We start from the raw sequence: 71686 nt of genomic DNA on the forward strand, positions 1-71686 counted from the left end.
TGATTTTCTGAAAACTTGCATGTTTTGTTATAAAATGAGAATGTGGGAAAAACAATTTCAATCATTTCTTTGCATTACTCATGAATCGGTATGAAAAATGGAAAATATTTTCTAACATACATTGTGTAAACATGAGCTATATTTTTGTCATGCTATCTCTAAAATGTGAAAAGAGTGATATGAAAAATCTGAAAATTTGTGCATTTACTTAGAAAGATGCTCCGACTTTTGTTCTCAAAATGTGATAATGATCTGAATATCTTTTGGCATTTTGTTTTTTTTTTTTTATATGGCATATGAAAAACCTTTGGCATAGTATATTGATTTTGTATCTGACTTTGTCTTTGCTTTGCTCACTTTGGGTTGGTACCAACTTCTCTGTCTTTAAGTATACCCATTTTGGAAACAAAGTAGTTTTTATATGGTCTTTTCTATGTGCACACTCGAGACTCCAAAAGTAATAAGGGAAAGATTCGTCTCTGTCTTTGCCTAGTTTGGCCACCGGAGATAGCACAACCATACCACAGGAGTTAAACATGGCATTCGCTTTGTGAGATGCTCTGTTTTGATGTGATAATGATACTCAGGTTATGTTATGCCAAAATGCTTTGGGTTTTATGGGTCTTAAAACCATTGCCCTATTACGTTTGAAAATATGTTTTGTTCTGCATGATAATCCTGAAAAATATTTTATTTTGCATATTGTATTATGTAAATGCTTATATTTGCATACCAGTATATGTTCTTTGTTTACTGAATTGTTGATAACTTATCCCTCATCATCACATATTTTCAGATGATTTTGGAATAGTTTAGCTAAGGATCAGGATTATGGAGCATGGGTGAGATGTTTATTTAAGCATAGTGGATTACTCATAGAAGATTTTTTAGGATTGGCCGATTTTATTAAGAAATTTTGTAGTGTTACAATGATTTTATATTTTAAAGTCTATAAATATTTTAATGAAATGTGAGTTTTAAGTTACATGAAGTAACTCTCCAACCCCTATGGGACTGGGGCGTTACATTCTCTGCTGAGATGGTTATGTCTCATCTTCGTCTTTAATATCACATCTTGCCCTTTTTAAATCAAGCTCATGATCAACGGTGTGAATGAAAGATGGTTGTATATGTTAGAAACGATTGCACAACAATTTCACTCTTTTTTATATCTTCTAGCTTTGTATTATAGACTTATTGTTCTCGAGGAAACAATAGAATGACATAATTTACAACGACTTTAGATGGGGAAAGGCAGCAATATTGTTCTGAGCTCTAGTAACCATAGGATGAGTTCGACGAGGTGGTGGGGAAGCTGCTAACAAAGGAGACTCAGTGCTAGAAGAATGCTTGGGAGAGGTGGGGGACATACTTGGAGTAGTAGTCGGAATGGCGGGGACAAAGGACGCAGCTGCAGGAGGTGTGAGCGGCAAACTATCTGAAGCAGGAAGAGTAATAGGAGGCACCGGTGAAGAAACATCAGTACGTGCAAGGGAGGAGACTGGAATAGGTTCTGGGACACGAGCAGATGCAGTTTGGAAGGGAAACACATGTTCATCAAATGTGACATGGAGAGAGAGATACAACTTACCCGTGTGGAGGTCCAAACACTTGAATGCATGTTGAGTGAGGAAGTACCCCAGGAAAACACAAGGTTAGGACTTCGGTTGGAGCTTATTGGTTCGGTAGGGAACAAGCCAAGGGTAACATTGGCAACCAAACGTCCTTAGTTTGTGATAGTCAGGGGCTCGATCAAAGAGAGCTTTAAAGGGACTTGTACGCAAGAGTAAAAGTGTAGGTAGGCGGTTGATGAGGTAGACCGCAATAGCGAGAGCATAGGTCTAGCAAGTGGAGGGGGCTGAAGCATGATGGAGGAGGATCATGCTTGTTTTGACAATATGGCGATAACGGCGTTCAGCCGTGCCATTTTGTTGAGTTTGGGGGGCAGTAGTGTAATGACTAATGCCACGATCACTAAGAAAGGAGCATAGTTTGATAAACCTCCACCATTGTCTGAGTATAGGTTTTTAATTTTGCATGAAAATTGATTTTCAACCAAGGAGGTAAATTGCATAAATGTAGCACTAACATCATACTTATGCCGTAAGGGGTAAAACCAATAATACTAAGTGAAATGATCAACAAGTAACAAATGATAATGATAACAATCAATGGAAGGACCGGAGAGGGCCCCCACACATTGGCATACAAAAATTCAAGAGGGACAGTACTTGAGAGAAGTAGAACTAAATGGTAGTTTATGAGACTTATTGTATTGACAGGAAGTACAAGAAAATAGAAATTTAGAGTGGGATGCCCCAACCGATGATGCCAACGATCGAAGGAGACACGGGTTCCAACTAACTGAAGGTGATTGGCCTGAGGAAAAGAGGAACTGAATGCCACCGGATAGACCCCATCTTCACACCTACAGCGCATGAGAACTACCCCCGTCGTCCAATCCTTCACAAGGTAAAAAAGAGGGTGAAACTCAACGAGGACATTATTGTCATGAGTAAATTTGTGAACAGATATCAAGTTTTTATGAATGAGAGGCACATGTAAAGTTTCTTTTAAGGTGAGGGATCGGGAAGGAGAAGAAAGGGTAGTAGAACCAATGTGAGAAATTGGCAAACCTGTAGCATCACCGAGAACCACCTCATCCTGTCTCTCATATTTGGAGTGAATGGAGAGATTGGCGAGGTCGGAGGTGATATTGTGAGACACCGCAGAATCAAGAAGCCATTTGCCAGTTGGTGGAGCTGTCGAAGTGGTACAATTAGCAGCAGGTCGGGACTGAAGTTTAAAACAGGTTTTAGCAGTATGTCAAAATTGATCACAGATTTGGCAAACAACAAGAGACTTCTTGGACCCAGATTTATTGGTGGAAGGCTGTTTGGATCGAGATTTATTGTGTTTGAATCAGCCATTGGACTGTTTCCGTTGGGAAGAGCTGGCTATGACAACAAGAGCGGAAGCATTGCCATCCATGCGTTTAAGATAGTGCTCATGACTAATGAGCAAGTCATGTAGTTCGACAAAGGAGAGCATAGTTTCTCGTGTGCGAATGGGAGCCACCATGTCTCTGAATTCGGAGCCAAGACCATTAAGAACATAGAGCGTTAAATCATCATCTGAAGCTGGTGCATCAACAAGGGAAAGTTCATCAGTGATCACCTTGACCGCATGAAGAAATTCAAACACCGTGCGAGAACCCCGCTGGATAATAGTTAAATCCTCCTTCAACTACATGATCCGATCCCAAGATTTGCTAGAAAATAGATGGGACTTGTAGTGGTCATGGTGATGAAAGGCATGATGGTTTCAGAAGCCGAAGAGAAGATCGCATTAAGCAACAACTGGTCTTGGCGATACCAGTGTGCATAGCAAGCCAAAGCAGAGGAAGAGGACTTCTCGGTAGGTGTAGGAGGACACCGAAGTGTGCCATCCAAATAACCCATTAGATCATAGCCAAATAAGATGGTTATGAAGGTTGCACGCCAGGAGGGATTATATGAGGCAGTAAGCTTATAAGGTAGTTGACTAGAGGTGTTGATGGTAACCAAAGGGAGGTCGATGGAAGGATCAGAGCCTCCCGAGACAAAGTGGGGAGTAGAATGTAGGCTGGACGACATAGTGCAGAGGAGGATTGTTATTCTCGTGAAAGGAGGATTGTTCTTCTCGTGAGACCTTCTGATACCATAAAAGGTTTACGCAAGTAATTTGCAGGAATATTTGCATTAATTCTCATTACCACTGATCAATATATAATACAAGACTATGGCTAAATAAGGAATGTAAAGCTATAAACAGAAAGTATAAACAGAGTGATTACAATCTAAAATTACATAGAGAGAAATATGGGATGACCATGAATCATGGGATTGACGTAGATGACCATTAATCATGGGATTGACGTGAATCATACTGATTCTCTTATATTACAAACAATGCAATTAGTATCTCAAGAAACGGAGTACCGGCGATCTTTGCTGGGTTTTGTCCGACCAGGTGTGGCACCCTCACTTCGTATGAAAGGAGTAAGACGCCCAAACGTTTTGGACACGCTGCCTATGAATGATTTTCGAGGCAGAGGCGGCTTATCCGCTGATTTCAGAGCATTTCTCACTGGTGTGCTTACAGAAGGTCCAAGTGCCGCCGACTTTTCAATATCTTTCAGTCTCATTTTCATCTTCATCAGCTCTGTTTTCAAGTCCTCATTCTCTCTCCGGAGGCTGGATAGCTCTTCCGAGGCTAGGGGGATATCAGCACTTGGGTACAATTTTAACTTTGAAGGAAGTGCAGGAGGATCTGCACTCGTGAGACCGCCATTCATGACATTTCTAAGGCGTTGTTGCTCGTAATAAAGAACTTGAACCACAGTTTGAACGGGAAGCCTGTCATTCTGAGCAGCATGTGCGCAGGCCTCCCGAGATAGTTTCTGACAGTCCATCAAGCTGCAAACTTTCTTTCTCTCCATGTCACTTAATGCGGGATGAGCCTGTAAATTACAAACAGAATGGCGGATCAACGAGGATAAAAAGGCTATAAGTACTTTTTTGATTTCCTAGATTTGGTCTTTAGTTTGAATTTCTTCAGCAATTTCGCTCATAATTTGAAAAGAAAGCCTTGAGCACCAAAATTGATATCTGAACCATTTGATATTTTGAATGGTTTTGGTAAAAAAATATCATTGCCACTATATGTTCAAGAAATCCTTTTAGCTGTGAAGGCACATAACGGCAAGTTGTTATTAAGGTCTATATCATATCTAATCATTTTTAATGCATGAAGACATTGTTGTTAAGAGAGAAGTTTTGTGTAGTTGTTTCCAAAACTCGGGTAGCAACAGCAGATAAAGCAATCGTGTTGATGGCTCTCTTTTTCATTCTTTTTTGTTCATAGCGACAGTAATACACTGAACGTAAGAGATTGCACCTTTAGGTAGATGTCTATGGCTCTGTACATCCCATCTTCTGTTACCCTCGATTGTTCAGGGATGAGTTCGCCAAGACCGATGAACCTTGTAACAGGTAAGTTTCTATCAGAGGCTATTTCAGAAAGGTAGTTCTCCATTAGCTTCCCAACCCGTTCCATATTGCTAGGTGGAGGAGAAACATACTCATGATCATCTGCATTGCAGCCCAACCGGCTCCCATCGATTTCGAATTCAAGGAAATTCATCATGATCCGCTGCACTGTATCCACATCAAACAATGTGTCCCCAGTAAAGGAATAAGAAGGAATCAAGAGATCGTCCAAAACAGCCTGGCCCAATTGCATGCCCATCCTCTTCTCCAAATCAAGCCGGCAAGCAACTGTTGTCTCTAGATATATAGCAGCTCGAAGCAGCATTGACAGAAAGCTAACAGACATTGCATTCTTTTCCCTCGGTAACAGACTCACTATTGTTTCTAACACAACCCTCTTTTCGTGCTCTTGTCGTAGCTCAATTTTCTTCCTTCCCTTTCCAACGATTTCCTTTTAACAAATTCGAATATGGATTAGCCACATAAATCAGATAAGTGAAAACATATCATTGTGTTAGAGTAGGATCTCACCAAACCACGGAGGGATTTCTGTGCATAGAGCATTAGTATTGGACCAAGAGCGTAATGTTTAAAACCTCTAGCTATCATTGCAACCAGAACTCGTTGGAAGATATCAATTCTAAGAACACTAAAATCCTCTGCCCACCAATCAACAATGGCCTTTGAGTGAGATACAGAAGAAGAAATTGTACCCTCGTTCATACGCTCAGCCCTGCTTGAAAAACAGAACTGGCTCTCTTCGTAGGCTATATCTGCAATAGCATCTATGCATCGACTCACCAATTTTACTCTCTCTGCAATTGGAAGGAGGTTTTCTGACATACGTAAAACAGAAAGCGCCCCTGCGAGGCTCTTAAGTGCCACTTCATTCAAGTAAGCTTCAGTTCTTCCCACCAAATTTCCAGCAGCACAGTCCTCAGTCATCTCTAGATACTCTGCCACGCATCGGAGCACAGCAATGTTTTCCGTTGTCATCTCAAAATTTATGCCATAGCAGAATTTAGCTGCAAGTTCGAATGCTTCTTCCCCACCCGGAATTTCATCGAGTTCAATGATAGAAAGATCAGCATCACTAGACTCAGATACCAGTTTCCTTATATATCCACACTTTGAGACTAATGGGAACTGCAATTTGAAGTAAGTAATAAACAATAAAATTCAATACGGCTTGTGCTTAAATTTAGCTTCTACGTTAGATTCCTGTTGCTTGGAATTATAAAAGCATACAAAGAACAAAAGAAATACAAGTCAGGATATGCTAAAATATCTAGTTCTACTTAAAACTGTCGAGTGTTCTTCCTGTTATTGATTATGTATGATAATCTGTAAGGCGGGAATTAATATTGGATTGAACCTTATGCAAGGGAAAAGAGCTTCCTCCAACTTGAATGGTAACATCACTTGGGATCTCCTGTGAGAAAATCCTGTAAAAAGTTTTGACACCATCTTCAATATTTCTAGCCACTAATTTTTCTTCTAAGAAAAGCCACTAAACAATGAGGGTAACACATGATTTTCGCACAAAAAACCCCATTAAAACATTTAGTTAAAGACAAAACGAATGTATCGAAGCAAACCATTCACTGGTTCTCTTCAGGGCAGTGGAAAGAAGCTCCTTCTTAGAATACATGTTAACAGTGGTGGGTGCGGTCTCCTTCTGATCTAGATCCGCCATAGCCAGCTGAGACTGAGGCACCCTTTATCAGTGTCTATTCTCCATAATCTTCATAATATAGTGGATGATGAAGCAAGCAAGAGCATAGAAAGGCTGTGATGCAATTCCTATCGGGTTTTGGTACTGAAACAGCACCTGCATATGAGCTATGTCATCCTCAGTACTTCATTTGTTTCTCTTTTGGCACTTTTTTTTTTTTTTTTCAAAATCCAACATATAAGAATCTCATGACCTGAACTATTATGCAGTAATAATGATAATAGAAGCTGAAGCTGAAGCTGCAGCTCTCTGTTCTGTAGATTCTAATTCATCCCACTTCACTTCAGCCATACCAACAATCATCAGCCTTGGACCTTGGGTGAATCATCCAAATTGGCCTCCTGTGTCTGGGGCTAAAGATATCATAACCTATTAATTTGTGCCACGTGAAAAGTAGGGAAATGAATGGCAGTTTGGGCATTACAAATAGGCAGGGTTGGATAAACGGTAGATTTTAGTATGTGGTGAGAGGCTTAGGGACCTGAGCCAGGGGTGATATGATTGGAGGCTAACACGAATGCGTTTCCACGTGGGATTTCTTCTTACCCACAAGGGTACCGATTTTTCCCAGCTTTTCATTCTTGAAATTTTCATTGTAAACTGAATTATCCGGAAAATATGGACAAAACCTGGTATGAAATTAAGACAAGACATGAAAAGAAATTTAAAAAATGAAAAACAAAAGGTTCACATCACACAAGTTCGATTAGGAAGTGTGCACAGACAATGGAAAAACTTTGATAAAGCATGAAAGGTCGTTCAATGCCATACAAATTATCGTCGGCTATTGTGAATTAACTTGATAAAGCATTATCTGCAATTATTTGAATCTTTTTTTAGCTTTGCAGTTTAATGTTTTGTCCTTTAATTAATTTGGTTTTGAATTTTTCTCTTAAAACTATTTATTTAATATTTTTGTTTAATTTTCAGGATTTATTTTATTTTTAACCCGAGTGTTTTGATATTTTATTTTTGCTTATTTTGAATTGATATTCTCCTTTTTTAAAATGGTTTTTAAAAAACAATAGCTAGCACTTGTACACATCAAATTAAAGGCCTCACACATCAAGGGTTCTCCATCTCCTTCAAACGTCGATCGATCATTGGACAGATAATTAAATCCAATAATTGACTTCATCCCTCATTATTTCTGTGGGGACTAAAATATGTGTCATGTAATGTTTAGATTCTAATATTGTTCATCAATTAATCACACACTATATAGTCTCACAAAATTGGCTTATTATCATGAAAACAACTCAACATAATTTAACTTAAAGAACAAATATAAAGTTGTGGATATCTTTGCATCTATATATATATATATATATATATATATATATATGTATGTATGTATGTACATATCATGTCTAAGTGGAACCTTGAGCAATCCCCCAATCGTGGAATTGATTGATTCTCGCCATGTGTTGATTAAACTTCAATCAGTAGAAGACTTGGCCAAAGCTTGGACTAGTCATATCATGGAGGCTGCCATATTCGGACTCTTCAAATGGTCTAGGGATTTCTCCACCCAAGGAGGAATCTCCAATTCAACCGGTATGGGTAAGATTTCCTTTACTCCCTTTGAGTTTATGTGTTAACTTTTATTTGAAAGCTATAGCTCAATCTCTTGGAAAGTTTCTGGTAGTTGATCTGCCAACACTCGCACATACCCAACCCTCCTACCAACGTCGAATATGCCAACTTAGTATCATCAAGTTTGAATTCCCCTACATCAATAGCTTAGCATGAGAGTGACTTTGTTGCGGGACGTATGACTTTTTATAGCATTTCTCTAGTTCATGAACTGACCCACAGCCTTACTAGGCGGGTTAGGGGCAACAATGCCCTCCTTGAGGTTGACATGGCCAAAGTTTTTGATAGAGTAATGCATTATCATTCTCGAGTGCTTGCTTATTTTGGTTTTAGCAAAGATGTGATTTTATTACTTCAGCATTGCTTCAATGATCTATCTTTTCTGTTTGTCTAAATGCTAGTCACAATGGTTATTTTACTTCTAGCAACAGCCTTCACCAAGGCGTTCCCTTATCACCTCTACTTTTCATCCTTAGTGACAAGCCTTTTAAGTAGAGGTCTCAACCATCTCATGGAGGTTGATCATATAATTCTTTATGTTATTCCCTGTGGTTGTACCTCTTTCTCTCAATTCTTTTTACTGATGATCTTTTGATTTTCACTAATGGTTAAAAAAATAGCCTTAACACTCTTATGAAGTTTATTAATCGTTACGAGGCTATCTCTAGGCAGAAGTTAAATACTTCCAAAAGTGTGTTCTTATTGCACAAGATATGTCCAAAGCTAGAAAGCGCATCATTAGGGCTTTAGAGAAGGCAAGTTTCCCACCATTTACCTTGGAGCTCCCCTCTCTTACGGCAAAATTCCTATTTCTGCTTATGATTCCATCCTTTCCAAAATTCATTAGAATTTTGCCAGTTGGAAAGGTCACCTCTCGTATTTTAGAGGTAAACTCATTTTACTCAAATCTGTGCTTTCTTTTATTCCTATCCATATTCTCTTGTTGGTCCTTAACCCTTCGAAAAAAGTCTCTCCAAAATACGTGATCAGTTCCACTCACAAAGCATATCCTAAATTTATTTTTTAAAATAATATACAAAACTTGCATTTAATAAAAATATAATATAATGGTTTGGATAGTAGTGTTGACAAAACTTTTATCCGCGGACAAAACTGGTTTGTATCCTAGCCAATAACCACGTGCCACGTGACCAGATTCTCAACTCAGAGCAGAACCGATAGAAAACCGAGATCGGTTGAGATAAAAGAAATTGTAAAATTGTTGGCATGGCGGTGGCAACATTAACGTGGTTGACAATGGCCACAAAGCTGTGCGCTACATGAGACATGCGCACAACCCACCACCACTATCACTGCCGCTCCGCCTCCTTCTAGCCTGCGCCCTCCTTGCCTTGCGTGCGCCTGTTGCGCGAACCCCTATCCTGCGTACTCCCTCCCTTCCTAACCCTTCCTGCGTTGCCATCATCCCCACTAACACCACCACCTCCAACTACGGCAACGATACCATCCACCTCATCGAGATCTCCTGTTCGCACGCCCGAGGAGCCATGTCCAAAGCTCGCGTTTACTCCGACGTCAATGTCGTGCGGCCCAAAGAATACTGGGATTACGAATCTCTAACCGTTCAATGGGGGTAATAAACATAAAAATTTCTCATACCCTAGTCCGACGCCCTTTTTTTTCTCTTGATCTTCCTTTTTTTACCTATCGCTGCTTTTGATTGGGAAGAATTTTGCAACGGGGATAACGAAATTGATTAAGCTTCTCTCAGGATTTATGCCTTAATAGTTAATATCGCTGAGCTACTTTTTTTTTTTTTTTTCCTTTTTTTTTTTTTAATTATGCGGTTGAGATCGATTTTTCCTCTTTTCTTGCAGTGCGCTAATTTTCTTATGCGTAGACCGTAGGGGTTCTAGTTTGATATGTATTTTCTCCTGTTAGCGTAGCCTGATAATATCTTTTGATCCATATGAAATAAATTGAATAACCTAAGCTATGATCACATTGAGTAGGGATAGAATGGATGGAGTTGATTAAATTTTGGTTTCGAGAACCTCAAAAAAGGCAACTTGAATTTGTAGAAGTGAAGGCATTTATAAAGCTGCCACCTGTGGAAGTTCTATATATCGGATTGGGGTTGGTACATATAGGAAAAGATGGCGTGGCTGGGTTTGAGAAGGGAGTGATTCTTGTTGTTCACCTAATGCTGAAGTACCATTACATTTCCAGTTTTTAATCCATCCTTTTCTCTTGGATTCATGTTGTTCACCTACTGCTGAAGTACCTATATTTTTCAGTTTTTAATCCCTCTTTCTTTCATTTGTCCGTTTTTAGCTATTGTCTGAAATTTTGAGAAATCTTTCTTTGCATTCTTTCTAGTGATCAAGATGATTATGAGGTTGTACGGAAAGTTGGAAGGGGAAAATACAGTGAGGTTTTCGAGGGCATAAATGTCAACAGTAACGAGCGGTGCATAATCAAGATACTTAAGCCTGTTAAGAAAAAGAAGGTGAGTTTTAATTGTTCACTTTATCCTTGAGGAAAGAAGACATAGCATTTCAGCATAGTTGCTTTGTTTCTAGAGTACTACTTTTGCTACTTTTGACAAGATTTGGAGCATTGTTTAAATTTTTTATGTTGTTGGATTTGTAATAATTCAATATTGCAACTGCAAGAGGAAATAAATGGTTTTGTAACAAATATGTGAGATACCCGAGTGGAGGATCATCTATCTTGTGCTTACTTTATATATTCTATCTGTTGCTCGTCTTGCATGCCATTAATGTGGTTTTCTGCTGTAAATTTAGTCAGGTAACAATCAAGGATTAAGCATGAGGTTTCGATACATCTTTTTTGCAGATTAAGAGAGAGATAAAAATACTACAGAACATTTGTGGTGGTCCAAATATTGTCAAGCTTCTTGATATTGTCAGAGATCAGCACTCAAAAACTCCTAGCTTGATATTTGAATATGTGAACAGTACAGATTTCAAAGTTCTTTATCCCACGTTGACCGATTATGACATACGCTACTACATATATGAGCTTCTGAAGGTAATTTATTCACTCACTCTTTCTCCATTCAACACAGTTTTGCTCATTTATAATTTTTTCTGGTGAATCTATGGCTTACTTGAGGTGCTGCAATATTTTTTATGGGAATAGAGAACTAAAGCAAATGAAGCTTAACAGCTGTAAAGCCTGTAATGTCACTTGAAGTTCTGATTGTTCTAACTTACCTTTTCCAACTTCCTTCTGGAGTTCTGCTGCTTACTTTGGGGAATTTGGGATTCAATGTCTCTCGAGCGAGCATAATTGACAAGTATCTTGGTGATAAAATTTCCCACATTTAGTCGTATGAAGTCATTGTTTGGTCAGCAGTTTGGATATAAAGGATATTGGTGTGGATCTTATGTCATAAGTGCCTAGAAACAAACTCCTGAACTCCTCAAGATGGCTTTTGCTAATAAGCTTTGTTTTCCTTTTTTCTCCTCCTTTCTTGGTTAGATGGTACTATAATTTTTTCTGAAAACAAACAATTGACAAATTTCAACTGAATGTCAAACCTTCCTTTGCAAGATTTGCAACTGTACCCTTGGATATCTTCATTACTCTTAAGATATGCTTTTACCTGAAAAGTGATGGTTTACCCTGCTTATAATTAAACTAAATAACAACAATAATTCCAAATGCAGATTTTTCTGTCCGTAAAGTTGGTTGGAACACTTTATAGACAAGTCAGTGCGATGTGGTTAAGGCTTCATGGGATGAAATCTTTATTAGGCTTGGTATCGCATGAGTAATGCCTAGGAGGGTAGTAGATTGATCATCACGTTGGAAAGGTATTCAGGGCAATTGTCACATTGTGGCTGTTTGGAAGATGGTGCCTCTATGTTTAATGTGGTGCACTTGGAACGAGAGGAATGGTTGTTGTTTTGATAATAGGGAACACCCAATGGGTGGGTTTGTTGGCCTTTTCGTCGACGGCGGCCGAAGACTCCTTTGGAGTACTCTGGCATTGAAATCTTCTCCAACAACGGAGGAGAGAAGGCTTTGTTCTCTGTCACTGAAAATCAAGCCAGCTTCATCACCATCTGTAACACCCCAATGGAAGGCCTAAACTATATGACCTTTACTCCAAAAAGGGCTAGTCAATGATATAATTGGAGCCCTATTAGAACCTTATAAAGAGTAAGAAATTCGCCTTCCAAAGCAATGTAGGATCGTATACACTACCTACTCTTATCCTTATCATATTGGGTATCACACCATCTCGAATAGAAATCTCCAATCAGACTCTCCTGATCCATTGAGTTGTTGTTGGGCTCCGTTTTTACCGATAAACCATGTAGACCCATTCTTCTTCATCCATGTTCCTCTTAGTTTCCAACTGCTCTTTAGATCTGCCTCAGATATGCACCGAAGGCTTGTGCTCATATTTTTTGCATAAACATTCAAGAGGAATGAAGCTTGGGAAGCCCCTGCATCTGAAATCAAAAGTTTTAGATTAATATGGGTCAGTCGGTGTGCTTTTGGTTGGAATCGAAGGCTTTTGAGATTTTACCAAAAGCATGGATGTCCTCAATAAAAATTGTGGAGAGGAGCAAAAGGGTTTGGAGGTCTGTAGCTATGGGTCGTAGTGGTATAAGGTGGCTAGTGGCTACGGTGGAAGCAATGTTACTGACAGGGAAGAATTCGGAATTCACAAAACATTTGTGCAAACGAAACAGAGTCTTCCTGGCTCAACGATGCTCCAACGTGCATGGTAGGTATCTAATTGTCACCTGATATGTTGTAGGAGGCCGGCAGAGTGATGTAGTTATTCCTGATGGGTATGAAGGTCTGGGTTGGGAGAAGTTTGTTGTTCAACTACACAGAGCTGCTGCTATGTTTTTCTCCATTCATATTGATGGGAAGGAAGGAAAGCCATAAATGGACATCCGATCATGAGAACATCAACTTGGAGTTGAAACAAAAAGACCCAAGCACAACCACGATGGTGATGCGATCATATGTGGCAGCTTTGAAGATGGGTCATGCTTCGGTGACTCAGTTTGATACCAAGGGCAAGAAGGGGAACTATGAAAGTGGTCTGTAGATCATGCATGCAAGCAAGCTCAAATTCAGTGGGAGTACAACTCCTCTAAAAAAGAGGAGTATGGCAGTATGGCTAAAAAGAGATGCACATTACATTAAAGGAGATGGAAACCCAGCTTGTCGAGTTGAAGGTAGCGATCACTTCCTTGTCTAGGAAAATAGACTCGCTTTCAGTTGGAGGAAACATGGTTGTAAGAAACAAGTCCAAGATAGGCCCGAATCCTTTAAAATCAGATAAAGGAAAACGGAAATTCAGTTTTGGCCCTTTCCCTATAATCAGATCCAAGAGTGTGTGGCGAGTCAAAAGGAGAATTGGGCCATTCGAAGTGGCTTCTATGTCGGGTATCGGCTAAGAGATATCCATAATGGAATGCCCTTAGGGTGACACAGGAAAGGCAAATAGTCGGTGTTATACCCTTGGTCAGTGTTCTCCCCAAAGAAACCATGGCTCCCACATCAGAGTTAAAGGAAAATGGTGTAACGCCGAGGTCTGAAGGAGATGTAGGGTCTGTCGAAGTTGCACATAAGGGGTCGCTAGAAGTGAAGGAACTTGATGTAGTGCCAAGACTTGCTGCGAACCTAGAACCACCAATGGTGACCATGACCTCACCTTTGGAGAGAACCAATGGAGCTATTGAGAAAGTACAAGATTTGAATGCAGGAGATGGTGGGGGGGAAAATATGGGTTTTTCATTGGCGCCTTGGGAGGATTAATGTTTAGGGCCTAGTGTATAGTTGGGAGCTGTGTTTGGGGAAGATGTTGTCCGCTTGTTATCTCTTCCTCCAATAAACAATATAGCTAGATCATCATCGAATTGGGATTTGCAAAAGGTTAATGAGATTTTGCAATGTGTGGGGATTACATGTGGAGGATTTGATAACCAATTCATAGCACTACTCACTACAATTGAGGCAGGTCACTTGCTTGAAACAAAATCAAGATTTAAGAAGAGCAGGGACTTAAAGCATCTCACTTGGGCAATCAACTACGACGCAAAGGGAGGTAGTACAAGTCGAGGAAGGACTAGAGGGAGGGTATAAAGCCTTCCCCCATCCTCGTAGGATCATTCTTCATTCGGGTGGAGTATTAGTTGTGTGGGAAACAAGAGGTTGGGTAATTACAGTGACTTGCTTTGCTTTGGGGAGTCGTGTTTTGTACCAATGGGGCTTGGTGTATATCGGATAGGTTTCTAACTTCTCCCTCTTGGGCGTTGTTCATTAGGAGCTCTCTATTATGGGCTAGGTGCTCTCTCTTGTATACACCTAGCATATTTGGTTACACCTATTGATATTAATATACTTGTAAAAATTTTTTTTTTTGGGGGGGTTGACTTTTTCTTTCATACATTGTTACTTTAGGCTTCGGCTATTGTATTGAATGGGACTAGTTTTAATGACTTTTATGCTGTTTTTCACGGCACTTAGCTTGTTATTATGTTCATCTCTTGTATACTTTCTGTGTACTTGGGCCTTGCCTAATTATGTGAATTAATAAAATTCTTCTATTTAACCTTCGAGTATGGACCTTTCAATGGTATTATGAAATGCACTTTTACAGTTCAACCAATTTTGCTAACCTTATGCTGCAGGCATTGGACTACTGCCATTCACAAGGAATAATGCACAGAGATGTCAAGCCTCACAATGTTATGATCGACCATGAGTTGCGTAAACTTCGCTTGATAGACTGGGGTCTTGCTGAGTTCTACCATCCCGGCAAGGAATATAATGTCCGTGTAGCTTCGAGGTAATTTTTGAGACCTAGGGCCTAAGTTCTATAAATTGAAACATACTTATGAAAAAGGTCCTATAAACTGAACATTTATTGTTTGAAAGCTTACATCTGGTGAACTTAAGTTCATGCTATCAATTGTTTTATAGAACATTTTTCAGCAGGCTATGGGGTCTGTATGCTTCCAACTTCTAGTTGGATGCCTCACAACCATGTCGAAGCCATGTGCTTTGAACATGTGGAGAATGTCTTGTGTATAGAATGCCTGTTACAAACCACTTTAAAGTTATATTTAACTTTGTTATATAATGCAAGGTAATATAGTTCGTTTTCATAAAATGACTTGTGCTTTATAGTATTAAAATGAATCAGTGGATGTCATATACAAATGCATGCACGAACTCTTTAATAAAGCATACTGAGCGGACTCGCATAAACAGAATTGTAGTATATTAGTTTGTCTTTCTAGCCAACACTTCATTCTTGCATTATTGCATTTCTGTGTCTGCATCAAAGGATCAGAGGGGGTTTAAATGTTTTAGAAAAGAGTTCGACCATATATGGAAATCTAAGCTGTTTTCCTAAAGATTGAAATTTAACCTTCTGAAAAGGTTAGAATTTTCTTATATTTTTTTCAGATACTTTAAGGGTCCTGAACTTCTGGTTGATTTGCAAGACTATGACTATTCTTTGGACATGTGGAGCCTCGGCTGCATGTTTGCAGGAATGGTAAGAATTTTTTTGATCAGTAATGGTAAGAATTATGGTAATGGTAAGAATTATGGTGACCGGATTCTACTTAGATTCAAATCATGTAAAATGTTGTTTAGGCTGCATCATGCGTGTGTTTCTTAGGTGCTTGTGCATGTGCTTTTGCTCATTTCACTCGATGGCTTACTGCTTCTGTAGATTTTCCGCAAGGAGCCATTCTTTTATGGTCATGACAACCATGATCAACTTGTCAAAATTGCAAAGGTAGTGCCTATTCTGATTTGGAAAAGTTCTCAAATTTATGTACCTTCAACTATTACTCCAAGAAACATGTGTCAATAGAAAAATAAAATGTATTTTTATTCTCAATATTGTAAATTACGGTGTTTATTACTGATATTCATTATCTTTTCCTTGGGTGTTTATAGAATTATTATGACTTAGTTCAACAGTGTTTCTTCTTTCCATTAAAAAGATACTTTATGGTAATATACTTTTCTTCCTCAAAAGGATTTCTATATGAATTTAGTGGCTTGCTTTCCAGGTTCTTGGGACAGACGAGTTAAATGCATATCTGAATAAGTATAATTTGGAGCTTGACCCTCAACTTGATGCACTTGTTGGGAGGTATGTCCGATGAGCTTTTTCACCCTAGTGGAGGATCATTCTCTGATACTTGATGAAAGCATAAATCTTAAACTGTGACTACTGTGAGATATATATATATATATATATTCTATAAGTAACTTAGGTAAGAATATCTAAAATGGAATTTGGGCATCTTTGCCTTAGAAGTGCCGCAATTAACAATAATGATTTTAGTCCCTCATTCGGTTAATCATTACATGCAGCCTCTTAACCGTTTATGTTGTCCGTGGATTAATTTGTCAATACCTTCTGCAGGCACAGCAGGAAACCCTGGTCCAAATTTATTAATGCAGATAATCAGCATCTGGTTTCTCCAGAGGTTATTTTCTTCTTGCCTTCTAGATGTATCAAGTTTTAGTTATCCCCAGTAGTCCCTATAATTGGTTGATTTTTAAAAAATATTTTGAATGCAGGCCATTGATTTTCTTGATAAGCTCCTACGGTATGATCACCAGGACAGGCTAACTGCAAGAGAAGCCATGGTAATTCTGTGTATATTTATTTGCTGCTAATGTCTCTTTTTTCTGGTTTTCTTTTTGCCTTTTTTATAGTAATTGATATACATAACTCTTGCCCTCTTGGGTTCGGTCAGAATATGGTTTCATGCAAGAGTAGGAGTAGGATATTTTTTAGCTTTTATATTCCTTTACCCCCCTGCCCCTCCCCCTCCCAGGTCAACACGAAACGGCATTTTCTTTATAAATTCTTTAGTGCTGCGATTACTTGCAACAAGGATTTCAATCTAATTTGCACTAGTATGCATCCATATCTGGTTGGATAAAGATAAATTTGATCAGTGTTACCGTAGGGCATACTAAAATGTTGCCACGCTGATGTTGGTGGTGCAGGCACATCCATATTTCTCTCAGGTGAGGGCAGCAGAAAGTAGCAGGATGCGCACACAGTAGGCTGATCCCATGGAGTCCTGTGTGTAAACAAACAAGAGGCCATGCTAGTTGGAATATGTTTTATAAACCCTATAGTTTTTTATGGCTTCCTCTCGCTGAATGTGGGCAGTCAAGTTTGTGTATGGGTTCATAATGCGAAGACTATTGTTGAGTTGAATGAAACTTTGTGAAGTTTTCAATCCCGCACTTCAATGCCATCCATGACTCCTCGATTGGTGAGTAACACGCGCAAAGTGAAGCTGGCCGCAATAGACTATTACGATTGGCCGAGATTATGAAGACTTTCCAAACTGTGGGTATCGTATCACCCGATCCCTTAAATCATTTGAGTCGCAACAGAATAATGGTTTCTCATACGTCCGAGGCAATTGATGATCTATGAAAGACGCTAAAATATGACGAGTCAAGAGAAAGTCAACTGTTCTCAGTGGAGGCAGCTCGGATGCATGAAGGTGTTGTTGGGGAGTACGGATGATTTCTTCTCATTTCAAAATGAAAAATACTTAAGTCGGCTGCATAACCACGGGGGAGTCGTTGTCCCCGTGGAAAATGAAACGATTCATATTGATTTAGTGATAAAATGGTGCGTTTCACATTTGCTCTCCTTTCCTTCCGTCTTTCTCAACGAAATCAAGTCAACTTCTTCAGACCAACTTTTCAACTATCAAGTCTCTCTCCCTTCGTCTTCCCCATGAAGTCGAAGACCCACGATAGAGTTCTCTAGTTTCCAACATCTAGAAACAGCTTTAATTCTAGGATTGGCAAGCAACACTTGAAGATGATTCTCTTCTGTAACTGATGTGAAGTGTGTGATGAGGCAAAAAGGAAGATTGTCGATGATATTTTTGGGGCTTTATCAGATTTCGTGGAGATAAAGTCATGTCTTTATTTATTTTATTTTATTTATTTTTTTATTATGATTTTATTTCTTCTGTGCAATTACAATCCTCCAGTAAGTCTCCTGAAATGGCAGTAAGAGGGAGATGGAGATAAAGTACGAGTGTTGAGCAACGCGTGTTAAATAGAGAGGGCCAAAGAAAGAAAAAGTATAGGAAGCCATGGGCAAAAATGAGAAAAAGAAGAGAAAATGTTATGTGCTCGAGCTGAGTGAATCAAATTTCTATGAGCAAGAAAAAGTCAAAATAAAATAATCAAATCATGCTCAGAAAAATCAACTTTATTTAATTTCATTTCAACTTTCTTCTCATGAAAGAACCAACTTCGGAGAGTCATGAATGTGATGAACCAAGTCATGCAGTCTTTTCTTCATTCTCAGTTTCAATTCTTTTTTCCTTCTTAGTTTCAGTCCTTCCTTCCTTCCTTCCAGTCCAATAATCTTCTCAAGTTTTTTTTTTTTCCCATTTATATTCAAGAATCTATTTTTCCTGTCACCCACACTACTGCCTTACTCCATTGCCGATGGCTGAGGATTTTGCACGTTTTTCATTTCAAACAACCCCTGTCTATCATCTTTCAAAATTATTAGTCACAAAAGAAATCTATTGATCATCTTATCACTAGAATCAAGAAGCTAAATTCCAAATAGGAAAAGAAAATCCGATGTACTTCTTTCTTTTTCTGCATTTTCCCAAAAAGAAAAAGAAAAATCAAACATGAAATTCCTTTCAAGGGCAAATGGGTTTTCTTATTGGAGGCTTTAGATGAAAAGAAAATGTAAGTAGAAGAGAAATAAGAGTTTAGCTTTGACAAATTATCGGTATTGAGTCTTTGAGAAGGGCTATAGGAGGAATTGTGCACAGATGGATACTTCAGAATGGGAAGGGGGATGAGATGGCCTTAGCGTCAAAAAATTTAAAGCAACTGATAAGGAAGCCATTGCTACTCTTACTACCTCTCACACTCAAAACTCTTTGTGCCCTTTGTTCGTCGATTGAACACAAACACAAAAAAGAAGACCTACCTGAAAGACGAAACCTACATGCTCTTTCTTATTATGAGCATTGTTTTCTTTTTTTCTTTTTTTTAAATTTCTCGCTGATGTGGTGTTAATCGACTCCTCACTGTTTGCACCACTCAACTGTACATAGAAAAATTGTATTTGAAATGTCATCTTATTTTCTTTCTAAATATCATTAAAATACAAATATTTTTCAATTTCAAATTTTAATATAAAAATAATATTAAAAAATTATATTCTAATAATATTATAATTTTATAAAATTTTTATTTAACTTTTTCTTTCTTTTTCTCAAAATCTAATAAAATATCTTAATTCAAATCATTTTACTACCATTCATAAATTAATTTTTTATTATTCACAAAATTCTCATTTCATCTCATTCCCGAAACATATATAAAACTTCATCTTGTATCACCCATAAGTAATTAATTATAAGCGCATAGTTTGGCAACCTTGCGTCGTTATTGGAAGGGCAATATTTTTTTCTTCTTCGATCTTATCATCCTTAATCGCACTTAATGATGTGATACATTTTAAGTAATTTCGTTCGATGACTTAAATAAGTAACGTAAAACATGCCACATACATTGTAATTGGGAATGACAAATTTTAACATGAACAATATTTCTCGTACAAGAAATGTCTAAATCGGCTGCTTAATTATTGGAAATGAGTGGAATGACTCCGCCAACCTTTCATGATCAATGCATTTCTCATCACAATTAAACAAGCTTGCATCACCAATGGCATCAATATTCATTACAATTGGACACTAAGTTCCACTTGGACAAAGAACAGGTATACATGACTCTCCCTCTCCCTCTCTCAAACAGACAATAACACAACATGCATAAAGCAACCACGATGTAGGACTTAAGCACATCATAATAGAAAGATTTACATATATGATGATGATATTCTCAATCCATCTCCACATTCATTCATTTTTTTAGGTGGGGGAAGCAAGCATACACATCAGATTTGGGGTGCTTTGCTTCCGCATGCTCCCTGCACTTCACCTCCGTAGTGGTGCACATAAATGTCTGCATGCACACCTTGCACTGCATTGAATGTTCACCAAAAACAATATTAGTTAACCAACCAATTGAAAGGAAGTACAATAGGCAGAAAAATCTTTTTTTTTTTCTTTTTTTTTTTTCTTTTTATCAGTAAACAATATTTTATTGATCATATGAATAGGCAAGAGCCCAAGTAATGGGCAGGATGATTTTAACTAAGACAAGATATGGTTGCAACAATATTTCATCCTCTTGATCCATGATTTGATTTAGACATAACTAGTCTGATGTCACGCCCCCAATTCCAGAAGGGACAAAGGCAATGATCTCATGCAATCTACCGTGCAGCATACCTTAAGGAATTTCTGAATGGGTCTTTCAAAAATCAGTTAAGTTCGTCACATTGTTATAATTTCTTGTGAAGGGTTAGCCCCTAGGGGTTGGCTCAAGTGGTAAGGGTCTTGGTCATAGTTGCAAACAATTTCTAAGGGCCACATCCCATTGGTGAGAAGTCAATGTTTTACCTAATTCGTGTTATGGGGATGCATTACATGGATCCAAGGTTTAACCAGGTAAAAGACATGGGTTTGCAGGGTCTCTGGGATTCCTCATCATCAAAAAGTTTCTTGTGAAGGGTTTGAATTGGAACTTATGGCCTTATTTGTCACCATTGTAGAAACTTGAAGGAATTGGCCTGTAGTCCCAAATCGGTTTCTAGAGGCCTCAGGGAATTAAAAGGGTTGCCTTGCTTCATCAATTATTACTCTAAGAACGGTTGCTCCAGAGTTGTAGAATTGAGGGGGGGAGGGCCCTCGAGTTTAATCATGAAGCTCAAGATATTGTCACGGAATGTTAAGAGGGTTCAATGAGAATGAAAAATTTTCGTATGGGCCCTCCGTTTAATAGAAACTAAAATCCAACATTCAAGTCAACAGCCTAAGATGATGTTAATATTTTCAAATCGGTCTTGAAGAAACAAAAGACTTTATCTCCTGAATTTGAAGGGAAGTATAATATGAGCTATCAATAGCAGTAGAGTGAAGTTCCTCATATGAGATCAAACTTGGCCCCTACGATTAAAAATTCAAGCAACCAGACCTAGGATAGCCTGATAGAAAATGAACCAGGACTTGAGCTTCAACCCAAAGAACATCTGAGTTGTGAGCTAAATTAACTACCTTTTTAAACACCAATCTAACCATCCCCTGATAAGGTCCTATAATAATCCGGTCAGGATGAACGAAAAGCAAGATGACTTTCTCCCACAACTATCGTGTATAATATTTCAACCGTCTAAATTTCAATATTTAAGCACCAATAAAGGTAACAAAAGTAGACTCAATCCAATTATCAACCAAACAATACCTGGATTGACATCGCCTTCTTGTTTGTTTCTAGCTGGCTTCCTGAAAATACAAATCGAATCATCCAGTTAAGCACAACAAATACACGTATATCTTGTACATGTAATACGAACCACAGATGTTTTTATAAAAAGATCGAAAAGGAGATTTTCTAATAAATAAAAGGATCTTTATCATCTTGTACGTTATCTTAATTACCCAGTAAAACCCACTAATTCATGCTCTCAATGGTTGAGGTCTTTGATTCGGAAAGAGAGAATTAAGATGCGAAAATGGTATCTTCCGCTCTGCTGTCATGTTCTCGGAAACCAAACAAGGCACACAACTTGAAAAGAAATATTGATGGGAAGGTACAAAGGAAGAGAACAATAATTTACCCTTGGCAGCTTTTTGCTTCTCCAAGTTCTTCTCACGTGCCATCTTCGCCTTCTGCCCGTTTCCTCCTCCCATGTCTGCAATAAAAAGGGATGAGAACCTGAAAACCCTAATTTAGCGAAAGACGAGTACCGTTCGATATAGAGGAACCCAACCGGGGTCGTTTATATATGGCTACAGCCTACAAGAAAATAACACGCTTTCCCCCATAAACATTTGCCGGCCAATTAATTTGCAATTACTTTATTGGAGATTATTATGTTTATTTTGACTACTTATTTAATTTTTTTTTAATTTTTTTTCTTTTTACGATTATTAGTATATTAGTATTTTTTTTTTATATTTTTAAAATATTTAAAAGTGTTAAAAAATATAAATAAAAATTAAAAATAAAGAATTTTACTTAGGGACACACCCAATGATCACTGTTGGGCCACACCCTCACAGAACTTATCATTATAATTATTTATGTAAATATTCTTTAATAACCTAATATATGTACCATATTTTAAGATTATTTTGATAATTAGTCAAGTTAACCAAGGAGTCAATGATACTCTAAATTAGTTAAAACATGATAAAATTTATATATAGTATATTTTTATTTCACTTTCATCTTATTATGACGAGTCAATAATTAGATTTGTTTAATTTTAACTTTTGAGGCATGTTTTATTTGTTAAATTTCATTTTTTCTATAGACAGTTACTTTCTTCAAAATGGAAAATATTTTTTAATTGCAAGAAAACTATTTATAACATGCGTTAGGTATCTTAATTTTTCAAATGCAAATACTCATTTTTATCTTAAATTTATCATTTATATTCACGTAGGCTAATTTGACAAATTTAAATAGAGTAATGTTAAATACAATTTTTTAATGTACAAACTGCACACACCCCATCTGGCCAAAAAAAAAAAAAAAACTCACTATTAAAAGGTAAGTTTTTTGACATATATTCTAAATTTAATTACTTTTTTTACAAACTTTAGTATATCATTTACTTTCTAAGAGCATTAGTAGAGGCCTGGTCATTCTTTAGCAAAAATTTAACTAGAAAATTCACTTTTTCTAATTTAGCTAGCTACTTCAATCTAGTTCTGATTGTGGGCATTTCAATGCAATTAAATTTTGTTTTTAATTGATGGGGTATAATTACATTATGCAAGAAATGCTTGGTAACGGCTTGGTAATGCGTCCGGAGGTGGCAATGGAGCAGTACATCAAAGTGACTGGTCTAAATCAAGTTTATACTCCTAAAACAAGGTTTAAAAGATAAACAAACAGTTCATTTTTTATTCACTTCTGAGACTTTCAACTGTAGTCTTTCAGCATAGTACATCTGATTTTGAGTCTGGTAGATGACTAGTATAAGATTCCTTTTCTATTCATATTTGGTACCTTGGCTCAAAAGAGAACCCATCAGACATTCCAGCTTCAAAAATCAGCACAAAATCAATTGAAGTTATAAATACATAACTAGACATTCCAATCATGTATTAAATGTCTACCTGACATACATGTATTTTGTTTTTGTTTTTGTTTTTTTTATATCATTGGGTGTCCAGGCCAGCTTGCGCACACATCGACTAATCCCACGAAATTCTAAAGTTAACGGTTAGGTAAATCTCCAATAGCCCTGAGGAGACTCGAACTACCTGTATTTTGTCCTTAATGAGTTTTGTAGAAAGAGGCGTTGCTTAAATTGCCTGTCGAGGTGATGGCTGACGATGATCCAGTAGCTGAGGCAGGCCGCTGATGGAAGATCAGCCTATTGTAGAGATCGGTTTTATCGTGTCTTAGCAAGTGGACAGTACTGCAAAAAGAAAGATCTACTTAAATAAAGGAGAAAAAGGAGGCACAAATCATATTATTTTTCATATAATCATGGTGCCTCGTAATTCCCACTAACTAGATGTTAATGGTTATAGATTTTCCACATTATTATAAGGATATTATTTATGTTGTTTAAAGAATCAGAAGCATAAACAGAATTTTAGGTAAATGGTGGGGAAGAGTTTGGAACTAAAATATAAGCACGAGTGTGGCTTGCAGTGCAGATCATAGATTCATTACCTGTCTACCATATAAATTGCCTGTATAATTCAATTCATTCAAGCAAAAACGCCTTTCAGCTTGTTCCAATAAAGTATACATAATAAACAAATGGAGCCAGCTACAGGAAACCTAAATATATAATAAGGTTTAGAGATAAAGTACCACTAAAGTCTTCTAATATGAGTCTCCACCAGATTGATAATGACTTGCCAGATAAAACGTTAAGTCTTCTTTCTTTGGCATGCCTCTATGTCGAGATATCAATCTTCCTTCAATACCCAAGATGCAATGTCAGAGAACAGCTATGAAATCACTTCTTGCAGATGTTAGAAGAAGTTGTTCTTACAATGCATAATAACAGACGTAGTCTGACAGGGTACTCTCCTTACATGTTCAAGAAATAGTATCACCAAAAAAGGCAATTTCCCGTGCATATCGCAAATATCATCCTCATGAATACAGAATACTGACAAGATGATACACTCTGCAGAGATGATACCACTGTAACTTAGCTTTTATAGGATCAAATATATACAAAGCAAAATCAACAGATCTGAAACGTTTATGGGGGGTGAGAAAGTCCTTTCTAGTGATGTTCGGAAACAGTAGAAAGTCGTTCTTCAATAATATCCCAACTCCCGATGGTTATTTTTGTTAAGACCAATAGCAGGGATTTTTGCTTTTGCATTAAATAGATGCCTGTGCAATTTAGCTTTCTGAACATCTTGTGTAATTAAAGAAGCAATTACAGTGTCAGAAGCCCACATGTTATCGATCCTAAGCAATTTTCTTGCACCAACTGAGAACTCTAAACAGCTGTCCCTCAATGACATCCCTCACTGTTCGTTTCTTTCTTTTCACATCTTCAAGATCTAGAGTTCTATATGCAATAGCAAGCAAATACATTGCTGGATGGAGTCTCCTGCAGATAGTGCAAATGAAATACAGTAAGAACACTTCCAAAGCCCAGTATCTTTGACTTGCGTTACCTAATCTATTCAGTCAATTGAAAAGCATTATACGGTCAATAACCCACAAAATAATACAATCAACAAATAACTTAGACAACGCTTTGGGCCTAAGAACTGGCCTTTTAACAAAGGCAGGAACCTAATTAAAATAGAAAAGAAAGACCTAAAATCTGAAGAATATCTCAAGAAAAAAGACCTGAACGTACTTGTTACATTCTTCACTTGCATCAAAGCCATCCCAATACCTCTGCGATGGAACTGTCCGACCTTTCTTATCTCTGCCAAATGTTTCGACATACCAACCACCAATGTCATGTATGCCACAGCGAGGCTCGAAAAGCCAAAATCTGTTGAAGTATGTGGGTTAGTAATTTGTATTTGTTTGGGTCTCATCTTCAATGTCTTATGCACCCTAATGACAGAAGAAGCAAGCTTTAGATCATTTCAAGAAGGTATAACTGAACTAACCTTTGTATGTATTAAACTATTTATCCAAAGTGACTGCTACAAAACTTGGCTCGGAAGAGAGAGAGAGAGAGAGAGAGAGAGAGAGAGAGCACACTCCAAACAAAATTCACCCTATTGGCCAGTAAGGTCAGTCATTTTCTGAGAGAGAGAGAGAGCACACTCCAAACAAAATTCACCCTGTTGGCCAGTAAGGTCAGTCATTTTCAACAGGAAGCTAATATTTATACCCCTCTCAGAGCCAGAAAAGGAACAAAATAAATGCTAACAATAGAAGCACTACTACTTCTGGGTTTTGATAAAAATGGAGGAAAATATATAGAATAAAAATCTGGCTAAGTTTTGAGTTGGTCACATCAAACCCTACATATCGAGCAAATAATATGGAACAATGGACAACTATCCATATAAAATTTAAGACGCTCCTCAGAGGTAGATAGAACCAAATGATAGTCACAGAAATTTATTTAATTTGAAATATTAAAGACTAGGTTGTGTTTGGATGTTGAATTGAGTTGAGATGAAAGTTGAAAGTTAAATAAAATGTTATCAGAAAAAGTTGAATTGTTATTTTAGGATTTGAAAAAGTTGAATTGTTTATTATATTTTGTGTTGGAATTTGAAAAGATTGTAATGATTAGATGAGATGAGTTAAGAGGAGTTAAGTAACAAAACTAGAGATACACATTTAAAACAGGAGTAGGGCACAGTTAATCTAGGAATAGCAGGACAGATATTCCTTCGTTGGGAGAGCTGTAACTAACTAATAAAGATGGTAGGATTGGTTAAATGACCAGTTCCAGCTCCTTCACTGAACCTATTACCATAAAAGCTCACAGCCATGAAAACAAAAGGGGAGTGCGAGCAAAGAAAACTTAATTGATGCGAAAAATAGATTAGGATGAGCCGTGGAACTAGTAATAATTCACCCATTAATATGATCTGGTAAATGTCATAGCTGTCATATCTTACTTGCTTGGGGGTAAACAGGCTCTACTGCATCGACATTCACAGACAGAAACATCTTCTCCCACACCATACCAATGCATATGCTTCACCTAAAAAAGATCAAAATTAAATCAACACTCATATATGAACATATCCTATAAATAACCACAGAAATCATCTGGCGAAGTATAATTACAATCATATGAACAGTCATTAATAATAAATTAAGCACTCATTTATGGTTGACTCCAATATAGCTCCGAAAATAGGCATTAAATTATCATTACATAGATGAGAACCTAAGGCAAGAGGCCACAAGGTAGCATTAGTAAGAGGGCCAATAAAAAATCAGTCAGGCAGGATATAGCTGGTGGACAGGGTCTATAACAATGCCAATTTCCTGGCATTAACAATGCGCATAAAAAAAAAAAAAGAGCAAAAAAACAATAAAATCAACAACGATGCAGGAGAATGTTGTACAGGAGAGATTCACTGGATGTCTGTCCTCAAAGTTCAAAGCATCTTTCTCAATCAAAAACTACAAAAGAACAAAAATGAATTCCTTCAATCATGCACGCCACAACAAAAAGCATTTGTACAAGTAGTATTTTTCAAATGTTCGCAAATGATTCTTGACAAGATGCATCATGCAATGAACTATTTAGCCAGTAAAAAATAAAGGTGCATACTACAATGATACAAATATTTGGCACTTTCAGCACTATTACATCAATGAAGAAATATGCAAAGTCGTTCAAAACCCAAGAATTTGTCTCCATAATGGTGCCAAAAATACAGTTCTCATTGTCATTGATATAAAAATCCAATCAGGTGTGGAAAGAATAGGTTTCAATCAGTTGCAAATTAGTCGTGATATGCACTATCCAGCATCACTAAGAAACCACCGTGATGCATGCACAGCAGTGTCTTTTCTCCGGTTAAAATGAAGCAAAACAACAAGACAATTGCACCATTAAGCAATAAATTGGACAATAACTAAAGTCAAACTGAGTTTCAGACCAGCAATGTTCTATGCTTCATAATCACATGGGTTTTTGTGCCACTGCTGTCATAGACAAAGCATGACCCTTCGTCTGGGCTAGTCCCTAGTCCAGTTATAGTTCCCAGTGCAATCCTTGATCGAACTTCACAACCAGAAGACTGATCCGTAGAAGATTGTTCACTAACATGCATGGATGAATCTTCATGTGAACTAAGAAATACATAGATATGATCTTGAGCATCTGCAGTCTGCATCCCATTGCAATGGCTTTTAGGAGGGACTCTAGTGGCCACAGCAACTACCCTTCCAGATATATGCAATTCTAGATCTTTATATGCATCTGATGTGTGATCTGTAATATTTTGAGATTGTGTCAAAGGAGTTCCAAACCCATCCACACCATCAGAGCTCATCTGGATGCTAGTATCCTCAATGTTAGGGCAGACACTTAAACCTATAGATGAAAATGAAGTTAATTTTTCATTCCTGGAAAAAGATAATGCAGGAACCTCATTGACCAAGCAAACCATCCCAAAAAGATCACGCCCTGAAACGAGGTGCAGAACCTCATGAGTTTCATAAGCAGACCTCTCCTCAGCTTCAAAGCGGTCAGGAAGAAGATCCATTGACTCAATTACAGGGCCATAGTATGCTGCATGTATGGCTGAATAAAAATCCCTTTCAAGTATGTCAAAATAGCCCGTTCCAACAACCACCTTCTTCTCTGCCACTATCTCACTGATAGCAAATCTATACCACTTTAACCATTCCACAACTTCCATCTGTTTAAATGTTGTAACATGGGATTTATACATGGATAATCTTGTTCCTTGTCCCGAACATTTCTGCATAATCCTTCTCTGAGAGAACAGATAGCTGTCATAATGCGCCCTCTTCTCAGAATTTGAAAGAATCTGCAATCCATTATTGATTATTCTGTGAATTTAGAATACTCTTCAATGACAACGCATACCATAAAATCTGAACACCACCATTATCCACTATAAATGAACATCCAAGGGTGAAAAAAGTTTCAAAGTAGAAGCTCATCAAACTACATTGACTTCTACTAACATTACGACTGCCCACAGAACTGTGTTCATGACAACATAAACATATTACGAGTGAGAAAAGATATTCCAGCTCTTTGGTCATCGAACAAAATCAGTTCTTTGAAACAAGAAACAAGCCTGGAGTATTGAATTATATTTTCTAGTGAATTCTTGTCTCAGCCACATAAATACCACATTTAAGGATGTTAGAATTTCTTCACCGCTTTTAAGCCAGACATTCAGTCTCTCTAAGACAACTCTGAACATGAGTAGTGCTACATGTATTTACAATTTTAAGTATAAGACTAGTTTTGTCAGTTTTCTTTTATAACTCAAATTTTAAAGAAGTTTTTTTTTTTTTTTTTTGGGTAAGATTTTCTTAGGTACAATTAACATTTTTCTTGAACCATTCTGAGGTGTATTTACCTTTGCGCTTCGAACTCATTCCCTTGCATGGGTCACAGTATACACAAGCGAATGTAAAGTTTGGATTTAAAATCGCTTACAAGGCCGGTTTAATCACTAGGAATGTACTTCGTACCTCGAATCAGTATTCAGCAAAAATCAGATTTTCGATATGCATAAACTAAGAAGCCAAACAATCGTGAAATGCAAACCACTCAAACCACAAACCAACAGAAACACATTCAAATGATGCATCTATGATTGATAATCTGATTAGACTGCTAGAGACGTCAGCAGTGTGCACAGCACCTCATACGCCGCAAGAATCTGAACAAACCGATGAGAAGCAGTGGAATTGGTCTTCGAATCGGCGAGGTCCGGGTGAGTTTCTTTAGCCAATTTACGGAAAGAATCTTTGATTTCTGCGAATGAGCTGTTCTCAGAAACTCCTAAGAGGTCGTACGCGTTCTCCCCGTGGAACTCAGTCCGAGACGAGTCAGTGCTGCAACTGAACAACCGAGGTCTATAACACGTATAGAAACAATTAGTGCTTCTGTGATTTAATTGAACTGAGACTTGAGGAATTGATCGACGGAGGTAGTGCCCGGCGACGGCAAGGCTAGCCATTTCTGTTTCTTCACTCTTATTTTTCCTTTGCTTTGATTTTGGATTTTTTTTTTCCATACGACTTTTTTGGGAAAACTATTATTTCAAACACATCTAACATTTTACCCTCATTTGAAAGTTCTGAACAAAATTTTAATTAATGATTGGCATAATAAATTCAAAAAATAGATCAAATTGTTATGAAATTATAGAAAAGAGAGATATAACGTGTTATAAAACTTTTAAAAAGAGAGAGGAAGAGATAAAGCTCAGAAAAGTTATGAAACTTATGAATTTCTTAAATAATTCAACGATATATATAGGCGTACAAATGGGACTATACTAAATTACTATACTAGAACTATGCACTATGTATATGTCGGCCAACTCACTATACTAGTACTATGCTAGCACTATGCACTATGCATATGTCGGCCAACTCACTATACTAGTACTATGCTAGCACTATGCATTATGCATATGTCGACCAACTCACTATGCTAGTATTATGCTAGCACTATGTATTATGCATTTGACGACTAGATAAATGTGGTCATACAATTCAAGATATTTATAACACTTCCCCTTTGGATGACTATATTTAAAGAATATGCCTCGTTAAAACCTTGCCAAGGAAAAACCCTGTGAGAAAAAACCAATGGCGAAGAAAAAAGAGTACAGTATTCATGTGTATCGCCGAGTGCTTTAGGATTGCCTCATTAAAACCTTGCAAAGGAAAACCCAGTGGGATAAAACCTTAGCGAAGGAAAAAGAGTACAATCAACACAAGTCTTCAAACCTCCGCATTCCAATGTTCTGCATAATCTTCTTAAATGTTGCAGTTGGTAGTACATGATAACAGGTCTTCAAACCTCCGCATTCCAATGTTCTGCATAATCTTTTTAAATGTTGCAGTTGGTAATGCTTTAGTGAATAAATCTGCCAGATTTTTACTTGACCGTACCTTCTTGATATCAATTTCAACTTTCTTCTCATGAATTGCAATGATCTTCTTGTGTGTATCTAAAAGATAAGTCGCATCTGTACATTCAACTAACTGTGGACTTGATCCATGTTGATAAAATAATCATAACTGGATCTTTCTGCTCATCACTACTCTTCTGGAGTTGTACTCTTCTGGAGTTCTTATAAATAACATAGTTAGTGGAGAATTCATCAATATTAAACTGCTAACCTCATTTTTTAATAAAAACGGTGGCCAGCCTTTTAAGATCAGACAAGCACTGCAGATTTTCAACTCCTCTGTAGGTGTCAGGCGTGCTGTCAGGCACCGCAGCTGTCAGGCGCCGCAGAGCTATGAAGTTATATTTCGTCTCTTTTCCCTTGCTTCATAAGAGATGATGTATCATAATTTTCTCTATAAAAGAGATATTCAGCTCATCTTCATTCGCATATCATCTTCTTCAATTTTCTATAATCATACTGCATTTTTACTCTGCAATCTCTTTCTGCATTCTTATCCTACAATGGCTCAGCGATCTTCTCATGGCCAATATATGAGGTACTCTGCACCTCATTCATTAGCTGTACCTGCTTTTACCACAGGTGCTATTATGCAATATAATGATCTGACTCATAGGTCAGATAATGAAGCTATTTATGAGCTTGTGAGTCTCGGTACCGGATACTCATCATCCATTGTCGCATTTTCTCAGCGACTGCAATCCAGAACTTGTGGAGTTGACAATCTCCACGAGAATATTGCTATACTTCAGCGACTTCTTCTGGAGTTCAACATGAAGATAGAATCAATAAAGCAAGAGAATAGGAATTTAAAATCTTTGCTTAAATCTTCTTTTCGATTGCCCACCCCTTTAGATAGGGATGCCATGCAGATTCTTGAAGAACAAGAACGTTTAAAGAATGAGGCAAAGTGTCTCAAATTTCTGTAATTCTTGCTTCAAGATAATAAAATAATATTTCACAAATATTTATATTTGTATTTCTATCTTTTGGTAGATGTTCTGTGTGCTCCCTTTTATTTCTTCTTTAATAATGCACACTTAATATCAAACCCATAATATGAATCTGAAATACTAATTGTATTAAAAGATGGTATTTCATGACTAATAACATCATCCATCTTCCCCTTGAAGCCGCAAGGGTTTCAGATTTATATTTTAAATATGTGCAGTTTTTATGAGCTCTTCTGGAGCCTCAATGACATTTAAATCATATATATAAACTGCAATAATAACTTGTTTTCATTTGCGTTTGGATTGCTTTAGATCATATAAGGATCTTTGAAACTTGATAGAATACATATTTCCAGATGTCTTCATATTAGAAGCTTCAGACATTTTCTATTTTTCAGGGATTTTCATATATATATCATGATCCAATGATCCATATAAATATGCAGTTAATCATGCATATCCAAACTCTCGGTAACTTTCAAGCTAATAAAAATCTCAATATGATTTCAACCACTTTAAAATCATATCAATATTGTTTCTTCGAGAAACTAACTTGTGATTTCTATATCACATTTTCATATTAAAAGCTTTAAGCTTTTTATATCATGTATATAAATATCCACTGATATTTAACAAAAATCACCTCTTTAGGTGTTTGGACTTCAAGTCCATATTTATCACATTTTACTTAGTGATATCAATTTTGCAGAAATTGAGAAACTGACTCGTGATTTATATATCACATTTTTATTTCCTTTCCATAAATACTCACTGACATTCAACAAGCATCACCTCTTTAGGTGTTTGGACTATAAGTCCCGATGCATCATATTTTACTAGTGAATCAATTATGCAGGAATTGTTTCTTTCAAATTTGACCAATATTTTACGTCCTATTCTTCGACGATTCTTGATTCACTTTCATCATTACTTCTGGTAATGTCAATTGCCATCTCATATGGAAATACATTGTCGATAACAATTTTATTTCTATCCATAATTTCTCCATTATTCATGAAATGTAACGAGATCTCGTTATTTTCAGGTACCTGTCCTCTTCAAGGGAAGACATTTTCATGAAAAATCTCTTCAGGAGGCACTATTCAAGAGTTTATATAGGAGAATTTTATACAGAGAATTTGGATGGACTTTATTGCTTGTTTTGTGGGAATGACCTTTTCAGGAGTACCAAATTATTCGTGCCTTTCTCTTTTGAGATACTCTATCTTTTGTATCGATAAGTCTCACATGCCTTTATACATGTCTTTAGACTACTGAATTTCTTAATTGTCCTACAGAGACTTCAATCTTCGCTGGGATTTTAGCAGCTAGAATATGAGACATTTTTATCTTATTGTATCCAAAATTTAATTATCATCTGAACTTCTGGTTCACATATGATAATCAAGATAACATCGAATAATTTCATCTTATTTGCTTCAAGTAAATTTTTCTTTCCACTTCTGGTGGTAAAAATTTATAGTAAAAGAATCTTCTGGTTCTTTTATGGACGTCCATATGAAAATCATTCGACTTATTGTAATTCATTTTAGATGATTAAGATAACTATGAAAAGATACAAATATTTTGAATCATATAACCTTTTAATGCATCATAATATTTGATTCAATAATTTGTATAATATCATCTCAAAGAGAAAGCTTACAGCTTTTCTAATACGAGTTTCTGGCCCGAAAAGATATTCATTATCACGTCCAATCTCTTAATTTCTTTGAATGAAACGCATCATTCTTTTCACTTCAGGGAATAGAATAATATAAATTCATTATCATTCACTTCAGGGAATGATGTAGATCTAGTAAGACGTGAATAATGATTCTTATCAAAAGCTCATTATTTTGCTCAGTCACTGATACAGATTTAGAATATATTGTGAACGTTTGCATTTCATATTGCTACTTCAGGAGCATACTCGATATTGCTACTTTATGAGCACATTCGAGACGTTCATTCAAATATATATTCTTTCCACAATTTCAATTATGCAACTTCATGTGCATAAATCATAATGAGTTTTTGGTACAAGTATCACTCATATGAGATACTCAATAAAATTATTGATTTAGGGCGATTCTTCAGGGATACTCCATTTCCATTCTCAGATAAATCATATCATCAATAATTTATAACAAGTATAAAAGAATAAATAAAACTTTCATTACTACAAAACATTGCAGAATATAAAAATATTTTATAATAAGATAAAGGAAATACATTAATTAAAAAGGAACACTTTCATGATCAACTCTATCACTAGAATCCTCAAAGAAATCAGAAACATCAAGACTTGTAATATCTTCTTCATCTATAGAATCTAAAGCATATGATGGTTCAGCAAAATTTGTTTCAAATTTCTTTATTTTTTCTTTTATAGAAGATTGGTATAAGTCAACCAAGTGCTTATCTGTACGACAGATACGAGCCCAATGTCCAGTCATACCACATTGTATCCATCTTCATCTTTCTTTAAAAATTTGTTTTGAAGACTTTTGCCCTTCTCTGAGTTGAACCACTTCTGGTGGTACGGTGTATATCTATTATTGTCCCTTTTAGTGTGGTCACTTCTAGGACCTCCACTTCTATAATTTTTCCTACTACGTCCACGCCCTCATTTTCTTTGAAAAGATGCACCATTCGCTTCTGAGAATGATGTAAATCTAGTACCATTCATTTCAGGAAATGATATAGAACCAGTAGGACGTAACTGGTGATTTCTTAACAAAAACTCATTATTTTGCTCAGCTAATAGAAAACAAGATATAAGTTCAGAATATTTTTTGAACTTTCACTTTCGATACTGCTGCTGCAGGAGCACATTCGAGGCATGAAAAGTAGTATATGTCTTCTCTAACAAGTCATCATCAGTGACTTTTTCACTACATAATTTCAATAGCGAGTTAATTTTAAAGAGTGTAGAGTTATACTCACTAACACTCTTGAAGTCTTGCAACCTCAGGTGCATCCAATCATGACGAGCTTTTGGGAGGATTACAGTTTTCTGGTGTTCATATCTCTCCCTTAAATCATTCCACAAAATAAGTGGATCTTTCACCGTTAGATACTCAGTTTTTAATTCTTCATGAAGATGGTGCCGAATGAAAATCATTGCCTTAGCACGGTCCTGCAGGGACCCTTGATTTCCTTTTTTAATTGTATCTCCTAGGTTCATCGCATCCAGATGGATCTCAGCATCAAGGATCCAAGATAAATAATTTTTTCCATAAATGTCAAGAGCAACGAATTCCAATTTTGTAAGATTTGACATTTTTTACATATATAAATCAGGAATATAAAAATATATTGAAAAACTTACTTGAAGTAGAGGACTACTAACTTCAAAATCGTCAGAACTTTCGTGCTGATAACGTGTTATGAAATCATAGAAAAGAGAGAGTCATAACGTATTATAAAACTTTTAAAAGGAGAGAGAAAGAGATAGAGTTCAGAAAGGTTATGAAACTTATGAATTTTTTAAAGAATTCAACGATATATATAGGCGTACAAAGGGGACTATGCTAGCTCACTATGCTAGCACTATGCACTATGTATATGTCGGCCAACTCACTATGCTAGTACTATGCTAGCACTATGCACTATGCATATGTCGACCAACTCACTATGCTAGTACTATGCTAGCACTATGCTAGTACTATGCTAGCACTATGCACTATGCATATGTCGACCAACTCACTATGCTAGTACTATGTTAGCACTATGCACTATGCATTTGACGACTAGATAAATATGGTCATACAATTCAAGATAGTTTATAACACAAATAAAAAAAAATTATATAGAAATCTTACATCCTCAACCAGTAAGCCTCCTAAACTCCAATCTGTAGCAGCATTATTAATCAAGTTAACCACTTACAATGCATCTCCCTAAAGACAAATCACATATGGTTAGATGGAGGTGTGTGGAATGAGACTTTCTTATAGTATTTCTCTTAATAAAATACATTATTTCGGATTTAAAGGAGTCGCGCAAAGTTCAATCTTGAATGAATTCACTTTCATAAATTAAAAAATAATGTTAAATACAATTTGAGAGTGTGTAAGTCTCGCATATTCTTTTTAAATAAAAGTGAGGTCTATTATTAAAAAATAATATTTTCATGTAGATCATAAATTTATCAACTATTTTCAAAAAGAGTGTGAGAGACTTATACTCCTAATAACTGTAAATATCATTTTTTTTAACTTCTTGCAAGTAGGTTACTAGGTTGTACAAGTTATGAAAAAGATTAAAAAATGAAAATGATTTATACTTCATCATTATATTACTTGTATCTTATTATAATAACATAATATTGTTATTTATAATTGAATATATTATTTTAAAATATCAAAACTCAATTTACTTTTTTTCTTTAAAAAAAGAAGCTTTTATTCATCAAAGCCCTTAAAGTAGGGAAACAATACAGGGAAGACAAACCTCCTTATTCATCATTATATCAGTAAGAAATAATGTTGATCTAGCAAAAGAGTGAGCTACACAATTAACCTCCCTCTTCATATGATGTGCATACCACTAGTGAAGCTCAAAAGCTTTGACTTAATATCACTTAGCACCATACTATAATTGGAAAGGTTATCACTATCCTTTGAGATATCTTTTATAACCTATAGAATCTCCTTCCAAAATAATATCCTGTAGACCTAATTCCAAACTGAAAAGAATATATTGTAAGGCCCCAGTTGCTTCTGCTAATAAAGGATCATGCATAAAGATTTTATTCATTCTTAATGTTGCTAACACTGATCATTCAATATTTCTCATAATGATTAATGCCAATAATTCCTTTAACTTTGTTTGTTGCAATGTCCCAATTGATTTTTATATTATTGGAATGGAAGGTTCTCATGTTTGAACCAGAGATTGTTAGTAGTGGCAATAAAAGTGACATTTTTGCCATGATCTTCATGTAAATCCTTTAAAACTTATTGAGATTGCAAAGCCACCTCTTTGGGATGTTGAAATTCAATATGAAAAATGAATTGGTTCCTTCTCTACCAAATTCTTCTTGTCACCATTGTAATTTCCTCCGCAATACCAATCTCAAAATCTGAACAAAAGGCCTCAAACAGGTCTAAAAATGTTGTCTTTTAATAGGCACACTTATGAATTTGTTTTCGTGTACTACATACTCTTCTGTAAAATAGAGAGGGCATTTAGGATTGTCAACAACTCTTTTCTTAAAAAGGTTCAACTTGGTGGGAAGACCCTCTAAACATGCTCTCCATAAAAAAATCCTATCTGCAGTTGGAATATTTAGCTTCCATAGAACTGACCATACTGCTCTTCTGTCATTTAAAATTAAAGGTTGACCTTTGGAGAGTTCATTTAGCTCTTTCTGAAAGTAATATGCACTTCTTACTGTGATCTTACTATGAACTAGACATTTGATGTCCCCATCCAAATAAGCTTATCTGGTATATTGTTGCAGCTTATGGAAATTTTCATTATGTTCTCAGCATCCTCTTTTGAAAATAACCCTGAATTAGAGTAGCTCTCTAGTGGTTTGTATCTGAATCAATCAACTCATGGACTGTTGCCTTTTCATCTTGAGCATTGGCAACACCTTATACTCTAAAATTAGTGGATCTTGGGTTCCACTGGTCCTTCCAGATTTGAATCTCCCTGCCATTAACAACTCTCTAATGAGTGCCATTCTCAAGTAGGCCTCGAGCAGTAAGAATGCTTCTCCAGATGTAGGAAAGCTTTCCACCTAGTTTGGCTTGGAAAAAATTATCATTTGGGAAGTACTTCTGTTTTAGCACTTGGAAAGCTAGTGGATGTGGATTTTGTAGAAGCCTCCACCCTTGTTTAGCAAGCATGACCAGATTGAAATCTTCAAAATCTCTGAAGCCCATTCCTTTTACTGCCATAGATTTTTCCATCTTATTCCATGGAATCCAGTGAATTTTTCTCTCCTACTCTTGCTGCCCCTGCTAGAAATGCTGCATCACCTTATTGATCTCTCTCACCAGCGTATAAGGGAGTTTGAAAACTGTCATACTATATGTAGGCAAGGCCTAAACAATAGCCTTTAGAAAGATTTCCTTGGTTGCATGTGAGAGAGACTTGACTTAGAAGTTGCTGATTCTATGTCTGACTTTTTCCAGTATGCTTCCAAAGGACTTATATCGAGCTCTTCTAACCATGGCCAAGAGACCTAGATATTTTTCATATGACATAATCTAATCCTTGCAATGCTCAGAATAATATCTTGAGTTTCTTTAGAAGTATTCAAGCTGAATTGTATAGATGTCTTGTCCTTGTTAAGTCTTTGTCCAGAGACATATTCATAGGTGTTCAGCAAGAAAATTAGTTTGCTCAATTCTAAGGAGTTGGCTTTGCAAAAAAATAAGCTATCATCTGCAAAAAAAAATATATGATTAATGTGAAGTTTTCCTCTCTTGAAGGGGACTCCATTACTAGAACCTGTTTATTCAGTATTATTCAGTAAAGAACTTAAAACTTTAGCGCACATGACAAAGAGGTAAGGTGATGATGGATCATCTTGCCTAATCCCTTGAGATGGTTTGAGAAATAGTTGGAATGCCATTAATCAAATTAGAGTAAGAAATTGATTCCACCCCCTTCATTACTAACTCAATCCACTGATGAGCAAAATTTATTTTTCTCATAACAGCTCTGAAGAAGGCCAATTGTACACGATCATAGGCCTTTTTGATGTCAAGTTTCAAGGCCATATAATTAGATTTACCTGATAATTTATTGTTCATGGTATGCATGATTTCATATGCTACTATGATATTATCAAAGATTAGTCTTTTTGGAACAAAAGCAGACTAAGTTGGTTATATGATTTTTGGGAGAATTCTTTTCAGCCTATTAGCATTGGTTTTGGAAATAATCTTATAAAGGATATTACAAAGACTAATGGGCCTAAAATCAGACACTTTAGTAGGGGGTTTTATCTTAGGAATAAGTGCAATGAAGGTATCATTAATGTCAGAAACTATACTGCCAGAGTTAAGAACATAGAGAATAGATTTAGTGACTTCTCTCCCAACAGACTCCCAATGAGCTAGGTAGAAAGAAGGAGAGAAACCATCTAAGCTAGGTGAGCTTAGGGAATTCATCTGGAACACAACCTCCTTCACTTCTACAACAGTGAACTTCCTCCTTCACTTCTACAACAGTGAACTTTCTAGTCAATAATCCATTCATATCATTAGTCACCACAATTTGCATGTCTCAGGCACCTGTTTATCCCTTCTGGATGATCTGTTGAGAAAATCTCCTAAAAGAACTTTTGGAATTGAGCACTTACTTCTTCTGGATTGGTCAACATTGAGCTTGATGGAAAAACTTTGTGTTCCTATCCCTTTCTTAAAGCCATTTTTGCTTTGCTCTCTGCTTCCACTTAATATCCTTCTCTTCAAGAAGCACATCAACTTCTTTTTTTTAACAATTTTATTATATTTACCAACTCACCTTTGTTGGATTCTTGAAGTCTTGAGAGCTAAGACAATTTTGAGTTGATAAGTCTCTTAAGGTTCTTCCCAAAGGTGACCTTTCTCCAAGTCTACAGTCTAGCTTTACATCTTTGTAGTCCCTTTGTTGTCATTGCCAGTTTGTGTGGAGCCAACATAGGCTTCTTCCATTCCTCTATTACTAAATGTAACATTCATCTCTTAGTGTGCAATTTACTTCATATATGAAAGGTTTCTCTCCTTTGTTGATAATATTCATCTGAGCGGCCATAATGACCACAATAGGCCTATGATCTAAGCTTTGTGCCATCTCATGTGTCATAGAATAAGAAGTAAATAAGTCTTGCCATTTAGAGTTGCCGAAAGCACGATCCAATCTTTTCTTAGTGAATTGTCCCCCTTTCTCTTATTGCTCCAGGTGAACTTATCTCCCACATATCCTATGTCACTTAATCCACTATCCTCAACAGCTAATTTGAAGTCTTCCATTTGAGGGTAAGGTCTCATAGTGGCCCCATATTTCTCCTCCTAATGAAAAATCTCATTAAAGTCTTCCACATAAAGCCAAGCCATACCATGAGAAGGTTTAACAGCTTTGAGCAAATTCCAGCTCTCAGCTCTCATTGAAGTCAGAGAGTTTCCATAAAAACCAGTTAATATCCAATCCTCTCCTACTAGAGAATGAGTAATCCTTAAGGAGATAGGATTCCTAGTATAGGATTCAAGTGCAACAACATAATCTCATCTCCATAGAAAAGCAATACCTCCATTGAGACCTTTACTTGATGAAGAGTAGGCCTTGTTGGAAAATTCAGTTTATTCATGGAGAAGGATATACTATAGCTCCTCAACTTGGGAAGTTTGCTCTATCATTGAAAGAGGAGAAAATTTGGATTGAAGAAGAACCTAGTTCTATTCTCAGTAATGTATTGAAGAGAAAGTATTGATATTTATGAAATTATTTATGTTTTACTTTTAAAAAGAGAGAGAGAGAGAGAGAGAGAGAGAGAGATAAAAATCGGTCTAATGTTCATTAAGTAATATTATATCAACACAATAAAATAAAAGTATAACATATAGCATAACTCTTCGCGGTGAAACTTCTAGATTATGTGTCCCGTTGACTTGAAAAAAGGTGGGGTGGGGTGGGGTGGGGTGGGGAGGGGAATAAAAAAGAACTTCAAGAATTGAACGGTAGGGTAATGCATTCCGAATGGGTATCTTTACGCTATATTTGATTGTTTGATTAAACTCAAACTTTTTTTAAATTAATTATTGATGAGATCTATTATTTTTTTTAATTTATTATAAAAGAATTAAACTTATCGCAACTTACATCATATATTTTTAACCTAAAAAGTTAAACTCATCTCACTTTAAAAAAGTTAAACCCATCTCAGTAGAATCTATAAAATAGTACTGTTTACAACTCAACTTAATATCCAAAAGCAACCTAACCTTTCCATTTAATTCAGGTTGCGTTATACAATATGTGAAGAGTTTGACCTGCTAGGTCACAAATTATGTGTTGTGAAATTTATCATATGACAAATGCTACGCATCATCCCCATACTATATATTAATATGTGATTTGTTATGTTTTTCCTGCTATTTAAATATATATGTTTACAGATATCAATATGTGTATTGTGTTTAAATAGAATGACAAAAATGATAAATCACATATTAGTATGTGGTGTAAGGGATGATAAATAGATTTTTTCTTATTATATTTATATAAATTATTGAAATACATATTTTTTGTATACTAAAAGAAATATTTTATTCACAAAAAAATATTATAAATTGATATAGTTTGATGTGACATGTTAGATTGTAATATTCTTTTTACTAATAATGAGTAGATCCTATATATTGCAACAATCGATATTAATTTGTGAATTTAATTTCATGAGATCTCTTTGTTGGTTTAACACTTCTCCTATACTAATTGATGTGACATGATTACACATAAACGGATGTATCAATAAATGGATTTACAAATGTATGTTTTTGGCCTATGTATCTTTCTCCTTAGATATAGAATATACAAACCTCAGGTAGATAATGAAACTGAAGTACTAGTCATAATATATGTACTTCTCTTATCACTTACGAGAAAACTAAACTCATAATAAAAGAAAAATGCGCATGCATGCATGTTACTGATTGCGACAAAAAAGAGGATTAATAAAAATCTTGATAATTAGAGAATAACAAAGATAATTAATTCACTTCAAAATTATATAAGCTTAATTATATATATATATATATATATATATATTTATAGATCATGAGTCGCTGCATGGGCTAGAGATTACCACGCATCAACATGAGAGCTAGCAAAGCAAATTACGGAATCACGCATGGATTGAACAGATCATCGATCGAACCTTGGCGATTTGCGTCGACATTGACGTTGATCCGATCCAGCCGACGCAAAAAAGTTTAAAAGTCGGCCCCCCATGCCACCGCCCGCTGGCCAAAATAAGTGAACTGATATTTTCACTTGCAATAATAGTCGATATATATCACTTCCTAGCTGGCTTTTAAAGTTTAAACATTTATATTTATCCATACTTTTCTCAGATAATTTGGCCAGAGAATAGGAGATAAGAGAATAGCTGAGATTAGTTCTATATATACACTACAACAAAAATGATTTTTTGGGACGAAATTACTTTGGGACGAATTGAAAATCGTCCCAAAAAGTGGGATTTAGGAACGAAATTTGAATTTCGTTCCAAAATGACGATGGTTATGCCATACCGTTCGAACGCGTTCGAACGGTATTCTTAGGGACGAATATTTTTGTCCCAAATAAGTTAACCGTTCGACCGTTAATGATTAACCGTTCGAACGTTTAATTTTCACCGTTTGAACGTAATATTGGCGCGATAGGCAAAATTATTTTGGAGGGAAATTGATAAACCGTTCGAACGGTTAATATTAACCGTTCGAATGATGCATATTCACCGTTCAAACGTTATTTGAATCGTTCGAACGGTGACAGAGTTTTAATTTTTTAAGTTTTTTGCCAAATTATATTTAGATTAACTAGTAATTATAAAAAATTGGTTAATTAAATAATATGAATAATCTAAATTAAGAATTAGTTTAGAAAATATAAAACAATACCATTGCATATAACTTAAATACTGAATTTACAAAACACAAAATATTGTCCATACAAAAAACAGGAAATAAATAAATAAAATTTATCATAAAGTAATTAAGACCCCAAGTCTTTGCACACTTCCTCGACTGCAGCTATACGTTCCTCTATTTGTGTCAGTCGAGTACTGATGGTGACCTGAGTCGCAGACATGGCAGCAAACTCTGTACGAAGCTCAGACACAGCAGAATGGATCTCCATACGCACTGCATCGATCACTGCTGATGTCTGCTCGCTGATCGCTGCACGCACTATGTCAGCCATCTCCTCACGAGTAACACTGTGGACTGATGCCTCGGCCCGTGTAGATGTCTCTGCAGCTGCAGCTGAGACTCCATGATCTCCCGGCTGTGCATCTCTGTGAGGATCAACTGGTTCTGGAACATGTGCACGAAAACGCAGTCTCGAGTGTCCCGTGCTGCGTGAGAGGGTGGTGCTGTTTATCGGTCCCATCGGCTCCCGTTTACGCTCAGCAACATCTGGCACAACACCAGCACATAGTAGATATCGGGTGATCAGGACTCCGAATGGTAGTATATCCATCGAAATGTACCGAGATTCTGATCGAATCCTATCGAATATATATCCCACCAAGTCGATAGGAATGCCACGAGCGACCCGTATCATAAATTTCGTCCGATCAATGCCAACTTCTGTCTTGTGCTGCCGAGGGTCAATATTATTGGCAATTATCAAATTTAATATCTTAAAGAAAGAAGATAAATCTGCCTGTTTGATGCTCTTCGTCCCGTCATACGGTGGAGCATCTGGACCGACAACCAAATCCCTCACCTCGTGATCAGCAAGGGTATCGACCTCATCAGTATAAACTGATGCCTCCTCCTCAGCTGTCTCCGCCTCAACTGAAGGATCAGACTCTCTAGGCACCACATTCGGATATGCATCTGGCAGCCTAGGAATACCGAGATGCTCAGCAAGTCCATCTCGTGAAAATACAACGGGTACTTCTCGGACAGTGATACTGTAGGCCCCAGAATCATCTGCGCTGGCACTGCCGAGTTCTCTATAGAACTCAGCAACAATGTCAATGTAGGAGACTGGCTCCCATGCTTCCTCCCGTTCATCCAAGATAGGTCCCCAACCACGATCACTGAATATTGAGGGCAATGAATGACCCTCCCAGATAAGACTCTGGAAATCAGAAATCTTCACTGGTCGCTCCAGTGAAACTGTCCTCTCCCGAACTGGACCACTACTACTCTCACCAAGATTGCGTCGCTTACGTGCCGGTCTAGAAGTAGACATTATAATCAACCTGAAATTTATAATTACAAACTAGATATATAACATTAACAAGAAAAATACAATAAAGAACTATTTACAGTAGTTTGAAACAAACAGCAATTTAATAATATTTGCCATTCTGAACAACATTATCAACAATAAATATGTCACTCAATATCAATATTAATAATATAAATATAATATTAAACACCGTTCGAACGTTTACCGTAACGGTCGAACGGTTACAGACAAACCGTTCGACCGTTTAGTTATATCGTTCGAACTATGTAACTTAACGGTCGAACGGTTACAGACAAACCGTTCGACCGTTGATTTATATCGTTCGAACGTTTACTGTAACGGTCGAACGGTTACAGACAGACCGTTCGACCGTTAAGTTATAACGTTCGAACGCTAAGCATAGCGTTCGAACGATATTCGTCGATCGGGATTCCAGGCCGAGTCGACTCGGCCATTGAAATCCATGGAATCCTTCGATTCCCTGGATTTTACACCAAAATAAATGCAATAGAAACCTAAATAAATGTTCCTAACATGGATTTATGCAAATCTACCGATTATTTTGATGTATAAATCGGTTTACCCTAACTTAAACAATTAATCTATCAAAAACCTAAATCTAAACGGTAAAATGCTTTAAAAATGAAAAATACCGGTTGTTAGAGGTAGGGGCTTCGAGTGGGCACTGTTGACGGCGGCGAAGACGGCGTTCAACGGCGGAGATCGACGGTTTGGAGGCTTTTTCACGGAGGAAATGCGTGAAAATGACGTCGGGATGGGCTTATATATGCAGTACCGTTCGAACGGTACGTTATACCGTTCGAACGAATTAACTAAATATTGATTGCCATCCCTAATTAATCGGTTTTCAAATATTTAAATGCAATATTCCGTATTAATTATATTAAATATAATAATTAATTCAATTATAATATATTTTAATTGTTAAAAATATTAAATGCAATATATTTAATGCACTTATATATTATTAAACACTATGTATTATATATATAATTTTTTGGCAATTTATAGTATATATTATATTATATTTAATTAAAATATATTATACTATTGAATATTATATAGTATATAGTATAAGTTATATTATATAGTATAATTAATATAATATAGACTACTATATACATGAAGCCATGTTCATGTATTTATATAACATATATATTATATGTGATATTAACTAGTACCACATATATATATACTAGTATAGATGACACTATATATATTAATAGTAGATATTCTATTATTAAATATCTACTATTAATATTATAGAAATAAACATTATATATATGCATGTGATACATATAACCCTATGCTATGATACCATATATATGTTATATATAATAGGTTAATATATGTAGTACTTGTTGATTATATTAGATGTAATATGATATTTTATACTATATATGTTACTAAACTATATAATATATGTTTGATTATATATTATATAGTTATATTACTATGGCTCTAAACTATAGTATATTTAGAAATTATTATATTTAAAGGTATAGTGCAAAAAAAATACAATAAGCAACAATATAATTAAACGTTCGAACGGTTTACTATTGGCGTTCAAACGTTTAATAGTACGTTCGAACGTTTATATTAACGTTCGAACGTTAAATTAGCGGGGGAAATTATTCCTGCTAATCGATTTGACGTTTGAACGGTATAATATAACCGTTCGAACGTTAATTATTAGCCTTCGAACGTATATTTTCACGTTCGAACGTCAAATCGGCGGGGGAAATTTTTCCCGCTAGTCGATTTGACGTTCGAACGTTCATTAAACAACCGTTCGAACGGCAATGTTCTGCATTTACACGACAGAACCTCACAATCTCGGACTCGTTTCAGTCGACCGAGCATCACTCCCACGCTCATTTTGTTCCAACCAACGCCATTATTCTTCAATCTAGCCCTCAAATATTACAAACTCCTATCAATCTCTTATATTTTCGGATTAAGAGGTTGTTTTTACCGTTTGGTGAAGAGTTTTTACCGTTTGGAATTTTTGAAGCTTTATCTCTCCAAATCAGGTATTCTCCTTAAATTTGACCTCATTTTAGTTTTTATATAAGTGTTTTCGTTTGCTTACATGAGTTAGTCATATATTTTGCTATCTTTTGATGTAATATGGACTGTATTACTTGGGGTTTTCGGAGGTTGAAGACGAGTGATTTCTGGATGTAAACCGTTCGAACGGTACGTGTACCGTTCGAACGACTGTATAGGAGATCGAACGGTCACGAACACCGTTTGAACGATTTCTTGGGCAGTGTTAAAATAATTAACATTTTAAATGCAGGAGTGTAATTAAAAATTAAATATATATAATCTACATTTAATAATACTTAAATACTTAAAAGATTCAAATAATCAAATGAGAATGAATTAAATTACAAATCATCTAAGATTTGTTACAAAACTTAATTATTTATGATGTTGAATTATTTGTTTGATACATGTTAAATATTGGCATATCTTATATTGCTTGTTCATCAATATTAGCCTTAGACCCGTTCGAGAGTTATCAATCCGCCTTAATTGAAAGATTGATAACTCTTGAATTGTCCAGAGTGGACAGTTTGGAATTGTAAGATCATTCTCGCAAACTATCGAGCTATATCTGTTATACGTCCAGCATTAAGATTTTGGCAGATTTATCCCTTGTTCTCCGGATATGCAGTTTCGGTGATGTTGTATCGACGATGGATAAGTCGGTGCACACAACCAGACGAGCATATTTGGAGAACTATGGGGATATGCTGCCGAAATTTTGTTGGGCGTGACAGATTATAGAGGATAGGTTTGCGACTATGATCTTACAGTTCCGAATGGGATAGGACCAACTACCCGGTGTAAGGTGGCATACTCCTTGATTGATACATGATACATGCTTGTTTGTTGATGCACACGTGCTTGTTTATAATGAAGATAGTCAGCATGGATAAGAGTTGGATGCGAGTTAGCGATCGTTTGGGTCAGAATTACAACGTATATGCTGAAGGTGTTAAGAAATTCTTAGAGTTTGCATTGGGTACATGTGATAGTGATGGACGTATTAGATGCCCATGTAATACATGTAGGAATTTGCGCTCTCATAAGATAGACTTGGTGAGAGAGCATCTGTTTGTAAAAGGTATTGACAAGGGTTATACTGATTGGGTCTTACACGGGGAACCATATCCAACTTCATTCGATACTCCACATGAAGAAGAAGCTATCGATGAAGATGTACAACCAGATGTTGTTGGAGATGAGTATGATGAGGATATGGAAGAAATGTTAGGTGACATCGGTGCGGGAATGTTTATGAATGAAGGTGGCACGGACACATCAAGTTCAAATGATGGGGGTCATAATACTTTTGCACGATTGTGGAATGAGTCACAACGTGAGCTATATCCAGGATGCAGAAGACACAGTAAGTTGTCATTTACCGTAAGACTGCTACACATAAAATCAATGTGCCGATTATCAATTAAGGCTGTCAATATGTTACTCGAGTTGTTTAAGGAGGCACTGCCATCAGATAATACACTTCCTCGTAACTTCTATGAAGCAAAAAAATTGAAACGAGGACTTGGATTTGATTACAACGTAATACATGCATGTAAGAATGACTGCATATTATTTTGGCAAGAGAATGAGCAGTTGAACGAATGTCCCATATGCCACGAGTCAAGATGGACATCTGACAAACAAAATGTGCCGCAAAAGGTAGTACGCCACTTTCCATTGACACATAGATTACAACGATTATATATGTCACGTGCAACAGCTGCAGACATGATATGGCACTCATCAGCCAGAGTTAGAAACGATGATATTTTATCACATCCTGCTGACTCTCAGGTGTGGAAGGAATTTGATAAGGAGCATACATGGTTTGCAGAAGAACCACGTAATGTGAGACTTGGGTTGGCAACAGATGGATTTAATCCGTTTGGGAACATGAGTACTAGTCACAGTACTTGGCCAGTCGTACTTATGCCGTATAATCTACCACCGTGGAAGTGTATGAAAGATCCATATTTCATGATGAGTTTGCTCATTCCAGGTCCGAGATCGCCGGGAAATGATATAGACATACACTTACAGCCATTGATTGCAGAATTGAAAGATTTGTGGGAGAATGGGGTTGTCACATTTGATTCATCAACAGGCAAGTCGTTCAAGATGCATGCTGCGGTTTTATGGACAATAAATGATTTTCCAGCATATGGAAACTTGTCAGGTTGGAGTACTAAGGGGAAAATGGCATGTCCAACATGTAACAAACATACTAAATCTGAATGGCTCACTTACGGGAGAAAATTATGTTTCATGGGTCATCGTCGATTTCTACCTGGTGATCATAGATGGCGGGGAAATTCACAAATGTTTGATGGTACTGTTGAATGGGGCCAACCTCCACCATATTTGTCTGGTGAAGATTTACTTGCACAATTTGTAGATGTTGGTTGTAATGAATTTGGTAAAAAACAACGAAAGAGAAAACGAGCTACTTCTGAGTTGAATTGGACTAAGAAGAGTATATTTTTCGATCTTCCATACTGGTCAAAGTTAAAATTACGGCACAGTCTTGATGTTATGCATATTGAAAAAAATATATGCGAATCCGTATTGGGAACATTGATGTCAATTGAAGGAAAAACGAAGGATACATTAAACTCAAGGAAGGATTTGAAGCGGTTGGGAATAAGACCGGAAATGCAGTTGCAAGAAAATGGTTCGTCCGTTTACATGCCGATTGGGTGGTATACATTGTCAAGGAATGAAAGGGCTACTTTTTGTGAGTGGATAATGAAAATTAAATTACCAGATGGTTATGCCTCGAATTTGACAAGGTGTGTGCGAACAAATGATTGGAAAATAACTGGGTTAAAAAGTCATGATTGTCATGTCCTTTTGCAGCGTATCTTGCCTATTGGTATACGTGGGTACTTGACTAGAGACGTGCGCGTGGCTTTGACTGAGTTGGGTTTATTTTTCAAAGACTTATGTGCACGGACATTAAATGTAGAAGCTTTGGATCGAATGGAACGGGAAATTCCCATCATATTGTGTAAGCTAGAAAGTATTTACCCACCGTCATTTTTCGATGTCATGGTTCACCTGGCCGTCCATTTGCCACGTGAGGCTCGACTTGCAGGACCAGTTCAGTATAGATGGATGTATCCCATTGAACGATTTCTTGGGAAGTTGAAACGAACAGTTGGTAATAAAGCTCGCCCAGAAGGATCAATTGCAGAAGCATATATTGATGATGAGTGGCATACCTTCTGTTCCAAATATTTCCACGGAGTTGACACTAGGTTTGATCGGCCAGAAAGAAACTTTGACGTTGACAGAGCAAGACAACGAAATGTGTTTTCCGTGTTTTCCCAACAAGTACGTCCACTTGGTGCAGTGCGTGGTTATGACTTATGTGGAAGAGAGTTTGAGAAAGCTCAGTGGTACGTGCTGAACAATTGCCCTGACATAGAGATTTACTTGAAGTAAGTATTAATCTTTTCTTAATTTAGTATTCGCTCATTTACTTTCGCAAAATTCTAATAATATAAAATACATGTCGTAATCATCAATTTCAGTGATCATATTAACATGCTCAAGGAACTAGGAGTAAATGATATAGACCGGAAACATGAAGAGGAGTTTCCGAGATGGTTTGAACAACGGGTAATGACATTACATATGCGACACTTCATTCAATACAAATAGAAAATATTGATTGTTTTTTTTATTGATATAATAGACGTTTTACTTAATATGTAGGTTGTACAAATGCATGCCAATAATCCAAACGATATATCAGATGAATTGTATGCATTAGCGCGTGGCCCATCGAGACGGGCTACAAGATATTCTGCATGTATTTCTCGTGGTAGTAGGTATCACACAATAGATCGAGATCATTATAGGAAAACACAAAATAGTGGTGTCCTAGTTGAGGGAAGTCATGATGGAGAAAATATTGATTTCTATGGAGTGATTGTTGATATAATTGGAATGAAATATTTGGGGGAGCTTGCAGTGTATCTGTTTAAGTGTGATTGGTGGGATTTAAGCAATCCTCGAACTGGAGTCCGTGATGATGAATATTTCTTGAGTATTAATACATCAAGAAAATGGTACGAGGATGATCCATTTATTTTAGCTTCTCAAGCATCTCAAGTATTCTACTTAGATGACCCGAAGTTGGGAACTCAATGGCGAGTAGTACAAAAATATGCTCCAAGAAATATATATGATGTTATCCCTCAGGCAGAAGGGCGAGATGAAGAAGAAGATGATGCCTCTACTCAAGAAGCATACCAAGAGAGTCAGCCCGTCTTTAATTTGTTTGTGGATTTGAGCCAGTATGAGATGATTCCATTGAATAGAGAAGATATTGAGGCTGAAATTGTTGATGCGACACTTGAGCAAAGTGTTGATTCATCTGAACTATCTACAGAAGATGAGACTGAATTGTCAAATGATACTGATACAGATAGTGATTGACGAATTATATTTTCACATTACGTGATGATGAGCACTATTTTACTTAATGAATATTGTATCAGTTTTTTGAAATTATGCCTCCGAAGAGAAAGGAAGTGCGCAACCCATCTCCACCTGTTCCTAGCTCTCCTTCAGACTCACCATTAGAGATTGACTCTACAGAACAAGGTAAAATTCTAATAGTCATAAAAGTTATTAATTAAGATTATAATAGAAAATTGATTATAATGTTATATATCATGATGACTTCACAGTACAATCTCGTCAAGGTCGAGGCACTACGAGAGGCGTGACGTTGGAAAAATATCGTAAGGTGGGTAAGATCAAAGTTAACATTCTTGATGAACATACCGGAGGCGAAGGACAACCAGCAGCTTGGCTTGCATCGCATGTGGGTGCTCTTACACGAACTTATGCACCTTTGGCAACAAGTTCATGGAAGAAAGTCCCCCAAGATGTTAAGGACCTTATCAAGAAGCGTTGTTTGGTAATGTTTAATAAATGAAATTTAATTGGACTTATAATTTTATTTTACTTTAAAGTTAGAATATTATAAATGATAATATTTTTGTCCAAACTTTTGTCTGTAAGGATGATTTCGAAATAAATTTTGGTCGGAGAGAGGAGCGTAAAACTGTGGAAGAGCTTATGAGTAATGCATTCCGCAAGTATAAGGCGAGGTGTCATGAGCATTATAATAAGTTTGAGAATAGTGAAGAAGCACGCCAACATCCTTTTCAAGATGTGCAACCTTCTGATTGGGAAAAACTTTGTGACATGTTTGAGGATTCATCATATAAGGTATAATTAATTTAATTATTTTAGTCCTATTTTTAATTTCGCTTTCTAATATTTTCAATTCTTATGTAGGAGCGAAGTTCTATAAACAAAACAAATAGATCAAAATTGAAGATTACTCATCATGCAGGCTCAAGATCTTTCCACCGCCTCTCTAAAAAATTGGTATTGCTATTCTTTCATTTGTATATAGTTAACTGAATATATCAATCATAATGACTTTATATCTTAACAAATCTTTATTATAGCAAGATTCAGATGCCAATTATGATCTGACAAAATTATATGCTGCATCACATACTAATCGTAATGGAGAGTGGAGTCATCCTGATGCCCGTGAAAATTATGTAAGTATTATAATTTGTTTTAAATAAATATATTTGAATATTTATGATGATATTAACTCTTTATCTTATGTGTAGGATAAAATGGTTGCCCTGCGTGCTGAATCTGCGTCAGATCAAAATTCCTCAAATACAGATGTTGAGATTTTTACACAAGTTCTGGGTGAACGTTCAGGATATTTGAGGGGTTTGGGTCGCTGTGTAAAACCTTCTCCCTCTTCCTCTTCTTCCGGGTCTGCCTCTATAGCTCAAGAGAATGCGAATCGTAGAATTGAAGAATTGATTGCAAAACAACAAGAGTTAGAGGCTCAATTGGCGAGACAAGGAGACATGGAGATGCGCCTCAAACAACATGAAGAAGAACAAGCAGAGTTCAGGAGAGATATGCAACTCCAAATGCAACAGCTTATGCAACAGTACAGGCCTCCAACCAACTGATGGTTTTTTACGTCTAGCTTATGACATTATCTAATTATGTATGAACAATGCTAGTTTTATGGTTATTTATTTCTTCGCACTTATTATAAAACTTTTGTGAGTAATTAAACAGTTCTTAATTTATATTTTTCAAATAATATGGATGTCTATTTAGTTTTTTTATAATTATTGGTTTTAATAAAAATAATATCCGTTCGAACGACAAAGTCACGTTCGAACATTAATGGGCATGCCGTTCAAACGATAATGTAACGTTCAAACGTCAACTCGCAAACCGTTCGAACGATACCAGATGCTCAAAAAACCGTTCAAACGCATGACATTACCATATCGTTCGAACGTTGATCATCACCGTTCGATCTCTTATACCGTTCGATCGTCTCATTTAACGTTCGAACGTATTTCTACTGATCGTTTGAACGTATCTTGATAACCGTTCAAAACAAACATTGACGTTCGAACGGTATATGAGAAGCATTCGAACGCCATTCTGGGACGAATTTTAACCGTGACAAAAAAAAGCATCGTTCGAACGGTATCGAACGGTCACTTTCAAAATCGTTCCAAAAGATATATTTTGGGACGAAATTGTGTTTTTCGTCCCAATATATCTTCTGGGACAGTGATGTTGGGACGAGCTTGGGACGAAATTTTTTCGTCCCAAAAAATCTTTCGGAACGAAATCGATATATTTTGGGACGAAAATTTTCGTCCCAAAATATGTTTTTTGTTGTAGTGATAGTACGGGCAATGATACACGGCAATTCTTTTATAATACGGGAAATTGTGCCTCCCTTCGTAAAAGATTAATCTCGTGTTTACAAAACCACCTTTCATTCCAAGTAGAATGGTAAAATAACTGTAGACTAATCGTAAGTTTATTATTTTTTATATAATAATCATTTTTTGTTGTCGTAGAAAGCATAATAAAAAAGTGTGATTCAATAAAAAGAAAGGTAGATGCTCTATTTGGATGTTAAAAATATCTCAAATCATCTGTAAATAATAAAAAAATAATTTATAAATAATAATAAAATAATCTCCTTTCTCCATCTCTCATTTCTTCATTCCTATTTTCTCTTTATTTTCACCTCTTCTTTCCTCCTCTCTCTATCCCTCATTCCTTCCTCTTCTCCCTCTCCTTCGATACCCTCCTTTTTCTTCTCTTCTTAATTTATTTTGTTCCCTTCAAGACTGAAAAATGGATCTACAGTTTTTCGACACCTCTTGTGAGGCATGACCAGCACAAGATGCTACTTAGGTCGATTATTAGAAAGATAGTGACGGATCACTAGATCAAATCGTCTAGATCTGACTTTTATGGCTGATTTCGAAATCTATCAGAATAGATCTAAACTGTAATTCATCATTTTCATATCTATCTTTCTGCTTTCACTGTTGTTTCGGCCTTTTGTTTAGTTAAAAAGTAAAATAAAAAAGATCGTCTCTTAGACATTTTATTCGTAGAAGTTAAGTCTTCTCCTCTTATAAAGGGTGGGGAATGAGTTTTTGTCTTATGTAAATTGTTATTTTTTAGATAATTTGTTTGTAGAGGGCTAAAATAATAGTTAAAGATCATACCCATCATTAAAAAAATTTATGTACTGGTAGAGTTTCAAATGCAGTAATTGACTTGTAATCTGAAAATTTTTCTGTTTATATCTGATCATGGATGTAATCTTTTTTTTTTTTTTAATGAATGAATGAAGTCAATTTTTCATTTAAAAAAAAGAGTCAATAATTTATGTTGAAGATATATTAAAATTTGAGTTTTGTTATGTATAAATAAAGTTGCGTACTAATTTATATATTAATACTGATTATTTCATATTTAAAATTTAAATTAGCATTAATTTTAATAAAATTTATTTTTTAATTAATCACATTAAATTGATATATATATATATATATATTAATATACAGTTATACTTATAACTAGATTTTTTCTTTAAATTTAACATAATAAATATACGCTACGTAATTGAAGTACACATTCATAAAGAACTAGGTGATGTATTGTCAAAATGGGTAGTTTGACTTTATCCCCATTTTTGGCCAGAAGAAAACATCAAAAGTAAGCATCTGATCTTCTAGCTATTCTCTGCCCGAAAGGTTAACTCATGCTGCAGAAATATCATGGGAAAAAGAATTGAACTGTCCGGCCGGAAGGAACTCGAAGGAAAGATTTTCCATCTCTTCATGGGTTGTGGTCACGACTCACGGGTGCAAACTTTGTCAAAAATTGTCTATTTTTCTGAATTATTATAACTAATTAAGATCAATACAATTTTTTTTTTTATTTCTAAACTTGCATGTTGATATGATATATTTTAAGTAATTATTTATTTAAATATTTATTATGTAAGTAATTATGACTGAAAATAATAAAATATAAGACAAAAAGTAATACTTATTGAATCCAAATCATGCCGCGCGCATGCATCTGGTGAAAGATAAAGTGGGGACCCCTGGTCTACCAATGCAGCCAGGAATACGCTACCACAAACATCACTAGAAAAATCTCTGCATTTTAGAGAGAGAAAGAGAGAACAATGGACTCATTGAACAAATAGTGTCTCAAAATTAATTTACCAAAGTTTTGAAAAGAAAAGAACTGGAGACGTCTTTTTCTTGCACAAACTTTCCTTTCTATACTTTTTTAACCCACTAATATGTAAAGCTGGCTATGACTGTTACACTCTGCCATTTGTTCCCTTTCTGAGCCATATGTTTCCTTAGCAACTATTCAAATTTCAACCATAAAGTGTGTAATTTTTAAATATCATATGTATCCCTTCCCCCACTTGGGTATGCAGAAACTTACTTTATTCCTCCAAAGCAATGATTCTATTTCTGAGAGAGATGGCTAGAGTAGAGATGGGATATAGTATCTCGTGGTTTTTCCGTCTTTTAAAATCCTAATTTTTGTTGTAATTCAAGAAACTAAAAACCAGAATCCCGTGGGCTTTTCTAACACTTTGAAAACAGTTCCTTTAAAGCACAATCTATATAGGTCGGCCTCCGTTTCTATTCCTTCTTGCTTTTCGGCATTTTCTTCCTTTATATTCCACAAATGTCTCCACCTTGCTGGCCTCTCTCTCCAACTCAAATACCCTTCTTCTTGTTTCTATAAATCTTACCCCTTTTTTCTTGTTACCCTCACAGGAAACTCAAACAGTTCTTAAAAAGAAAAACGTCATCTTTTACGAGCGGAGATGGCAATAAACTGCGGCGCAGAAAGATGGGAACATTCTAAATCAATGGAAGATCAGGTGGTAGAAGAAGATGAAGATTTATCATTCTGTGATCTGCCGGTCATTGACTATTTGACCAAAGACCAAGACAATCAATCAAGAAAAGAAGAAGATGATGATGCTGCTTTGGCTACTGATGAAACCCAAGAAGAGTTTGATTTCAGCTCGAGACGTGGCTCTCTGTTCAAAGAATCAGAAATGTGTTCGGCGGATGAGGTTTTCTTTCAAGGAAGACTCCTCCCACTACGCCTCTCGGTCAGCTCAGACGCCGGCTCAACCGGCTTCCGACATGAAAGCCAAAAGATCACCGGCCGGTGCATATCAAGGTCCGACTCCTTGGAGCATGGTTCTATAGAAGGGTTTACTAGCAACAGCAGCAGCAGAAGCAGCAGTACCAGAAGCCGCAACTCTTCAAGCAGCACTGCTAGCTCTGCCAATTATACGATGAAAACACAAACTTCAAAGCAACGAGTCCAAAACCATTTCCTTACATGCCCAAGTCCCAAACCCCAGATTAGGTTTTCCACTACTAAACAAGGAAATCAAGGTAGCAGAAGCCGGAATTCATTCACGTGGGACTATTTGCGGCTGGGATTGGTGCCTACTCCTGAGATTGGACTGCAAGACCTTAAGCTTCGTAGAAACAGCAGTGTCAACAAAAATTCCGACATTCGCAATAGCAGTACGCTTATTAGTGGTAGTCGCAATAGTGTTACTTCCAAAAACAGTGCTAAGAACAATATTATTAGTGGTAGTCGCGGCGAAAAGAGCCGTAATCCTACGAAAGTGGAGAAGCAGGGGAGGACGCCGGGATTCTTGGAGAAAAGAATAGGAGGACTGTTGAATGGTTGTAAGTGTACAGACGAGGCAGTTTCGTCAAACGTTGTAATCATTAGGAGCAGTAATGTTGCAAGTACATACAGTGAAAGTGCAACGCATGCCAAGAAAGAAAAACTGTTGGAGTTGAAGATAAAAAAGAAGCAAGAAGAAAAGGAGCTAGGAAAGCAAGCAATGTCACGCCATCGAACATTTGAATGGCTAAAGGAACTTTCGCATGCAGAGCAATCCCCCTGATGAGGCCCAGGAACTCATTAACAATATTATGCTTCGCATGCCTGTGTATTGAGTATTCAGTCCCATTAAAGTTTCATTGTCTTTTTGTTTTGGCTTTAAGTTCAAATTAGATTACGATATAACAGTGGGGCGGGGCTCTGTTATCAAGTTGTTTTTTTCTTTTTTCTATCTCGAGAGAACGAGGTTCTATATTCGGTTCTTTTTCTTATTTTATTTGGAAATTGCAGTAAATTTTTAGTGATTGAGAAATGTAGCCGTGATGGGAGGAAATGACGCACCCCAACAGAGATGGCGGTATCGGTGGTGGTGTTTGTCATGATTAAAGTGTGAACTTTGATGCTTTATGGTTAGATGGTGTAGAACGTGGAAATGGCATGATCTATCACAATTGCACACGAGAGAGACAGCGAGAGATCTGAGAGAGAGAGAGAGTTGTGGGAAAAGTAATTACTTATGAAAGAAAGATAGGAAGAGCTGGAAAAAGGTTAAAAGGTGGCTGAAAAAATCAGATGCATCTCCAGACAAGAAAAGGAAAATTGTTGAAAGGGTTTGAGAGGATAAATGAAAAGCTCTTCTTTCTATGTCTTCTTTAAGTGATTTCATGATTGAAATGAATGTAATGGAAACTGTGCTTTCTGGGAGAGGGATAAAAGCTTGAGCCATGTATGAAGTATGAAGGAATAGGAAACGGGGGAGGAGAGATGCCCCTAAACCATGCAAATTAAAATCTAAATATTTTTTTATTTTTCTTAAAACTAAAAAGTTTGGACATAAGAATTTTTCTAAAATCCAAATGTATTTTCTTGATCAAAATTTATAATGCGTAAACTTTTTATTTGTTTTTTCTTTAGGTTCTGTTCGGATAATGAAAGTATTCTATCTCATGATCCTATCTTATCATTACAATTTTTTAAAATTTATACACAAAATATAATAAACAATTCAACTTTTTTAAATCTCAAAACAATAATAATGTTAAAAAATAATATTTTAATAACATTTTATTCAACTTTCAACTTTAATCTAAAATCATCTTATCTCATCTCATTATGTAAACCACACCTTAATTTCTCTACAAATTAACAAGACTTCGAAAGCAAGCTGTTTCTGTTGAAGATATACAAAACCAGCATCTTTGATTACTTAATTGATAGAACATATTGAAAAAATTTTGTATATTAAATTCTAGCTGTTTATGTTTGTAATATTGTTAAAATTAAGTAAAAAAGAAGAAATATCCAATTATTATATATAATATCATGAGTTCAACCAATATAAACTTATAATCGTTCAACCACTAAATTAGGGAAGTAAAGTATCTATTTTCTAGCTTCATTAATAGTGATGTTTTAATTATTAAGTAATTATATATCCGGCCTTTTACAAGTACTCGATCAATTAGCGCGCAGGACATGTGAACATGATATTTTAAAATTAAACTATATATCTATATATGGTATTCATGTAGTACTTTTGATATATTTATCATAATTACAGAATATTTTCTTTAACATGTTTTGACGTATTAGAAAAAAGGGATTTTGAGGTAATATTGCTGGTTTCAACAACGCCCCAATAACTTGTTTTATGTTTTTTTGCATGAGATCGGAAAAAGCTGATGATCATGAGGACCATATTTCGGCTATCGTTCCTGTACGTGTAGCTTGTCGTATAGGCATCTCCCTTTATATTACTGTCCATGCTGCATATATGCGCCACTCAAGAAGGATAACTGGATAAGCTCGATCCTTTCATGTTACTTTGCATGCATTGGTTTATTTCAAATAAAGTTTCGAAAGAGAGAATAGAGGGAAACTCAAGACTTTATTTGCAATAAACCAACTCAATGAGACATCATCTCATCTCCCCCATCATCTCATGAGCTACAATGTTTTTTTTTCCCCCTTATCCAAAGAAACAAATTAGAAAAACAAAAATGGCGTTTTCAAGAAATTCTATATATCTGACTTGTCCTAATTGGCATCTTTTCTTCAGATACAATATTAGTCTAACGGAACTTTTTACAGCCATATATATGTATATATGTATGCTGCACCTCTAATATTCCTACCTTCTCCACTTGTATAACAACAACTATTGAGTTTGTGGAGCCTAATTTTGTTGGTGTCTCGGTCCGATTTGATGACCCGACCAAATAAGGATGTGTTATCTTTTTTTGGTGGATTTTAAATGAGGCTTAAAATTTTTGGCATTGTTTGTATTGTCTGGGGTCAAAAAAAGTGCCAACCAGAAAGTTCACTTGATGTTTACGCAACAGGTGACTCGAGTGAAGCTTAGGTAGAGAGTTCGTTCAAATCTCATTCAACAAGTAGCTCAAGCAAGCATCTAATAAAAATTGACATTCTACTTGACCGAATAATACAAAAAGGTGAAAATTAGGAGTTATGCCAGGTAACATTATAAATATATACTTAATGAATAGTTTAGTAAGCCTTGAGTGTTCTACACAATGAGATTTTTCACCAAAGTGTATTTTGTGATTCCTCATTAGAATAAAATTCTCTATAGCTCTATTACACATGTTGTTGAACCACGTTAATCTTGTATCATGTGATTGCTTATTTGTTTATTTTCTTGGTTCGTTTTGCTTTTGTGTCATTATTTTCATAACAACTAGTATCAAAAGTCAAGGTTCGAGTCTAAAGGGAGAATGATGGCTAGAAACGAAGTGAGAGCACTTGGGATTGAGAAATTTGATGGCACAGACTTCGGATATTGGAGGATGCAGATAGACTACCTCTATGAAAAGAAACTCCATCTTCTACTGATGGGGAAGAAGCTAGAGATATGGACAATGATAATTGGAACTTATTAGATCGACAGGTTCTGGGTTATTCAGTTCACACTATAAAAATCTGTTGCACACAACGTTATTAAGAAGAAGACCACAACAGATCTCATGGAAGCTTTGTTCGGTATGTATAAAAAGCCGTCAACAAATAATAAGGTGCACCTAATGAAGAAAGTGTTTAATCTGAAGATGGAAGAAAGTATGTCTATTTCCCAACACCTAAATGAGTTTAACACTATCACAAACCAATTGTCATTTGTAGATATTGAATTTGATGATTAGATTCGAGCATTGCTCATGTTGGCATCATTGCAAAATAGTTGGGAGGCTATGAGAATGGTGGTGTGTAATTTAGCCGGTAAGATGAAACTAAATTACAATTACATACGGGACATGATCCTTGCTAAAGAGGTGGTGCACATAAGAGATTCTAGTGAGATCTTGAGTTCGGGCTTAGCCCTGAACATTGACTTTCAGGGCAGGAGACACGATAGGTCAAGTTCTAGGAACAGGGGTAGGAGAAAGTCGAGATCTGGGCAGCAGATCACTTGTTGGAATTATGGCAAGCTTGGCCACATCAGAAGGCACTGTCAGAATCATAAACAAACTGAGGATGACACTGTGAATGTGGTGGCTGAAAAAATGCATGACGCTCTATTTCTTGCAATGCATAGTCCGGTTGACAATTAGGTGTTGGATTCATGGGCCTCGTTCCATAGCACCTTAGATCGAGAAATCATACATAACTATGTTACTGGTGATTTTGGGAAGATGTACACATGGTTGATGGAGAGGCACTGGATATAGTGGGAGTAGGCAATGTGCACATCACACTTCTGAACATGAGCATGTGGACTTTGTAGCAAGTCAGACACGTTCTAGATATGAAGAAAAGCCCGATCTCTATAGGACAACTTGACTACAACAATCATACAATAGTGTTTTTTGGAGGAGCGTGGAACGTCACTAAGGTGAGGTTTGAATAGTAAGTTGAGATGCGAGAAATTGAGATAAAAGTTAAAAGTTGAATAAAATATTGTTATAATATTATTTTTTAATATTATTATTATTTTGAAATTTTAAAAAGTTGAATTATTTATTATATTTTGTGTAGGATTTGAAAAATTTGTAATGATTAGATGAGTTGAGATCAACTCTGAATCCAAACGGGGCCTAAGAGTGCACTGGTCTTGGTGCATGGTAAGAGATTTAACACGTTGTATTAACATTAGGGTCCAATAATGTGCAGGAAAATACAGAGTTGCTTTAAAGCAGACTTCTTTGAGCAAATTAGATAAGGAACCAAAAGGGAGTCAGCTTTGTTGTTCCTCATGTAAGCCTGGGGAAATCTCTCAATACCACGATGCAAACTAAAGGTGTAAGAGACAGGGGCAGAGTGGTCGGTGTTCCAGGGATGCCTACACCTATAGTTGGTGCTTGTAAAGCTAACAGGACGATCAGACCTACACAGTGGTCACCTAACTTGAATTATATCATGTTGACTGAAGGTGGTGAACCACGGTACAAAGGTAAAATCTTGCGAGATGGGAAATTGAAAAAGTGAAAGTTAGTATAGAGGCAGCTGACTGGACTTACAGAAAGGAAGCAGAAACTGCACAAGAGAGGGGCACGTCGACTAAAGAAAGAACAGCTAGCAGCAGAAGGTGGGATTAATCACCCAGATCAAAGATGAGGACATCAACTACAGGTTCTCTAATGTGTGCTAGGGTTAGTACAAGACCAGATATTCCTAGTGCAGTGAGAGTTGAGAGTTGCTCTACAAATGTGTTGACTGAGGGCGCTGTAGTGAGGAACTAAGGTTGTGCACAACTTTAGTTGGTCTTCTAGCTTGAAGACAAGGGCTGTGAGTTGCAAATGTGGAGGATTACATGTTTAGGAGGCAATGGTGATGTGTTGGATACAACCAGTCAACAAGTGAGAGATTGTTGGGTTTGTGGAGTCTGGTTTTGTTGGTGTGTCAGCTTTATTTGATGACCCAACCTGACAAGGATGTGTTATGAGTTTTTGCAGGATTTTCAAAGAGGCTTGGGCCATGGAGAGCAGACTTAGGTTGATAGGACCAAGCCAAAGCGAAAATTTTTTAACATTGTTAGCGGTAGGAAAAAGCGCTAGGCATAAAGTTCGCTCGACATTCGCTCGATAGGTGACTTGAGCGAAACTTAGGTAGAGAGTTCGCTCAAGTCTTGCTCGATAGGTAGCTTAAGCAAGCATCAGATAGAGATCTCACTCAAGGCTCACTCAACACCCCGCGAATAATGCAGAAAATTGAAAATTAAGATTTCCGCCATGTGGCATTATAAATATATACTTAATAAATAGTTTAGTACACCTTGAGTATTCTGAACAGTGAGATTTTGTCCCAAAGTGTATTTTTTGATTCCTTAGCATAAAAAAATTCTCTGCAGCTCTGTAGATGTAGACACGTTGCTTAAACCACATCAATTTTGGGTCATCTAATTGATTTTTTATTTTGTTGTTTCCTTTTGCTTTCGTGTCTTCGTTTCACAACAATCATGAGGAGTTATGTATATCAAACATTAGGCGATATCAAAGAGTAATGATAACTTCATTAAAATCGTTCATTGATCATGGCACTAACGTTACATTGATTTATATGTTATAAAATAAATTGAAAAGTATTTATATTTATATCATTATGAGATATCAAAATGCCTATGTGATATTATGAACAAGCAATGCAACAAGGATCCAACCAGCAATCGAGCTAGCTAGGCTATTATCCCAACAACGTACGTACTTGACTTTATAGGATGTCATCGTCATTTTATTCTTTATCAATAGAGATTGCATTAGTTAGGCCAATATATAATATAAACCCTAGCTAATGGTTAACACTAGGGGTATAATCGATCCGACTCGGTTTGATTTTAGATATATTTTAAAACTGAACCGGTATAAATTAGTTTTGAGATTTGAAATACTGATACCGCACTAGTTACACCCCTAAAGCGGTACTTCCAATTTTTTTGGTATATTATATGTAATATGTTAGTATATATAATATAGTATATAGATTATAGTATATAATAAGATATTAATAATATTGTAATATATTATAATATATATTATAATTGTATTATAGACTATAGTGACATATTATAATATATAGTGATATTTAGTTTAACTACTAATACTATAGACTATAGTAATAATATATAATTATTTATATAGGATTTTAAAATCTAATGCTATATTAATTAGTAATTCACTGGTTTTTTGTTCACCCTTAGCTAACACCAACATTAATTCAAAAATGCATACATTGCTTATGTAAACCTAAGATATCAGTACTCATTAACCCATAAAGACTAATATGCAGTATGCCTAAGGTTTACATATATAGGATGAAAAATAATTAACTTACAATTCTTTTATAAAATTGTTTTTAATTTTATAAGAAACGAAAGACAATTTAGTAAAATTGAAATTCATTTTTTTTTTATACATTAGGGGAAGGGGATCGAACCCATGATCTCTATTTTGGAGATGTGGGTCTTGAGCCATCAAACCACAAGCCCTTGGCAATTGAAATTCATTATTAATGATGCAGCATAATTGCATTAGTAACTGTAGAATAAGTTATAAAAGAGTTATAAAATCAATATTCCCTTCAACACATTATTGTAAAATGTTTCAATATTAATATTTCTATACATGGGTCACACGTACATTTATAGAGATTATCTATGATAACCTTTGAAGTAAAAAATGTGATTTCATTTCATAGTACCATCCAAACTATGATATTTCTATTCAAGGGTCACACGTACATTTATAGAGATTATATATGATAACCTTTGAAGTAAAAAATGTGATTTCATTTCATAGTATCATCCAATACATAGTTTGTCTTGTAATACAAGTGTGAAAAATTCTCGAGGACCATCCTCGATCCATACCACCTCCTCTCTAACGTCTATTGCTAACTTTGCTAATTCATGGGCTACCTTATTGCTTTCTCTACATGTATATTGTATTTTCCAATCTAATCCACTATTGAATACTCTAAAAATCTCTTCTATAAGTTGTCCATATCAAGTCCAATTCTCTTCTTTACAATTTACAACCTTTACCACCACTAAAGCATCTCCTTCAAAGATAACTCTATATATGTTCAACTTTGTACAAAGTTGCATAGCCCTCCAAAGAGCATAGATCTCAGTAGTAATGGCCTGAGATACTCTTAGCTTACTCGTGCATAGTGTAGCTAGAATCTCCCCCTTCCCATCTTTCATAATAATCACAGCCCCCATTTCTTGATTTTTTTTTTTTTGAATCAAAATAGGCATCCCAATTCACCTTCACCTCGCTACCTTTTAGTTTCCTCCATTTGGCTGCATTTCGAATTATCCCCTCAGTATTATGATTACCCCTCTGCTCCTTCTGTGCCAACTAGTACCCTTCAAGGCTCTCAATTGCTATTCTTGCAACCATACTTGAACAAGTAAATTTATCCTCAAAGATCATCTTGTTTCTTCTCAACCATATGCCTCTTAACATGACTGCTACCTTTTCTAGGTCCTCTTGTTTTAACTTATGCACCATTATTTGCCAAAAAGAAATGAAATTAATTTCACTATAAGCCCAGTTTTGCACTGGACTAACAGGTTCTGCCCAAACATCAGAGAAGCCACACAACTCCAAAGAGAGTGGCACACATACTACTCCTCTATGTTGCAGATAGGGCACAATGCACTTTTATGATCTTTCTTCTAGCTAGGCTTCTCCTTGTAGGTAGGCAGTCATTTACAACTTTTCAAATAAAGTTTTTGACCACCCTAGGTACATTTATTTTCTAAATTTCTTTCCAAAAATCACCATTGTTTGTTATGCTGGAGGGTTTACCCTTCTGCATCTTCTTTAGGCACATATCAAGATGATATGCACTTTTAACTAAAAGCATCCCTGACTTTGAGCAACCCAAGATCTATTTATCTTCGAGACCCATCCAGCCAAGAGGTATTTGGTACACCCTATCTTCATCTTCCTTAACTAACACCACCTGAATGAAATCTTTGTTCCATACACTTTTATTGCATTTATATTCCTCCAGTTTTGCTTGCCTATTCAAACAATTAAATGGGCCTTGAATGCCTCTACAAAAGGAAAGGATTACATTTGTCTTCCAATATCTTTATACTCTTATCATTCCCTACCCTCCACACTAATCCCTCTTTTAGTAGACCCAATTCTCCCCATATACTTCACATTACAGAGGGGCTGTGGCCCAACTTTGCATGTAACAGGTCCTGCTTCTTATAATACTTTTATTTTAAGATCTTTGTAGGCAATGATCTCGAGTTGGTGAGTAGCCTCCAACTTTGTGAGCATAGTTTTGTTAAAGCTATCTAGAACCTTGAATTCCATTCCTCCTACTCCTTTTAGAGCACCCATTTTATCCCAGCTTTTTCAATGAATTTTCTTCTCACTTTGTTTCTAAACCCACCACAATCTGACCATCATAGCTTAGATCTCATTACATAATCTCTTAGGTAGTTTGAGGACACTCATATGGTATGTAGGAATTGCTTGAATCATAGCCTTCAGAATGATTTCCTTTCCAGATTGAGAAAGAAACTAATTTTTCCAGTTGTTGAGTCGTTGCCAAATCTTTTCTTTTATATCTCTAAAAGTATTATACTTGGATCTCCCTATCATAGAGGGCAGACCTAAGTATTTTTCAAAATTCTCACTACTTGCTCCACCTCCTTTTATAATCATTTTCTTCAACTACTCCTTTGAATTACCATTGAAAAAAATTGAAGTTTTTTGCTTATTAAGACTTTGCCCATATGCTTGCTCATACTTCTCAAGTATCTAATTGATGCATTTCCATTCCTCATAGGTGGCTCTACAGAAAACTATGTAGTCATTTGCAAACATTAAGTGATTCACTTTTGTCCCACCCCTAGCAACTGTCGCTCTTCTTATTTCCCCTTTGCTCTAAGCAATGTTTAACATGTTACTCAAGCCTTTTGCATACAACAAGAATAAGTATGGTGAGAGAGGATCCCCTTCCCTTAATCCTTCAATGGGAAAAACTTTCTTGTCGATCCATTCACAAGCATAGAATATGTAATTGTAGTAAAACAGTTCATTATCAACTTTATCCACTTTTCACCAAAGCCCATTTTTCTTATAACAACCTCCAAATAAGCCTCCATTCAACTCGATTATATGCCTTAGACATGTCGAGTTTAAGGGTCATTCTTGGTGTCTTCCCTCTTTTTCTATTTTTCATAGAATGTAAAACCTCATATGCTACTACGATATTGTTTGAGTTCAATCTTCCTAGGATAAAAGCGCTTTGCTGCTGGGAAATGATGGTTGGCAGTATCTTTTTGGGTCTGTTTGTTAAAATCTTTGCTATGATCTTGTGGATTACGTTGTAGATACTGATGAGGCTATATTCACTTACAAGGGGGTCTTAACATTAGGGGAAGCAACTGAAGCCTGCCTGACCTTTTTAGACACTTGGGTAACAAGAGAGATGAATGAATGCCTGCAACAGGAGTTTACAAAAGGAGAGATTGAGGTAGCAGTAAAGCAGATGGGCCCTTTGAAGTCACTTGGACCAGATGGCTTTGGGTCATGCTTTTACCAACAATATTAGAGTATCATTGGTGATGAGGTATGTAATGTTGTCCTAAATTTCTTTCCGTTTTTGGGGGGGGGGGGGTGTGGGGGGGGGATAGATGATGATGCCAATAAATTTTACTTTTATTGCTCTAATACTTATATATGATAACCTAGTTTTAAATCAAATGCTATAATGCGGACGAATGAAATAAGATAAGATGATATAGATGTTAATTCCAAAAATGAAATAAGAAAAAGATTATTTTTCCTCCTTTTCAGCAATAGAGGGAATCTTTCAAATTTGAAGATTTCATGTTGAGTTTGAATTTTGATGGATATGTCAACCCTTCAACCTTAATCCTTTAGATTTTATTTGGATAGTCAGATGAGATGAGAAATCTATAAATAGTAGTGAGAGGGTTTGTAAATAGTAATGAAATAGTTTGAATTAAAATTTGCATCTAGTTTTGGAAAAGATTAGAAAAAAAGTTGAATAAAAATATTATAAAGTTAAAATATTGTTATAATATAATTTTTATTTTGAAATTGTAGTATTGTTAAAAATTAAATTATTTTTTATATTTTATATAGAACTTTTGAGAAGTTGTAATGATTAGATGAAAAAATACGAGAAAGATTGAAAAGTATTTATATTTAAATAGTATTTAAATGTTGAGATGAGATCAACTGTGTCTAAACATAAAATCATCTTGATATAATTTGACATTTAAATTATAAAATTCTTTTCATTATAAAATAAATCTAATATATTATCATAAACTACGTTAATTTGTAATTTATCATACCTCATTATTCATTCAAATTAAAATGGATTGCGACTGACCTCATTCCTCGCCGTATTTAGATGTCTAAAAGCGACTGCTGACAGCTATAATGGAAATGGAAGTCCCACTGTCGGACAAAGAGGAAAATTTTCTTCAATCTCCGCGTCAGGGCCACCGAAGAAAACGGTAATGGAAAAGGAAAATGATAAAGTTTTATGTTACGCGCTGTCCCACTCTCCATTACACAACAACTTTTGCACAAAATCTTAAACCAAACTCGGTCTCAAATCTTGGTCTTACGCCTAAGACCTTCTCACCGAACGCATCCTTCGCGTTTTTTCCTGGAAAATCTGTGTCTCCTTTTTAACGCGGCATTCCACTCTCTTTAAACCTCTCTGTATTCAGAGCTCGTTAGCCACCAAACTGACATCTTTTCTAACAAATTTGATTAAAAACAAAGACCATACCGATACCGAAATTGACTTTCGCCACACCAAACCCCACCCCCCCCCCCCCCCCCAAAAAAAAAAAAAAGAACCCACTGGGACCGTTTGATTCCAGAGAGAGAGATGTTGGAGCTGTGCTGGAGGCCATTCGAGTGGTGCTTTGGAGGGGGAAGGGTGGATGAACTTCTGTGGCAGATGGACTTGAAGCCCCACGCATCAGGGGACTACTCGATCGCCGTGGTGCAAGCCAACTCGTTTCTGGAAGACCAGGGACAAGTCTTCACCTCTCCTTCCGCCACCTATGTCGGTGTCTACGATGGCCATGGCGGCCCCGAAGCTTCTCGCTTCATCACTCACCACCTCTTCCCTCTTCTTCATAGTAAGTTAACTAATCCTTCTTAATTTCTGTTGTTTGATCGGGATATTTCAACGAAAATTATAAATGTAATTGCCTGTTTGCTTGCGTTGGGAATGTTAGAAAAGGAAAAGAAAGTCAAAACTTGGATCTTGGTTTTATGATTATCCGTGACTTGATAACGTCTAACATTAGAATTTTGCTCAACTGAGGGGGCTGGCTGGCATTGCCTTTTCCATTCTTTCAGGATTCAATCCAACAAGAAAAGAATGGTTTCCAGAATTTTTAATTTCATTTCTTGACCCCAGTTCTTAATTCGTAGCAATTAAACAGCAGTTTTCTTTAGCAACCATTTTTTAATCACAATTTTCCAATACACGGAGCTTCTTATTTGCTTAACAAATTGATTGTTTATATATTTTTACCCTCAGAGTTTGCAACAGAACAGGGTGGATTGTCCGAGGACGTCATCAAGAAGGCATTTGATGCCACAGAACAGGACTTCTTTCACTTGGTGAAGCAATCCTGGCCAGCTCAGCCGCAGATTGCTTCGGTGGGTTCATGTTGTCTTGTCGGGGCAATATCGAATGACGTTTTGTATGTGGCTAATCTTGGGGACTCTAGGGCGGTTCTGGGCCGCAGATACTCAGGACAGGCAAATAGTCCTGTGGTGGCAGAGCGGTTATCTACTGATCATAATGTAGGAGTTGAGGAAGTGAGGAAAGAAGTCAGGGCGCTTCATCCTGATGATTCACATATTGTGGTGTATACCCATGGAGTTTGGCGAATCAAGGGAATTATTCAGGTAAGAATCATGGTTAATCTCTTTGGTAGGTTGTGAGTGACTTACTTCTATAGTTAAAGTTTTCAAGTCTCTGACTGAATTTTGGATGAGAGCAATGGGGCATCTGGTGTCTGTTTCCTGCAATTTGATGTGATCTATATGTGCCACTAGCATTGTTTAGGCATATGCATGGATCAATTTGAGAATTCATTGGAGCTGATATAAGTGATATAGGAAATTTTTTTCAATTATGCAATCTTTCTGCAGCGCTGGTATGATTTACAGCAAAATTCATTTTAGAAATTCTAATACAAAATTGGGACATTCATTTTGCAATGTGATATATGGTGGAATTTTAGTGTTTAGAACAGTCCCTTTTGCCAGTTTGTGCTCTGTTGGAGTGCTCAACTGGAGATTTGCATTTTTGGCAGTTCAAATGACAAGTTCATTGTGTTCTAAAATCTTGGGTTGCTTTGACTATTATACTATAATTTGGTATACTTTTTTTCCAGTTTCACAAACCTTTCAAACCATTTCATCTCATCTCTTCTCAACATCCAAGCACCATTCAAACAAAAAAAAAAAATTCAATTTTGAATTTTCAATTTTTCAACTTTTTTATCTAATCATTACCTAATCATTACAACTTTCCCAAACTTCCAAACAAAACACAAAAAATAATTCAACTTTTTCAAATGCCAAAACAAAAATAATATTAATAAATTATATTCTAATACTCTTTTAACTTTGTAATTTTTTATTCAACTTTTTTTTTTTTTTATCTCATTTCCTGAAACTCTATAAAAATCTTAACTCAAACCATTTCACTACTATTCACAAATTATCTCACTATTATTCACAAGTTTCTCATATCATCTTATCTGTGTAACCAAATGAGGCTTAAATGGATTTTGTTATGTTTTTATGCAATTCTTGGGAATTTTATGGCCATCCCGAGTTAAGCTGGCAGGCTTCTGCCTTCCAGAGAAATTGAGCACTATTACATAAGAAACAGGCACTTTAACCCTGAGGGGTAGTTCAATTGGTCAGGCCTTGGGTTTGCTCCCCAATGGTCACTAGTTTGAGTCCCCTCAGGGCCACTGGAGATTTACCTGGCTGTTAACTTCAGGGCCCCGTGAGATTAGTCGAGGTGCGCGTAAGCTGGCCCGGACACCCAAAGATATAAAAAAAAAAAAAGAAACGGGCACTTTCATCCTTCTGGAAATTTTGTTGGTACGACTCTTATATGAGTATGGGAACAGATTATGTGCTTGATAGAGAGGAAATGAGTAACCTATAGTTTGCTTATGGGTTAACACCTCACACCTGTTGCCATGTTTAATCTTTACTCGTTAATATCTGCACTCTTGTAACATATCTTGCTTATAACGCAGAAAGTTTTCTTTCCTGTTTTTATCTGTTTTTATGTTGTTGTTGAACTTCATAAGATAACACCAACAAGAATATTGAATTACTTTTTTGAATCAGTGGCACCTGTAAGATCTCTGTTCTTTGAAATCTTATCATGCACTTATTGTACGCATAATGTAAAGTATAATTCTTTCGAAAATGATACTTTTCTAAATTCAAACGTGCTTGAATAAATCTAGAAGTCACCATCTTTTTGTGTGGATTTATTCTTCTTGATGGTTACTACCTTATTTTTTTGCAATGAAATTGTGTGAGTAATTCCAAAGACTTTTATTTGCCAGAAAGTCATTACATTTATGCTTTGATCCCTTTATAGGTCTCAAGATCAATTGGAGATGTCTACCTGAAGAAACCTGAGTTTAACAGGCATCCTCTTTTCCTGCAGTACAGATCACCCATTCCTGTAAACAGACCTGTAATGACAGCCGAACCCTCAATGGTTGTTCGGAAGTTAAACCCACAAGACATGTTTTTGATATTTGCATCAGACGGTCTCTGGGAGCATTTAAGTGATGAAGCAGCTGTTGAAATTGTCTTTAAAAATCCAAGAGTTGTAAGGGCGCCCTAAATTTTCCCTTTGCTCTCTTATTTCTCTGCGCACTTCGAGGCATATTTGTGTCTTTTACCATTGCAACAGTGTTGATAGATCTATACTTTTAATTTGATTAATAATTATTATGGTATACGAAAAGAAATTAAAATCTGCCATAACTGTTGCAGGGAATTGCAAAGCGATTGATAAGAGCTGCCATTCAGGAGGCGGCTAGGAAAAGAGAAATAAGATATGAAGACATAAAGAAAATTGAAAAGGGGGCAAGGCGCCATTTTCACGACGATATTACTGTCATTGTCATATATCTGGATCATTCACGAGGTTCTCATACCGGTAGACCCAAGGATGGATGCCCCTTTGACTGCACAAGTACCCCTGTAGATATCTTCTCCCTGAGTACAGAGATTGCAAAAGCTTAAGTTGAATTAGTATAGAATCGGAGTTCGAATTCAATATAGTAAGTTTGATACAATGTAGAATCATCATTTTTTTCATAAGTTTAAGCAAATAGAAATATGTAGAAATAATTAATTAAAAACACTGATTGCCCATGCTGATTAGATTAATGAAATATTTGCATTGGAACCTCACCGATCATATTTTTCAATGAATAATAATACATGTATAACTTTTTTGACAATCATATTTAAAATTAAGGGTATTTTTATAAAACAATATTATTTTTACAAAAATATTCTTAATTTGAAATAGAATTGTACAAAAGACTGTGAAATTGATTATATGTATATTATTTTAAAAAATACTTTAGTCACAAAGAGATTATACAAAAGTAAATCAATCTGAGAACTGCTTCAGACACAAAGAGATTATACAAAATAAACCAAAAAACTAATGTGACTTTATGGATTCCATTAGATCTACTTTATAATAAGGAAAAGTCTGAATGCAAGCAGTTTGGGGACCACATTGGGGACCAATGGATAAAATAATCCGTTTAATGAAACGGTGTATTTCAATCTAACAGAAGTGAATGTGTTGGGCAGAAAGGAAATTGAAATGAAAACACATTGTTCCACGTTTCTTCTCCATTCTAATTCATTTTCCTCCATTTTCGTTCCTTCTCTCTCTCCCTCACCCGTCGATTCATTCTCCATTCTAATGGTGAGATTCACTTCTCACCCGTCGATTCTCGTTCACTCCTCCATTAAAATTTATTTTTTTAGTCTTCTTTGTTATGAACGTTAACCCTAAGCCGATTTTTCCAAACAGCCGATTTTCTGGTTTCGAATCCTAATCCTTGTGCATTGTTGAAGTACCTGGAGATTCAGCTTCCATATTTAGAGAAAATTGAGAAGTGAGGCTCTCTCTGAGCAACAGAAGCAGACTCCGAAATTACAGATTTAGCAGGCTCTGATCTGGCATCAATGATGATTGTAGACAAAATGGCGTTCGATACCCACATGCGAAGCAGAAGACCAAGAAGATTCATCATGCCACTTTTTCTCCTCAGAGAGGGGAGAGAGAATGCGTGCAAGAGTGTATTAAATTGTGTTGGGACTCTGACAAACTTCCTCTGTTGCTTGTGTCGAGTTGAATGTATGTAAAAATTTTTGTTATCCGCTGGTAGAAGAAGACAAAGAAACTGCGGGAGGAAAACCAAGAAAGCACATTTTTTTTCTTTTTTTTTTCTTACCATGTCATCTTTCGTCCGCATTTTAGTCCGCCGTCTGCTTACATATAGCAGACCTCTTATACTAAAAGTAACTTTACAATCTAATGTACCACATCAAGACATATCAGTTTGTAGATTTACTTGTATATAATCTATTTGTGGCCAAAGTATTTTCCAATCTATAAACTGATGTGGTACGTTAGATTGTAAAGTTACTTTTATTATAAAATAGATATAATGGATTATATAAAATCACATCAATTTGTAAATTTATTTTATATAATCTTTTCGTGTATATAACAGTTTTCTTTCTTTTCCACTCAAGCAATTCGGGTATCATAATCCCGGTGATGGTTGAGCAGACT

At 36.1% G+C, this 71686-nt stretch overlaps 6 protein-coding genes across 13 annotated transcripts; 3 read left to right on the plus strand and 3 right to left on the minus strand.

The window, feature by feature from the left end:
* Positions 1–3722: 3722 nt before the first annotated feature.
* On the minus strand, positions 3723–7145 carry LOC122296061 (BTB/POZ domain-containing protein SR1IP1-like). Of its 2 annotated transcripts, XM_043105473.1 has the most exons (6): positions 6959–7145; positions 6629–6861; positions 6406–6475; positions 5562–6176; positions 4939–5481; positions 3723–4501 (listed from the first exon to the last, which is right to left on the minus strand). In XM_043105473.1, the coding sequence occupies exons 2-6, from the start codon at positions 6724–6726 to the stop codon at positions 3965–3967; spliced, it is 1863 nt and encodes a 620-aa protein (XP_042961407.1). In that variant the 5' UTR covers positions 6727–6861; positions 6959–7145; the 3' UTR covers positions 3723–3964. The 2 variants fall into 2 exon arrangements, with proteins under 2 accessions (XP_042961407.1, XP_042961399.1); XM_043105465.1 differs by having other exon boundaries at positions 6629–7145.
* Positions 7146–9574: 2429 nt separating this feature from the next.
* On the plus strand, positions 9575–17597 carry LOC122296074 (casein kinase II subunit alpha-2). Of its 2 annotated transcripts, XM_043105483.1 has the most exons (10): positions 9576–9955; positions 10702–10831; positions 11182–11376; positions 15009–15166; positions 15790–15880; positions 16061–16126; positions 16407–16489; positions 16766–16829; positions 16924–16992; positions 17359–17597. In XM_043105483.1, the coding sequence occupies exons 1-10, from the start codon at positions 9642–9644 to the stop codon at positions 17416–17418; spliced, it is 1230 nt and encodes a 409-aa protein (XP_042961417.1). In that variant the 5' UTR covers positions 9576–9641; the 3' UTR covers positions 17419–17597. The 2 variants fall into 2 exon arrangements, with proteins under 2 accessions (XP_042961421.1, XP_042961417.1); XM_043105487.1 differs by lacking the exon at positions 16061–16126 and having other exon boundaries at positions 9575–9955.
* A 2421-nt stretch (positions 17598–20018) lies between these two features.
* On the minus strand, positions 20019–22269 carry LOC122296082 (uncharacterized protein At2g23090). Its single transcript, XM_043105499.1, has 3 exons — positions 22100–22269; positions 21724–21764; positions 20019–20400 (listed from the first exon to the last, which is right to left on the minus strand). The coding sequence occupies exons 1-3, from the start codon at positions 22170–22172 to the stop codon at positions 20281–20283; spliced, it is 234 nt and encodes a 77-aa protein (XP_042961433.1). The 5' UTR covers positions 22173–22269; the 3' UTR covers positions 20019–20280.
* A 1847-nt stretch (positions 22270–24116) lies between these two features.
* LOC122296088 lies at positions 24117–29742 on the minus strand. 6 transcript variants are annotated; one of them, XR_006238394.1, is made up of 6 exons: positions 29310–29738; positions 27561–28457; positions 26565–26650; positions 25334–25474; positions 24546–25078; positions 24117–24425 (listed from the first exon to the last, which is right to left on the minus strand). XR_006238394.1 is itself a non-coding variant. In XM_043105519.1 (6 exons), the coding sequence occupies exons 1-5, from the start codon at positions 29682–29684 to the stop codon at positions 24934–24936; spliced, it is 1644 nt and encodes a 547-aa protein (XP_042961453.1). In that variant the 5' UTR covers positions 29685–29739; the 3' UTR covers positions 24481–24640; positions 24922–24933. The 6 variants fall into 6 exon arrangements, 3 of the variants coding, with proteins under 3 accessions (XP_042961447.1, XP_042961453.1, XP_042961460.1); XR_006238389.1 differs by having other exon boundaries at positions 24180–24425; positions 24503–25078; XR_006238398.1 differs by lacking the exon at positions 24117–24425 and having other exon boundaries at positions 24481–24640; positions 24922–25078; positions 25334–25539; positions 29310–29742.
* A 25046-nt stretch (positions 29743–54788) lies between these two features.
* Positions 54789–55901, plus strand: LOC122301589. The gene has a single exon (XM_043112999.1). It carries the CDS (start codon positions 54789–54791, stop codon positions 55899–55901), a length of 1113 nt encoding a protein of 370 aa, XP_042968933.1.
* Positions 55902–66292: 10391 nt separating this feature from the next.
* Positions 66293–70278, plus strand: LOC122296107 (probable protein phosphatase 2C 63). The gene is made up of 4 exons (XM_043105540.1): positions 66293–66944; positions 67352–67725; positions 69452–69688; positions 69856–70278. The coding sequence occupies exons 1-4, from the start codon at positions 66689–66691 to the stop codon at positions 70105–70107; spliced, it is 1119 nt and encodes a 372-aa protein (XP_042961474.1). The 5' UTR covers positions 66293–66688; the 3' UTR covers positions 70108–70278.
* Positions 70279–71686: the final 1408 nt, after the last annotated feature.

The sequence above is a fragment of the Carya illinoinensis genome, chromosome 2 (genome assembly GCF_018687715.1).
Source record: "Carya illinoinensis cultivar Pawnee chromosome 2, C.illinoinensisPawnee_v1, whole genome shotgun sequence".
Taxonomy (NCBI): Eukaryota; Viridiplantae; Streptophyta; class Magnoliopsida; order Fagales; family Juglandaceae; genus Carya; species Carya illinoinensis.

Coding starts and splice junctions, on each gene's coding strand:
- LOC122296061 (XM_043105473.1), bottom strand. CDS start 6,726: ATGGCGGATCTAGATCAGAAGGAGACCGCACCCACCACTGTTAACATG. Junction 6,476..6,628: donor CTGAAGAGAACCAGTGAATG/GTTTGCTTCGAT, acceptor AACTTTTTACAG/GATTTTCTCACAGGAGATCC. Junction 5,482..5,561: donor AGAAATCCCTCCGTGGTTTG/GTGAGATCCTAC, acceptor ATTTGTTAAAAG/GAAATCGTTGGAAAGGGAAG.
- LOC122296074 (XM_043105483.1), top strand. CDS start 9,642: ATGAGACATGCGCACAACCCACCACCACTATCACTGCCGCTCCGCCTC. Junction 10,832..11,181: donor AGCCTGTTAAGAAAAAGAAG/GTGAGTTTTAAT, acceptor TCTTTTTTGCAG/ATTAAGAGAGAGATAAAAAT. Junction 16,127..16,406: donor AACTTGTCAAAATTGCAAAG/GTAGTGCCTATT, acceptor CTTGCTTTCCAG/GTTCTTGGGACAGACGAGTT.
- LOC122296082 (XM_043105499.1), bottom strand. CDS start 22,172: ATGGGAGGAGGAAACGGGCAGAAGGCGAAGATGGCACGTGAGAAGAAC. Junction 21,765..22,099: donor GAAGCAAAAAGCTGCCAAGG/GTAAATTATTGT, acceptor TTGTATTTTCAG/GAAGCCAGCTAGAAACAAAC. Junction 20,401..21,723: donor AGAAGGCGATGTCAATCCAG/GTATTGTTTGGT, acceptor CATTCAATGCAG/TGCAAGGTGTGCATGCAGAC.
- LOC122296088 (XM_043105513.1), bottom strand. CDS start 29,684: ATGGAAAAAAAAAATCCAAAATCAAAGCAAAGGAAAAATAAGAGTGAA. Junction 28,458..29,309: donor AGATTCTTGCGGCGTATGAG/GTGCTGTGCACA, acceptor AATGGATTGCAG/ATTCTTTCAAATTCTGAGAA. Junction 25,079..25,333: donor GCAAGTGAAGAATGTAACAA/GTACGTTCAGGT, acceptor CACTATCTGCAG/GAGACTCCATCCAGCAATGT.
- LOC122301589 (XM_043112999.1), top strand. CDS start 54,789: ATGGCAATAAACTGCGGCGCAGAAAGATGGGAACATTCTAAATCAATG.
- LOC122296107 (XM_043105540.1), top strand. CDS start 66,689: ATGTTGGAGCTGTGCTGGAGGCCATTCGAGTGGTGCTTTGGAGGGGGA. Junction 66,945..67,351: donor CCTCTTCCCTCTTCTTCATA/GTAAGTTAACTA, acceptor TTTTACCCTCAG/AGTTTGCAACAGAACAGGGT. Junction 67,726..69,451: donor GAATCAAGGGAATTATTCAG/GTAAGAATCATG, acceptor ATCCCTTTATAG/GTCTCAAGATCAATTGGAGA.